Raw genomic sequence first — 72,089 nt, 5'->3', positions numbered from 1 at the left:
GGAGTTGTTAGCTTCTCCCAGCTGCTTTTGACAGTCACTGAATGAAGGCAATCAGTGGCAGAGTTTGATTGACAGCTGCTGTCAGCTGTGTAACTGCAATGCATGCCCATATATGGTCATTTCAGTTAGAGTGGAGAGAGGAGAAAATAAAAGTCTTTTTTGGGGAAACAAGTGCTTCTTGTTCCTTTGCTGTTTGGCAAAACTGAACAAAAAATATCACGTTTGATAGGAAAATTTGTTTTCTTTCAGTTGGTGAGGCTTTCAGAGAAGTCAGATGTTTAGTTTGGACCGCAGAGGCCTCAGTTTGTGAGAAGCGCGAGATTTTTCCCTATCCGGCTCCATTATAACTGAGAACAAAAAAAATGCAGAGCGCACACCTTTTCTTACCTGTGAAAACATACATATAACATGATATTTTCCCCACTTATGTTACATCATCTTGTTCGGGAGAACCTGCTGGAACTTTCCATGTGCTCGGTTTGTTGATAGGAGTCACGGTTTAGCCGCAGTCGCCACTTGTTCGAGGTGCTGAAAAAAGGCGACTTTTTTCCTTTTTTCCCCATTATAACGGATGAGGGCCGGAGCAAGGCAGGATTTCACACTTCCAACTTTGTACGCTAATAAAATCCACACCGTCAGACTTTTGACAAAGTTGTTCACAACTTTTGTAGAGAAATTTGTCCTCTTTCACGTCGTGTGACTCTTATGTTTGTACGACAAACGGTCTCGGAGGAGATAATTTTTTCGTGAGGAGTGATTTTGAGCAAAATTTTACTTTGAAAGGGAAATAGCGGACTTCCTGTTTAATTTAGGTCAGGGGTCTGAGCGCGTGAATTTTAGATCTCGATGAGACGAACGCGTGAGTGTTGGTTTGAGCTCTCTACGACATTCCTGCGGGCCGTAGCGACTGTTTTAGACGTTTTTCGGGATATAGGTGGCGCTAGAGAGCTGATGGTTTTCGTTTTCGTATTTTATAAAATTTTTCGCCGGTCACGATGTGCGTGCCAAATTTGGTGAGTTTTCGTGCATGTTTAGGGGGTCAAATTCGCGTTTATTTGGGCGTTAGTATAATAATTAAAGCCGCAAGCGGCATTGGTCGGGACCGAGCCTCCCCGCCGGCCAGCGACTGAGACGTCCACCCACTAACATGAAGCTGTTAGAATCTGTCTTCCATTAACACAGAGTTGTTAGCATGTCCCATCCACTAACATCCATTTGTGAGCATCTGTCATCCACTAACATGGAGTTGGAAGCAGCTCCCATCCACTGACATGTAGCTGTTAGCATCTCCCAACCACTAACATGGAGTAGTTAGCATCTCCCATCCATTAACATGGAGTAGTTAGCATCTCCCATCCACTAACATGGAGTAGTTAGCATCTCCCATCCACTAACATGGAGTACTTAGCATCTCCCATCCACTAACATGGAGAAGTTAGCAACTCGCATCTACTAACATGGAATTGTTAGCATCTCCCATCCACTAACATGGAGTAGTTAGCCTCTCCCATCTACTAACATGGAGCTGTTAGCATCTGTCATCCACTAAGATGGAGGTTTTAGCATCTCCCATCCACTAACATGGAGTAGTTAGCATCTCCCATCCACTAACATGGAGTAGTTAGCATCTCCCATCCACTAACATGGAGTAGTTAGCATCTCCCATCCACTAACATGGAATTGTTAGCATCTCCCATCCACTAACATGGAATTGTTAGCATCTCCCATCCACTAACATGGAGTCGTTAGCATCTCCCATCCACTAACATGGAGTAGTTAGCATCTCCCATCCACTAACATGGAGTAGTTAGCATCTCCCATCCACTAACATGGAGTACTTAGCATCTCCCATCCACTAACATGGAGAAGTTAGCAACTCGCATCTACTAACATGGAATTGTTAGCATCTCCCATCCACTAACATGGAGTAGTTAGCCTCTCCCATCTACTAACATGGAGCTGTTAGCATCTGTCATCCACTAAGATGGAGGTTTTAGCATCTCCCATCCACTAACATGGAGTAGTTAGCATCTCCCATCCACTAACATGGAGTAGTTAGCATCTCCCATCCACTAACATGGAGTAGTTAGCATCTCCCATCCACTAACATGGAATTGTTAGCATCTCCCATCCACTAACATGGAGTAGTTAGCATCTCCCATCCACTAACATGGAGTCGTTAGCATCTCCCATCCACTAACATGGAGTAGTTAGCATCTCCCATCCACTAACATGGAGTAGTTAGCATCTCCCATCTACTAACATGGAGCTGTTAGCATCTGTCATCCACTAACATGGAGGTTTTAGCATCTCCCATCCACTAACATGGAGTAGTTAGCATCTCCCATCCACTAACATGGAGAAGTTAGCATCTCCCATCCACTAACATGGAGTAGTTAGCATCTCCCATCCACTAACATCAAGCTGTTAGCATCTCCCATCAACTAACATGGAGTAGCTAGCATCTCCCATCCACTAACATGGAGTAGTTAGCATCTCCCATCCACTAACATGGAGTAGCTAGCATCTCCCATCCACTAACATGCGAGTAGTTAGCATCTCCCATTCACTAACATGGAGTTCTTAGCATGTTCCATCCATTAACATGGAGCTGGTGGCATCAGTCATCCACTAACATGGAGTTGTTAGCATGTCCCATCCACTAACATGGAGAAGTTAGCATGTTCCATCCACTTACATGGACTTGTTAGCTTCTCCCATCTGCTTTTGAGAGTCACTGAATGAAGGCAATCAGTGTCAGAGTTTGATTGACAGCTGCTGTCAGCTGTGTAACTGCAATGCATGCCCATATATGGTAATGTGAGTTAGAGTGGAGAGAGGAGAAAATAAAAGTCTTTTTTGGGGAAACAACTGCTCCTTGTTCCTTTGCTGTTTGGCATAACTGAACAAAAAATATCACGTTTGATAGGAAAATTTGTTGTCTTTCAGTTGGTGATGCTTTCAGAGCAGTCAGACTTTTAGTTTGGACCGTAGAGGCCTCAGTTTGTGAGAAGCGCGAGATTTTTCCCCATCCGGCTCCATTATAACTGAGAGCAAAAAAAATGCAGAGCGCACCCCAATTCTTACCTGTGTCAACATGCATATATCATCATATTTCCCCACTTATGTTACATCATCTTGTTCAGGAGAACCTGCTGGAACTTTACGTGTGCTCGGTTTGTTGATAGGAGTCACAGTTTAGCCGCAGTCGCCACTTGTTCGAGGTGCTGAAAAAAGGCGACTTTTTTCCTTTTTTCCCCATTATAACGGATGAGGGCCGGAGCAAGGCAGGATTTCAGACTTCCAACTTTGAACGCTAATAAAATCCACACCGTCAGACTTTTGACAAAGTTGTTCACAACTTTTGTAGAGAAATTTGTCCTCTTTCACGTCGTGTGACTCTTATTTCTTTACGACAAACGGTCTCGGAGGAGATAATTTTTTCGTGAGGAGTGATTTTGATCAAAATTTTACTTTGAAAGGGAAATGGCGGACTTCCTGTTGGATTTAGGTGAGGGGTCTGAGCGTGTGAATTTTAGATCTCGATGAGACGAACGCGTGAGTGTTGGTTTGATCTCTCTACGACATACCTGCAGGCCGTAGCGACTGTTTTAGACGTTTTTCGGGATCTAGGTGGCGCTATAGAGCAGATGCAGTTTTTTTATCCATTTTATCGAATTTTTCGCCGATCCGGATGTGTGTGCCAAATTTGGTGAGTTTTCGTGCATGTTTAGGGGGTCAAATTTGGGGTCAAACAGGAGGGACGCGTAAGAATAATAATAAGAAACGAACGAATAACAATAGAGACCTTGCCCTACGGGCAAGGTGGCCTGCGGCCACCTTGCCCTCCGGGGCTCGGTCCCTAATTAAAGCCGCAAGCGGCATTGGTCGGGACCGAGCCTCCCCGCCGGCCAGCGACTGAGACGTCCACCCACTAACATGTAGCTGTTAGCATCTGTCATCCACTAACATGGAATTGTTAGCATCTCCCATCCACTAACAAGTAGCTGTTAGCATCTGTCATCCACTAACATGGAGTTGTTAGCATCTCCCATCCACTAACATGTAGCTCTTAGCATCTGTCATCCACTAAGATGGAGTTGTTAGCATCTCCCATCCACTAACATTGAGTAGTTAGCATCTCCCATCCACTAACATTGAGTAGTTAGCATCTCCCATCCACTAACAAGTAGCTGTTAGCATCTGTTATCCACTAACATGGAGTTGTTAGCATCTCCCATCCACTAACATGGAGCTCTTAGCATCTCCCATCCACTAACATGGAGTAGTTAGCATCTCCCATCCACTAACATGGAGTAGTTAGCATCTCCCATCCACTAACATGGAGTAGTGAGCATCTCCCATCCACTAACATGGAGTAGTTAGCATCTCCCATCCACTGACAAGGAGTAGTTAGCTTTTGCCATCTGCTTTTGACAGTCACTGAATGAAGGCACTGAGTGTCAGAGTTTGATTGACAGCTGCTGTCAGCTGTGTAACTGCAATGCATGCCCATATATGGTCATTTCAGTTAGAGTGGAGAGAGGAGAAAATAAAAGTGTTTTTTTGGGGAAACAACTGGTCCTTGTTCCTTTGCTGTTTGGCAAAACTGAACAAAAAATATCACGTTTGATAGGAAAATTTGTTGTCTTTCAGTTGGTGAGGCTTTCAGAGAAGTCAGACGTTTAGTTTGGACCCCAGAGGCCTCAGTTTGTGAGAAGCGCGAGATTTTTCCCCATCCGGCTCCATTATAACTGAGAGCAAAAAACATGCAGAGCGCACACCTTTTCTTACCTGTGAAAAGATACATATATCATGATATTTTCCCCACTTATGTTACATCATCTTGTTCGGGAGAACCTGCTGGAACTTTCCGTGTGCTTGGTTTGTTGATAGGAGTCACGGTTTAGCCGCAGTCGCCACTTGTTCGAGGTGCTGAAAAAAGGCGACTTTTTTCCTTTTTTTCCCCATTATAACGGATGAGGGCCGGAGCAAGGCAGGATTTCAGACTTCCAACTTTGTACGCTAATAAAATCCACACCGTTAGACTTTTGACAAAGTTGTTCACAACTTTTGTAGAGAAAATTGTCCTCTTTCACGTCGCGTGACTCTTATGTCTGTACGACAAACGGTCTTGGAGGAGATAATTTTTTCGTGAGGAGTGATTTTGAGCAAAATTTTACTTTGAACGGGAAAAAGCGGACTTCCTGTTGGATTTAGGTCAGGGGTGTGAGTGCGTGAAATGTAGATCTCGATGAGACGAACGCGTGAGTGTTGGTTTGATCTCGCTACGACATCCCTGCGGGCCGTAGCGACTGTTTTAGACGTTTTTTGGGATCTAGGTGGCGCTAGAGAGCAGATGTTATTTTTTTTGCCATTTTATAAAATTTTTCGCCGGTCATGATGTGCGTGCCAAATTTGGTGAGTTTTCGTGCATGTTTAGGGGGTCAAATTTGCGTTTACTTGGTAGGTCAGTATAATAATGAAGAAGAACGAGAAACAAACGAATAACAATAGAGACCTTGCCCTACGGGCAAGGTGGCCTGCGGCCACCTTGCCCTCCGGGGCTCGGTCCCTAAAGCCGCAAGCGGCATTGGTCGGGACCGAGCCTCCCCGACGGCCAGCGACTGAGACGTCCACCCACTAACATGTAGCTGTTAGCATCTGTCATCCACTAGCATAGAGTTGTTCGCATGTCCCGTCCACTAACATGTAGCTGTTTGCATCTGTAATAGTGGACTTGTTAGCCGTAGTTACCATCTTGCATCCACTAACATGGAGTAGTTAGCATCTCCCATCCACTAACATGGAGTAGTTAGCATCTCCCATCCACTAACATGGAGTAGTTAGCATCCCCCATCCACTAACATGGAGTAGTTAGCATCCCCCATCCACTAACATGGAGTAGTTAGCATCTCCCATCCACTAACATGGAGTAGTTAGCATCTCCCATCCACTAACATGGAGTAGTTAGCATCTCCCATCCACTAACATGGAGTAGTTAGCATCTCCCATCCACTAACATCAAGCTGTTAGCATCTCCCATCCACTAACATGGAGTAGTTAGCATCTCCCATCCACTAACATCAAGCTGTTAGCATCTCCCATCAACTAACATGGAGTAGCTAGCATCTCCCATCCACTAACATGGAGTAGTTAGCATCTCCCATCCACTAACATGGAGTAGCTAGCATCTCCCATCCACTAACATGCGAGTAGTTAGCATCTCCCATTCACTAACATGGAGTTCTTAGCATGTTCCATCCATTAACATGGAGCTGGTGGCATCAGTCATCCACTAACATGGAGTTGTTAGCATGTCCCATCCACTAACATGGAGTAGTTAGCATGTTCCATCCACTAACATGGAGTTGTTAGCTTCTCCCATCTGCTTTTGAGAGTCACTGAATGAAGGCAATCAGTGTCAGAGTTTGATTGACAGCTGCTGTCAGCTGTGTAACTGCAATGCATGCCCATATATGGTAATGTGAGTTAGAGTGGAGAGAGGAGAAAATAAAAGTCTTTTTTGGGGAAACAACTGCTCATTGTTCCTTTGCTGTTTGGCATAACTGAACAAAAAATATCACGTTTGATAGGAAAATTTGTTGTCTTTCAGTTGGTGAGGCTTTCAGAGCAGTCAGACTTTTAGTTTGGACCGTAGAGGCCTCAGTTTGTGAGAAGCGCGAGATTTTTCCCCATCCGGCTCCATTATAACTGAGAGCAAAAAAAAATGCAGAGCGCACCCCAATTCTTACCTGTGTCAACATGCATATATCATCATATTTCCCCACTTATGTTACATCATCTTGTTCAGGAGAACCTGCTGGAACTTTACGTGTGCTCGGTTTGTTGATAGGAGTCACAGTTTAGCCGCAGTCGCCACTTGTTCGAGGTGCTGAAAAAAGGCGACTTTTTTCCTTTTTTCCCCATTATAACGGATGAGGGCCGGAGCAAGGCAGGATTTCAGACTTCCAACTTTGAACGCTAATAAAATCCACACCGTCAGACTTTTGACAAAGTTGTTCACAACTTTTGTAGAGAAATTTGTCCTCTTTCACGTCGTGTGACTCTTATTTCTTTACGACAAACGGTCTCGGAGGAGATAATTTTTTCGTGAGGAGTGATTTTGATCAAAATTTTACTTTGAAAGGGAAATGGCGGACTTCCTGTTGGATTTAGGTGAGGGGTCTGAGCGTGTGAATTTTAGATCTCGATGAGACGAACGCGTGAGTGTTGGTTTGATCTCTCTACGACATACCTGCAGGCCGTAGCGACTGTTTTAGACGTTTTTCGGGATCTAGGTGGCGCTATAGAGCAGATGCAGTTTTTTTATCCATTTTATCGAATTTTTCGCCGATCCGGATGTGTGTGCCAAATTTGGTGAGTTTTCGTGCATGTTTAGGGGGTCAAATTTGGGGTCAAACAGGAGGGACGCGTAAGAATAATAAGAAACGAACGAATAACAATAGAGACCTTGCCCTCCGGGCTCGGTCCCTAATTAAAGCCGCAAGCGGCATTGGTCGGGACCGAGCCTCCCCGCCGGCCTGCGACTGAGACGTCCACCCAGGAACATGCAAGTTGTTAGCATCTCCCTTTGTCTAAGATGTAGCTGTTAGCGTCTGTCATCCACTAACATGTAGCTGTTAGCATCTCCCATCCGCTAACATTGAGTTGTTAGCATCTCCCATCCACTAACATGGAGTAGTTAGCATCTCCCATCCACTAACATAGAGTTGTTAGCATCTGTCATCCACTTACATGGAGTTGTTAGCTTCTCCCATCCACTAACATGGAGTAGTTAGCATCTCCCATCCACTAACATGGAGTAGTTAGCATGTCCCATCCGCTAACATGGAGTAGTTAGCATCTCCCATCCACTAACATTGAGTAGTTAGCATCTCCCATCCACTAACATTGAGTAGTTAGCATCTCCCATCCACTAACAATGAGGTGTTAGCATCTCCCATCCACTAACATGGAGTTGTTAGCATGTCCCATCCACTAACATGGAGTAGTTAGCATGTCCCATCCACTAACATTGAGTAGTTAGCGTCTGCCATCCACTTACATGGAGTTGTTAGCATCTCCCATCCACTAACATGGAGTAGTTAGCATCTCCCATCCACTAACATGGAGCTGTTAGCATCTCCCATCCACTAACATGGAGTAGTTAGCATCTCCCATCCACTAACATGGAGTAGTTAGCGTCTCCCTTCCACTAACATGGAGTAGTTAGCGTCTCCCATCCACTAACATTGAGTTGTTAGCATGTTCCATCCATTAACATGGAGCTGGTGGCATCAGTCATCAACTAACATGGAGTTGTTAGCTTCTCCCAGCTGCTTTTGACAGTCACTGAATGAAGGCAATCAGTGGCAGAGTTTGATTGACAGCTGCTGTCAGCTGTGTAACTGCACTGCATGCCCATATATGGTCATTTCAGTTAGAGTGGAGAGAGGAGAAAATAAAAGTCTTTTTTGGGGAAACAACTGCTCCTTGTTCCTTTGCTGTTTGGCAAAACTGAACAAAAAATATCACGTTTGATAGGAAAATTTGTTTTCTTTCAGTTGGTGAGGCTTTCAGAGAAGTCAGATGTTTAGTTTGGACCGCAGAGGCCTCAGTTTGTGAGAAGCGCGAGGTTTTTCCCCATCCGGCTCCATTATAACTGAGAACAAAAAAAATGCAGAGCGCACACCTTTTCTTACCTGTGAAAACATACATATAACATGATATTTTCCCCACTTATGTTACATCATCTTGTTCGGGAGAACCTGCTGGAACTTTCCATGTGCTCGGTTTGTTGATAGGAGTCACGGTTTAGCCGCAGTCGCCACTTGTTCGAGGTGCTGAAAAAAGGCGACTTTTTTCCTTTTTTCCCCATTATAACGGATGAGGGCCGGAGCAAGGCAGGATTTCAGACTTCCAACTTTGTACGCTAATAAAATCCACACCGTCAGACTTTTGACAAAGTTGTTCACAACTTTTGTAGAGAAATTTGTCCTCTTTCACGTCGTGTGACTCTTATGTCTGTGCGACAAACGGTCTCGGAGGAGATAATTTTTTCGTGAGGAGTGATTTTGATCAAAATTTTACTTTGAAATGGAAATAGCGGACTTCCTGTTGGATTTAGGTCAGGGGTGTGAGCGCGTGAAATGTAGATCTTGATGAGACGAACGCGTGAGTGTTGGTTTGATCTCTCTACGACATTCCTGCGGGCCGTAGCGACTGTTTTAGACGTTTTTCGGGATCTAGGTGGCGCTATAGAGCAGATGCTGTTTTTTTTCCCATTTTATCGAATTTTTCGCCGATCCGGATGTGTGTGCCAAATTTGGTGAGTTTTCGTGCATGTTTAGGGGGTCAAATTTGGGGTCAAACAGGAGGGACGCGTAAGAATAATTAAAGCCGCAAGCGGCATTGGTCGGGACCGAGCCTCCCCGCCAGCCAGCGACTGAGACGTCCACCCACTAACATGGAGAAGTTAGCATCTTCCATCCACTAACATGGAGCTGTTAGCATCTCCCATCCACTAACATGGAGCTGTTAGCATCTCCCATCCACTAACATGGAGTAGTTAGCATCTCCCATCCACTAACATGGAGTAGTTAGCATCTCCCATCCACTAACATGGAGTAGTTAGCATCTCCCATCCACTAACATGGAGTAGTTAGCATCTCCCATCCACTAACATGGAGTAGTTAGCATGCCCCATCCACTAACATGGAGTAGTTAGCATCTCCCATCCACTAACATGGAGCTCTTAGCATCTGTCTTCCACTAACATGGAGTAGTTAGCATCCCCCATCCACTAACATGGAGTAGTTAACCTCTCCCATCCACTAACATGGAGTAGTTAGCATCTCCCATCCACTAACATGGAGTTCTTAGCATGTTCCATCCATTAACATGGAGCTGGTGGCATCAGTCATCCACTAACATGGAGTTGTTAGCATGTTCCATCCACTGACATGGAGTTGTTAGCTTCTCCCAGCTGCTTTTGAGAGTCACTGAATGAAGGCAATCAGTGACAGAGTTTGATTGACAGCTGCTGTCAGCTGTGTAACTGCAATGCATGCCCATATATGGTAATGTTAGTTAGAGTGGAGAGAGGAGAAAATAAAAGTCTTTTTTGGGGAAACAACTGCTCCTTGTTCCTTTGCTGTTTGGCATAACTGAACAAAAAATATCACGTTTGATAGGAAAATTTGTTGTCTTTCAGTTGGTGAGGCTTTCAGAGCAGTCAGACTTTTAGTTTGGACCAGAGAGGCATCAGTTTGTGAGAAGCGCGAGATTTTTCCCCATCCGGCTCCATTATAACTGAGAGCAAAAAAAATGCAGAGCGCACACCTTTTCTTACTTGTGAAAACATACATATAATATGATAATTTCCCCACTTATGTTACATCATCTTGTTCGGGAGAACCTGCTGGAACTTTCCGTGGGCTCGGTTTGTTGATAGGAGTCACGGTTTAGCCGCAGTCGCCACTTGTTCGAGGTGCTGAAAAAAGGCGACTTTTTTCCTTTTTTCCCCATTATAACGGATGAGGGCCGGAGCAAGGCAGGATTTCAGACTTCCAACTTTGAACGCTAATAAAATCCATACCGTGGGACTTTTGACAAAGTTGTTCACAACTTTTGTAGAGAAAATTGTCCTCTTTCACGTCGCGTGACTCTTATGTCTGTACGACAAACGGTCTCGGAGGAGATAATTTTTTCGTGAGGACTGATTTTGAGCAAAATTTTACTTTGAAAGGGAAATGGCGTACTTCCTGTTGGATTTAGGTCAGGGGTGTCAGCGCGTGAAATGTAGATCTTGATGAGACGAACGCGTCAACGTTGGTTTGATCCCTCTACGACATTCCTGCGGGCCGTAGCGAATGTTTTAGACGTTTTTTGGGATCTAGGTGGCGCTAGAGAGCAGATCTGGTTATTTTTTCCATTTTATCAAATGTTTCACCGGTCATGATGTGCGTGCCAAATTTGGTGAGTTTTCGTGCATGTTTAGGGGGTCAAATTGGGGTTTGAAGCCGCGAGAGTATAATAATAATAATAGAGAAGAAACGAACGAATTACAATAGAGACCTTGCCCTCCGGGCATGGTGGCCTGCGGCCACCATGCCCTCCGGGCTCGGTCCCTAATAAGAAACGAACGAATAACAATAGAGACCTTGCCCTACGGGCAAGGTGGCCTGCGGCCACCTTGCCCTCCGGGGCTCGGTCCCTAATGAAGAAGGAGAAACGAACGAATAACAATAGAGACCTTGCCCTATGGGCAAGGTGGCCTGCGGCCACCTTGCCCTCCGGGGCTCGGTCCCTAATAATAGTGAAGAAACGAACGAATAACAATAGAGACCTTGCCCTCCGGGGCTCGGTCCCTAATAATATAGAAGAACGAGAACGACAAACGAACGAAAAACAATAGAGACCTTGCCCTACGGCAAGGTGGCCTGCGGCCACCTTGCCCTCCGGGGCTCGGTCCCTAATAATAAACGAACGAATAACAATAGAGACCTTGCCCTACGGGCAAGGTGGCCTGCGGTCACCTTGCCCTCCGGGGCTCGGTCCCTAATAAGAAGAAACGAACGAAATACAATAGAGACCTTGCCCTACGGGCATGGTGGCCTGCGGCCACCATGCCCTCCGGGGCTCGGTCCCTAAATATAGAAGAACGAGAACGACAAACGAACGAAAAACAATAGAGACCTTGCCCTACGGGCATGGTGGCCTGTGGCCACCATGCCCTCCGGGGCTCGGTCCCTAATGAAGAAGAACGAGAACGAGAACGAGAACGAGAACGAGAACGAGAAACACACGAATAACAATAGAGACCTTGCCCTCCGGGGCTCGGTCCCTAATAAGAAACGAACGAAGAACAATAGAGTCCTTGCCCTCCGGGCAAGGTGGCCTCAGTTGAGGCCACCTCGCCCTCGGGCTCGGACCCTAATAATGTACCAACTCGTAACACAGGCAGCAGAGGACGGAGGGAGCAAGAGAGGACGAGGAGAGGAGAGAGAGGCGCGGGCGGCACGCCCCGGCCCCCCACCACCCCCGAGACCCCAGGGAGGCAACAAGACCCGGCAGCTCCACAGGCACAAGACGAGACGACGCAGAAAAAAATCAAATAAAATATTCATGTTGACACCTTCATCAGTCTTCATCCTTCATCCAGATGCCTTTGATATTATCATTTGCAGAAATGTTTCTTGAGACAGCAGGTGGGATCCTGGAACGAACACTCCAGGCTCCATGGGGCGACTCCAGCACTGACGTTGGTGAAGACTGAGGAATCTGGGAGGGGCTGCCTGAGCTGAACCTGAGCTGTGAGCTGTTGCTGGACGTCTGTGCACCTCGTGGTTTGTCCATAACTAACGTTTTCCAACACATGTTGAGGTATTCGACTCCATGAAGTGAGAGTTTGACTTCCTGGAAATTTACCAAACCTGATAAATATGACTGAAACCAGTTCAGTGCCGTCCCTTTAATCCTGATGAAATGTCTCTGCAGCAGGACGTTCTGATCCTTACTGACAAATGCAGCACTGAGGTCTGAAGTGACGAGAACAGAGACGAGTTTTTTGCACTGTTGAATCATTGACTGAAACTGTTCCTTGTATGGATGTGTTTGGATTTGTATGAAAGGAGATGTAGAGTATGGTTTGTTTGGTGCAGGATGTTGTTCCCACACGTCTGAATTTGATCTGAAAATATGATCATTGCATATTTTTCATGGTTTTCAGTAAACATGAAATGTTTTAATTGCTTAACATCTTCAGACTGTTTCTTTTTGTTAATATTTATCTTTCTTTGTGGAAAAAAAAGATAAATAAATGAAGGGACTGTGGTTTGTTTTCAGAATTGCATTTGCTTGTTTCTCTCAGCAGATCTGGCAACCCTGCTGCTGACTATAAATGGTAAATGGACTACAGTTATCTAGCGCTTTTTCCCTGCACTGACAGAGCCCAACGCACTTTACACTGTATTATCACATTCACCCATTCACACACACAGACTGTCTTTACTTTCACCTGTGCAGAGTGAAGAACAGTAAAGAACTGAGAGCAACAATTCTTCTGTAATATTGTGTTGTTGGGGGTTGGTGGAAGCAAAACATCAGATTTCACAGGTGAGTTTCAATGAAACTTCAGAAGTTTGGTGTTCAGACATTAAATTGGAAAACCTTTTCCCTGAACACTGAATGTTCTTAATGTTCTCCTTTCTTCCTGGTTCATCAGGAAAGATTTACACTGATTGTGTTGAGCGGAGTGTTGCACTGTGAGATGAAAAGTAAGAAAGGAACTGGTTTTCTTCAGTTGCAGTGAAATATTTGTGTGAATACTGGAAGAAACTCTTGTTTCTCAAATATTTATTATCTTTCTATTCAACTGAGTTTTATTTAGATCTTCATAAATGGAACATCTGACGGCACTCTTACTGAGAAAAACCAATAAACCATATGACCAACAGGAGAGTGTGGAAAGGAAAATACTTCCTTTACAGGAAGAAACCTGCAGAACCAGAGTCACAGGTAGAGACTTTCTGCAGAACCCAATTCCAATATTGACTTTAATGAGAATATCTCTCAATCAGAGATTGATGACACAATATTCCATCATTTTAAATTTAGAAAAAAATGTACATCAAACTTTTCACTGCATAATAATACAAAGCAATACTCAATACTACAAACAAATACTACTAACAATACTACAAACAAAAGCTGAAAACCCGTAAAAAGCATGAAAACAATGAAACCATGAAAACATAGAAATGATATACTGAACCATAATGCAGCATATTAGAACCAGTAACATTAAAACAGGGCAATCTGGAATGGCATGAAAATAAAACAGTACTTGGTGTCGAAGACTTGTGATCCATGGAACCAGCTGAGAGAAATGCTGGTTTCTACCAAGGGTTCATAAGAGGAGGGTGGTGTGAGTGGAGTGAGATCCATGGATGGAGCTAGCATGTGTTAAACAGTAGCTGGTCTTTCTAAAGACTCTGTGACCCGCTGTGAAAAGCAGCAGCTCATCCTCACTTTGCTCCTCTCAGATCGGGAAGATGAGGTACGTCAGCGTCCGAGACTTCAAGGGTAAAGTCCTGATCGACATCAGAGAGTACTGGATGAACCAGGACGGGGAGATGAAGCCGGGCAAGAAAGGTGAACACAGCCGGGCTGCCAAAAACAGGAAGCTGTTGGAGTGTGTTCAGACTCCATTTACACGACTTACCATGTGTGTGTGTTCTCCTGCAGGTATCTCCCTCAATCCTGAACAGTGGAACCAGCTGAAGGACCAGATCTCAGAGATCGACGACGCCGTGAAGAGAATATAATCATTCCTTTTCATCGTATCTCTTCAACTAATTGTGAAAATGTCGGCTGATTAGTTTTGTAAGACAGTAAAAGCAAGTTTTGGTTGTTTTGACTGACCATGACTGACCGTGTGTGTGTGTGTGTGTGTGTGTGTGTGTGTGTCTTGGAGCTGCTGTAAGTTTCTGTGTGTTTGAGAAAGACCCTTCCACTTGGTGGGTCCAGTGCACCATCAGTCGTGTTTTTGTAATGAATAATAAAAAATTCCATCACAGTAACGATCAGTGACTCGATTCTCACCACTTTGTCAAACAGCCTCAAGTCTCAGCCTGTTTCTGAGGAAACGTCTGAGACTCACCTGAACAGCAGGGGGCAGCACTGAGCTCCAGCATGTTGGCGTCTCTGTGCTCTGCTCAGAGCTGTAAATAACACGAGCGACATTGTCATCAGCCAAACCCACCTGAACACGAGTAAACATGGCCGCCATCATGGTGGAGGAATTCCTGTAACCTGCGCAATGTAAATAAAGCAGCACAAACTTGTGAATGTGACACATAAAAAAATAGATCTTATAAATTCTGTCAATACTTTAATCTATTGCATTTATCTAAGTGTCTTCATGTCTAATACGATTTATTGATTGATTGTGTGTACTGAGATCCTCTCTTCAAGTCTTTAATGCTTTTTCAATCTTGCCTGCACACAACTTCAATTTCATTTTGGAGTGAGTTACAGTAATCTGCCAAAAGCAGCTAATACAAAAAAGGCTTTAGTAACACTAAAATTGAGATTTCTTTTTAAATGCTTCACAACAAAAATAGTTAACTAGAGCCTAGTAGAATATTCATTATATTAATTCTTGAAACATTTCTATCAACAACTGAAACTGTTGATAGCGGCAGCAGAGCCGAGCATGGGGGGAGCGGGGTGGAGCGCGTGGGGGAGGGGGGTACGAAAAAGGCGAAGGAGCATGACAGTTAAGTTAAAAATGTAGAGAGGTTGATTGACACGTTAGAAAACCAATCAATAACGAGTTTACCTCGTTATTGATTGGCTAAAGTAATGTTGGTTTTACAACGTCCAGAGTTGATTCATATTTATTTTGTTTGTTTTTTTTTTGATCACGATAAAAACAAGGCTGCTACAGCTTAGTAACACCATTTTTTTTTTAGCTTTAATTAATTTTTGTTAGTAATAAAGATCTTCTATTCAACCTTTAATGCACCTTTAAGGAGGGAGAGTATATTTGGTTTGGATCCAAAGAAGTGAAAGAAAAACACGTTTATATTTACATTTTTGAAAACGTGCAACGAGCAGAGGTTTGTTCGGTACATTGCACACATGTCCACATTTGGTCAGCAACTGCACATTGTATATTTTTGGAGGGTTTTCAACAAATAGAAAATGTTTTAATGGTTTGTCATCCTCACGGTTAATTTTATTTTCTACATTTATCTTTCTTTGATAAATGTTATTTTCATGGGACTGTGGCTTGTTTCCAGGAGCCTGTTTGCTTGTTTCTCTCAGCAGATCTGGCAACTCTGCTGGTGACTGTCTTTACTTTCACTTTCTGCAGAGAAAAAAAGACCCGAGAGCAACTGAGGCATGTGGCAGAGCAGGATGTCCTCTTAAATATCGTCTTGTTGGAGAGTTTAAACCCTGGAAGAGGCAGTTTGTGGAAGAAAAACACCAGATCTCCCACGTGAGTTTCAATTAAACTTAAAAGTTTTGTGTTCAGACAAACTGGAAAGGTTTGAGTGGTGTTGCGCCCTTTATGTCTGTGTCTCCACCCTGTCATGATGGCGGTGATAAGGAGCAGGAAACAGGTTCAACCAGTTTATCGTTAGAATATAACTTAAGGTTGTTTCTATTTCAGATCAAAAACAGGTCACGTATTCATTTGCTCTATAAGTGCTCAGGATACAGATGTCTGTAGTTTATATTCATAAAAACGAGAACCAGTGTAACCTCAGTAGAAGTTCACAGACTTGATGGATTCTGATCAGGAACACATCCTCCTTTCTGACAGCACAATTTTATGCTAATTCTTAAAATCAGAGGCACCTGAGTGTGGAGGACTGAAACTGCCATAATTTAAAATAAATTAAGAAATATAAAAATGGCTCAATTAAATAAATTTGCATTCCAATGAGTCATACAATTTTTTTTCATGAGTAACCTAGAAAATGTGACTAATATGTATGTGTATGTGTCATTTTCACATCAATTTATTCATTTGTTGATTTGAAAAATTCCTTTCCTCATTAATGTTTATGCCTGTATTTATTTCTGTATTATTTTACTTTCACATTTTCTTTTCTCTGAATTATATGTTTCTGTATTTTATTTCACATTGAATTTATTCATTTATTGACACTTTTTTGTTCACTGTCGCTTTTCTGTTTTTTTCACCCACTTGTTTATTTGTCTCCTTTTGACATTCCTCTGTGCATTTCTGCCTCTTTATGTTACACTTGGGTAACGTTGAACATGGTTACGATTCTGGAAAACTCTAAGCCGATCAGTTAAACCCAATTAAGAAAAAAATGCGCAAGCTGTGGCTCCAACTTAAAAAGTTAAAATCACTCACGACTCGGGCTGGGTACCGTTTAACGGTACCTCAATGGTACCGACCGAAAAACTTCGGTATATACTGGTACCGAACAAGAGACGTGCGTACGGCTATCAGTTTTGGTTCTTAAAGTGGTCAGTAAACATGTGTGGAAACGATCGTTCAGTTCTTCTCTTTTACTGAAAAAACGGTGCATCGCATCATTCATTACCACCTCTTGCCGACTCACACTCTTTTTCTAACAACATGCAGAGAGAGCCTGCAGCCTGCAGCCCTTCTTCCTCTGTGGTGTCTGTGTAAAATAAGGTTGAACATGCAAACAGTGTGGTGTCTGTGTAAAATAAGGTTGAACATGCAAACAGCACACCCAGTGGCATGAAGTGCAAATGCAGTCATGGCGTCGTCTGTGCACCGTGAAGGCAGGTATCGAAAAAAGTACCGTTCAGGAACCGGTACCGTACGTGAGGTATCGAAAAAGTACTTGTACCCGAAAAATATCAAACGGTACCCAGCCCTACTCATGACACTGAAGAAATAAACAACCAGTATTGGTCCAGTTACTTGGAAATAATAATAATACCAATTGCTTTACTGGTTTTTGAGCCTCTTTGCCTCATATTCCACTGAAAGCTTGCAACCCTGCCATGTCCTCCTCCGTAGTCTTGAACTGCCACTGTGCTGGCCCTGCCTGGACCAGGTCCAGATAAAGAAGCCACAGGACCTGCACTTCTCAAATTCACAATTCAGAAACTGTTTTAATGAAAATTTAACATGTTTAGTATTACCTAGTCCAGATTTGAGAAGTCTAGGTAGAGTAGATTTGATTAGATTAGATTAGATTAGCCTTTATTCATCCCACAACTTGTATACAGCAGCAAGAAGGGCAACAATTGCAGGCACTGTTCCATTAAAACATTCTGTACCAAAAAAGAATCTACTACATTATATGTCAAACGAAAGATTTATGGCCCCCCAATAAACCCCTCCCCTCGCCATTTGTGGACCATTTGTCCACCATATGTCCACTGCGCATTTGTCCCCCCCCCCCCCCCCAAACTTCCTTCCGTCGGAGGTCTTTTGAAGTTTTTACGACGGGTTAGGTGTTGACACATCTGAAGGGATGAGTCGGAGCCAGACAGACGGTTAGAGGGGGGTGAATTTATATTGTACCCGGAGATGGCGGAGAAACGTGTCATGAAGAGGTTATATTACAAGCCGAGTCATCCTGGTAGTTTCGGTGGGGTAGAGCGGCTTCATAAAGCGGTTCAAGATGAGACGGGAAAGAAAGTTAGGGTGGAAGATGTGAAAGACTTTTTATCATCTCAAGACACCTATACTCTGCATAAACCGGCTAGGGTACATTTTCCAAGGAACAGAGTTTTTGTTACAAGACCTCTCAAACAATTTCAGGCAGACCTTTGCGATATGCGAGCGTTAGCGGATGAAAATGATGGGTATAGTTATTTACTCACGGTCATCGATGTGTTTTCGAAATTAGCGTACGTGCGAGCTTTGAGAAAGAAGACTGCAGCTGAGGTGGTGTCTGTCTTTGAATCCGTCTTTCGTGAGAGCAAGACGCCTGAAAAACTACAGACTGATGCAGGAAGAGAATTTTTCAACAAAAGTTTCAAGATTCTGATGAGGAAACACAACATCATACATTTTGCCACAGCCAGTGATCTAAAAGCCTGCATGGTTGAAAGATTTAACCGAACGTTAAAGACCAGAATGTGGAGATATTTCACTGCTAAGAACACTAGACGGTACGTGGAGGTCCTACCAGACTTAGTAAAAAGCTATAATAACACTTACCACAGCAGTATAAAAATGCGTCCGGCTGATGTGACTAAGGAAAATCACAATCTGTACGGTACGCCTACACCACGAGACAAGAGAAAAAAAAATAATAAAGACAGGATTTAAGGTGGGCGATGTTGTCAGAATATCCAAGTTGTGAGGGGCCTTCGATAAAAAAATACGAACAGAGATTCACGAACAAAGTATTTACGGTGTCCAAAAGCAAATAATCAAAAGTGTTTCTATTTGTGACCTGAAGATAACCAAATCTGCTCCTAACTTGAAATTTTAAGTTACTGCTCTCAAAACTTTGAAACATGTCGTGTCCTTTGTGATAAGCATCGTGAAATTCTCTGATGTTTCCCAGTTAACGTGATCACTGTAAAACCTTCACATCCACCCAAGTTCTAATATATAGATCTGAAAATACAACTCAAAAGGAGGGAAGGTTTTTAAAAAAGTGTTTAAAATACAAGAAAAGGTATAAATGAATAGTAAAATCCTTCAAAGACAGAGTCTCATTCTAATATTCAAAATAAAGCCACACAAACTTAATCAGGAAGCGTAGACGCGCCTGAATAAAAAAACAGAATAACTGGTTGATAATTTTCACAAACTCAAATTCAATTTTCTGTATAAGAGACAATAATGATGTTGTCGATGTACGCCAAACAAAACCGAGTCAGCAGGTCATGTCAGCTTTGAAAGCTGCTGTCTCACAGCTGCAGCGTAGACGGTTGGACTGTCTGAAAAAAACAAACAACATTAATCTTGTAAAGCGATATTGTTGGTCACAGAAGGTGAAACTAAACAAATCCAATGTATTCCTGTGTACAGCAGAACACAAATACACAACTGTGTACCATTTCGCTCTGGCTGGTATTGATACTAAGATAGCATTAACATCTGGTACAACCGGAGTTAAAGGAATGACGCTGAAATTTATTTATTTTTCCTCGGGTCCTGTGCAAATCTGTACTTCTTTGTTCCTGGTTTCAAAAATGGGGTTTATTGGTGTGGTGTTTGGAGACAGACATGACACTCCTCGTTTCAGCAATGATTGAACCACTGGTCTGATCCCCATTTCTTTTTCCATTGATAAGAGATACTGTTTAACACAAACAGGATATTTCGCATAGTTAATTGTTGCTTGATAAGGTTCCACAGCCAGCAATCCTACATGATTTACAGTTACAGATTTTCTTCCCCTTTCTAACAAATCCACAGAAACATTACAAAAGAACAAAATATGACAACCCCTTGTAAGAGCAGCATTTATATCAGAACGAAGAAAGAACGAAATAAAGTGCTTAGATTAAGAAACAAATATAAACATCAGCTTTACATACCTTTTCCTGTAGCAATCTCTTTTCTGATCAGTCTCAACCAGCTGCACAAGAAAACAGAATATCAGCTCAATATACATTTTCTCACTCTTTTTCTACTCTGACAGACAGTAATGTGCACAGCTTTACACACTCCGTGCTGCAGTTTGCGCCGCTGTTTTACATGATTTGCGATGACAGATTTTCTTCCCCTTTCTAACAAATCCACAGAAACATTACCAAAGAACAAAATATGACAACCCCTTGTAAGAGCGGCATTTATATAAGAACAAAGAAAGAACAAAAAGTGCTTAGTTTAAGAAACAAATACAATCATCAGCTTTACATACCTTTTCCTGTAGCAATTTCTTTTCTGAACAGTCTCAACCAGCTGCACAAGAAAACAGAATTTCAACTCAATATACATTTCTCACTCTTTTGCTACTCTGACAGACAGTAATCACTCCGTACTGCAGTTTGCGCCGCTGTTTTAGGTGGTGAAAAAGATTTGTTGTGCGTCAACTCTTGCCTGTATCTTGTTGATAGCACTCCCTACATATAACGTGACTCTGTTGCTCATCTGATACTTTAAAACTGAACCATCTACGAATTACTGAGCCACTGTTTTTTTTTTTACTGAATGGGATTTTTATTGGGGTGTTGTTTGGAGACACACAATGACTCCTCGTGTCAGCAGTGATTGAACCACTGGTCTGACCCCATTTCTTTTTCATTTGATCAGGATACTGTTTTAACAAACAGGATATTCCGCATAGTTAATTGTTGCTTGATAAGGTTCCATACCCAGCAGTCCTACATGATCTGCGTGCTGCGTCCATAATTTAGATGGAACAGACGCTCAAACTGACGGAGGTTGTAACAACACATCCAACTGAACTTCTGCTTTCGTTGTATTTTGCAGGATTTTAATGAACAAAAATGCAAAGTGTCCTCGTCATACGACCAAACAATAACATTTTAGTTGCTATCTTCATCATCTGGTTGTCTATGGAGAAACTGGTAACAAATGTCAAGCATTTTAGTCCCAGTGATCACTTGTAACTGCACTTTGAAGTTTTTACGATGGGTTAGGTGTTAAGGAGATGAGTAGGAGCAAGACATACGGATAGAGGGGATGAATTTATATTGTACTGAGAGATGGCAGAAAAGCGTGCCATGAAGAAAGTTAGGGTGGAAGATGTGAAAGATTTTTTATCATCTCAAGACACCTGTACTCTGCATAAACCGGCCAGGGTACATTTTCCAAGGAACAGAGTTTTGTTACAAGACCTCTAAAACAATTTCAGGCAGACCTTTGCGATAGGAAGACGGGCTCACCTTTCCTCCTCTCCTCTCTTTCATCCTCTGGTTGTCTATGAAGAAACTGGTAACAAATGTCAAGCATTTTAGTCGCTGTCCCAATGATCATTTGTAACTGCACCGATGAATGGTTCAATGTTTCCGTGCACATCTTTTAATAATAACATCAGTCCCTCTGGAGAGAGACAAACAGTATTTGTGGACTTTCTACTCTGTCCGAGAATGGTTTATCTACTGGTCTGCTTGACAGGATGCTAATGTTCTGATTCCCTCTATTGTGAACAATCAAGTCACCACATCAACATTTAGAAAAACAGAGGCTGCTTTCTGCCAAACAGTGAAATATTGGCCTACCGTCTGATGTATGTTTGGAATGTTTTACTGTTACTCACTCTGGAGCACAAATTCTATATAATCTTAATTTGATAGCATATCTTTTTCCTAAAAATGAAAACATTTCTAAATCACAAACACATGTTGAAATTTCCAGCCATCTATCTCAACCGGTAACAGTTTTGACAGCGGTTCTCTTGGTGGGACTCCAGAAATGCTGACAGTTTGAACAGTGTCATTACTTCATGGACAGTATATCTCCTGCTGACGAATACAAGAGAGAAATGCACCTACATTTCCGAGAAACTTTTTTGGTTTCCCTTTAATGTTTAAACAAATCTTTGGTATTTTCTACCGGTGTATTTGAAACTTGTGCCTGAATAACCATCATTATTATTATTATTTGATCACCGTCAGCGTCCCAATACTGTCGGCCGCTTCATTGTGTAGAAGTTTTTCTCCACAGAAAGGAAACTGCTCTCTGTTCTGGTGTAATGTTTGTCTTTGGTACTTGTTGAGTTTTGGCCTTGATTCAACACTTGTGGCACTCCGGTGGGTCTAGCTACTTTAGCTTCATCTCTTTTTTTTCTTTTCCTTTGCTCACAGTCTCTGATCATTAAGGTTTCTTCCCCCTTGCCAGTGTTTGATCATTAGTATTATTATAATAACGTCGGCCCCTAAATCGTCGTTGATTTGGTCTCATCCTGTCTCGTCCTCATCCTCTGAAGCCTGGTTGTGTTGATACAAACGGTCTATACTCTCCCAGAGTTGTGTACAGCATGAATCTTAGCTTTTTTTTTTTTTTTTTTTTTTTTCTTGGATTTGCAAACAATCCAGTTGCATCTAATTCTCTATTCCTTTTCCGTAATCCCACAGGACTCATTGAAAACACGTCTGGGGCTGCTAATTCTTTAAAGTATCAGCATCCTGTGTTCCCAGTCCATTAATGATCATTGACACAAAGAAAGGTTCGGCTTTATGCGACACTTTTAATTTTACCATTTCTTTCCAACATTTAAGAAATCTTTCTGCATATTCAGACACCTGTTCATCAGTCCGTTTCTTACAGTGAAGTACTCGTGTTATCACATCTGCTAAAGTAAGAAGCTTTTCCATAACTTTGTCATGTATCGTTCACCATAAAGTCCACTCATTTGAGAACAGGAATTCCAGAGTAGTTTTTCAGCATGATGTATTTGCACAGGGGGGTTACTGACTCCATCGTAAGAATAAAGATGGGTTCACTAAGGAGCAGGAAATGGCTGTAGTACAGGCCTGCAAGAATGCCCCGGAATACAACTGGCCCCCAAAAAACAGCAAAACGGGTCGATACTCAGATGCTTTAAAGAACATTCTGTGAGAAGACACGGAACGAGGGAATCTAATCTAACTTATCTCTTTCATCCGTTTGTCAACTTCTCTGATTGACCTGACCGTACTAAATACACATTGGGAAAAAACTCTGTGGAAAACCACAAAAGCGTCAACTGACGCAAACAAATGGCTTTAGCACCTCTGCATGGTGAGGCTGTAAGGCCTTATTTGTACTCACTTCCAGAATCAGCACCTGTAGCGAGCTTCAAACACTCACACCCAGACTGAGCGTCTCTACAGGCCTGATGTGCTTCTCACCTCCAGAGAATCATCGTCAGCGTCCAAGTTCCTTCAACTTCCTTAAATCAGACACAAAATACGCGTCTCTCTGCTTTTCTTCACCTAGACAGGACGCCACACTGTCAAATGACTTCCTCAGATCAGAACACACACACACACACACCCACACACACACACACACACACACACACACACACACACACACACACACGCACACACCCTCCCCCATGCTGACTCAGTGGAGGTGGGGGAAAGGAGAAAAAAATAAAAACGCTGAAGTCCTGTGGGCCCTCCTCTCGCCCTCCCTATAGAAGGGGCTCCCTATAGAAGGGGCTCTATTTATACGAGTCGTTAAATACATCAAGCCCGTGTTGGATCACTCCAATTAACAAATACAGATTTTGGAAGAAAAAAAAATGGCTCAGGAAAGAATTCACATACCGATCATCCGGGGCACACCAATCATGGTGTACGAAGAGACCCCGATCATCCCGAATGCGCCCAAGAAGCATGTGATGCATCTGCTTCGGACCCAGCTCCGTCCATTGGAATCGTTGAAGGAGGAATGGCCGCTGAAACCGTACGGGCGGCATGGTGCATGGGGCTACGTGTTCAAATATACGACGGGGGAGCTTTGCCTCTATCAGCGAGGTGAGGGTGAAAAGCAGGGAGCTGTACCTTCTATAGCGATGCTGAACTCCAACGACTGGGGTGTACTGTATCACATGATTGTTCGACATTTTCGGGCAAACCCTGATGAAGGTGGCGCGAGGCCTGTCGATCCAGCACTGACACCAGGTCGACCTCTGAAGCGTGAGTCCGTGGAGGGTGATGCACAAACAGGGTCTCCTTCTTGGAAAAAAAAAGTGCTTTACAGCATTGCGTGGCAGTCCAGAGCGGGTGTTTCAGGCACTATGTGCTTTCGCGCCTGCATTTGTTGCTACGAAGGGAAAAAAGGCTCGGAGGAGTTTTTTTTGGAGACCTTTAATACCAGCTGCGGCGTATTCCATACACTGCTAAATGTCCCGCTGGTCGCATGGAAGGAAAGGTTTGGAGGACCGGACGATAAAATCGGCTCACTTTTTCGCAGCTGCTGCTACTGGAAAGATCTTCTAGCGGTTAAAAAAAACCTGTTTCCTTCGGCCTCCATTCAATCCTCCAGCTTTTAGTTCACCACGTCCACGATCCTACCAGTTTTTCTGCTTAACCCCGCCCCACGGACCTTCCTGCCACCCGTACACATTATAAAGACTGCGATCGATCATTCCACATCAAGAAGATATGGAGAACATCAGGAGTATCCGTAGAACCAGCTCTCGCGTCCTCATCGATCCGCTGTGGAGCAGAACTCCGTTGGTGGAGTACCCGATCAACATGTTCGCGGATGAATCGTCGAATTTGATCTCACCCGCTTCCCCGGACCCTGACTCTCAGCCGGGTCCCTCTCGATCGCTGTACACCATTCCCGAGACCTGCGACCTGGATCCAGGGTCCCTGGGAGATGATGAGGATCGAAGCAGGGAGGTGAGCGCTGACGACGGAGACCTTCAAGTGGATGAATCCCAAATCCCCGAGGATTTTGTGGAGCCGGAACCAGCATCTTCTCCTCCTGACACTCCAGAGGTTGAGGAATCCGAGGATGAGCTGGACGGGTGGATGCCCTCGGCCATCATCAAAACAGTCAGAACAGCGGTCAGCCATCTGCTGGACATTGTGACTCACAAGTACCGGGAAGAGCTTTGCTACGGGTGTCAGATCAGACATCCGAATGAGAAACAGCATCCTTGTTTACAGCAGGTGGACGAATATTTCTATCAAACTCACTTTTGCCGTCTGATGGAAAAACTGTGTACCGACCGTTTCATTCCTGCTATTCAATGTTTGTTATTCATGCGCAACATTAAAATCGACGATATGCGAGTCAAAACTGTGGCAGAGACTTTGCTGAGAGAGATTTTAATGTTGCGCATGAATAACAAACATTGAATAGCAGGATCGTGGACGTGGTGAACTAAAGCTGGAGGATTGAATGGAGGCCGAAGGAAACAAGTTTTTTTTAACCGCTAGAAGATCTTTCCAGTAGCAGCAGCTGCGAAAAAGTGAGCCGATTTTATCGTCCGGTCCTCCAAACCTTTCCTTCCATGCGACCAGCGGGACATTTAGCAGTGTATGGAATACGCCGCAGCTGGTATTAAAGGTCTCCAAAAAAAACTCCTCCGAGCCTTTTTTTCCCTTCGTAGCAACAAATGCAGGCGCGAAAGCACATAGTGCCTGAAACACCCGCTCTGGACTGCCACGCAATGCTGTAAAGCACTTTTTTTTTCCAAGAAGGAGACCCTGTTTGTGCATCACCCTCCACGGACTCACGCTTCAGAGGTCGACCTGGTGTCAGTGCTGGATCGACAGGCCTCGCGCCACCTTCATCAGGGTTTGCCCGAAAATGTCGAACAATCATGTGATACAGCACACCCCAGTCGTTGGAGTTCAGCATCGCTATAGAAGGTACAGCTCCCTGCTTTTCACCCTCACCTCGCTGATAGAGGCAAAGCTCCCCCGTCGTATATTTGAACACGTAGCCCCATGCACCATGCCGCCCGTACAGTTTCAGCGGCCATTCCTCCTTCAACGATTCCAATGGACGGAGCTGGGTCCGAAGCAGATGCATCACATGCTTCTTGGGCGCATTCGGGATGATCGGGGTCTCTTCGTACACCATGATTGGTGTGCCCCGGATGATCGGTATGTGAATTCTTTCCTGAGCCATTTTTTTTTCTTCCAAAATCTGTATTTGTTAATTGGAGTGATCCAACACGGGCTTGATGTATTTAACGACTCGTATAAATAGAGCCCCTTCAATAGGGAGCCCCTTCTATAGGGAGGGCGAGAGGAGGGCCCACAGAACTTCAGCGTTTTTATTTTTTTCTCCTTTCCCCCACCTCCACTGAGTCAGCATGGGGGAGGGTGTGTGCGTGTGTGTGTGTGTGTGTGTGTGTGTGTGTGTGTGTGTGTGTGTGTGTGTGTGTGTGTGTTCTGATCTGAGGAAGTCATTTGACAGTGTGGCGTCCTGTCTAGGTGAAGAAAAGCAGAGAGACGCGTATTTTGTGTCTGATTTAAGGAAGTTGAAGGAACTTGGACGCTGACGATGATTCTCTGGAGGTGAGAAGCACATCAGGCCTGTAAAGACGCTCAGTCTGGCTGTGAGTGTTTGAAGCTCGCTACAGGTGCTGATTCTGGAAGTGAGTACAAATAAGGCCTTACAGCCTCACCATGCAGCGGTGCTAAAGCCATTTGTTTGCGTCAGTTGACGCTTTTGTGGTTTTCCACAGAGTTTTTTCCCAATGTGTATTTAGTACGGTCAGGTCAATCAGAGAAGTTGACAAACGGATGAAAGAGATAAGTTAGATTAGATTCCCTCGTTCCGTGTCTTCTCACAGAATGTTCTTTAAAGCATCTGAGTATCGACCCGTTTTGCTGTTTTTTGGGGGCCAGTTGTATTCCGGGGCATTCTTGCAGGCCTGTACTACAGCCATTTCCTGCTCCTTAGTGAACCCATCTTTATTCTTACGATGGAGTCAGTAACCCCCCTGTGCAAATACATCATGCTGAAAAACTACTCTGGAATTCCTGTTCTCAAATGAGTGGACTTTATGGTGAACGATACATGACAAAGTTATGGAAAAGCTTCTTACTTTAGCAGATGTGATAACACGAGTACTTCACTGTAAGAAACGGACTGATGAACAGGTGTCTGAATATGCAGAAAGATTTCTTAAATGTTGGAAAGAAATGGTAAAATTAAAAGTGTCGCATAAAGCCGAACCTTTCTTTGTGTCAATGATCATTAATGGACTGGGAACACAGGATGCTGATACTTTAAAGAATTAGCAGCCCCAGACGTGTTTTCAATGAGTCCTGTGGGATTACGGAAAAGGAATAGAGAATTAGATGCAACTGGATTGTTTGCAAATCCAAGAAAAAAAAAAAAAAAAAAAAAAAAAGCTAAGATTCATGCTGTACACAACTCTGGGAGAGTATAGACCGTTTGTATCAACACAACCAGGCTTCAGAGGATGAGGACGAGACAGGATGAGACCAAATCAACGACGATTTAGGGGCCGACGTTATTATAATAATACTAATGATCAAACACTGGCAAGGGGGAAGAAACCTTAATGATCAGAGACTGTGAGCAAAGGAAAAGAAAAAAAAGAGATGAAGCTAAAGTAGCTAGACCCACCGGAGTGCCACAAGTGTTGAATCAAGGCCAAAACTCAACAGTACCAAAGACAAACATTACACCAGAACAGAGAGCAGTTTCCTTTCTGTGGAGAAAAACTTCTACACAATGAAGCGGCCGACAGTATTGGGACGCTGACGGTGATCAAATAATAATAATAATGATGGTTATTCAGGCACAAGTTTCAAATACACCGGTAGAAAATACCAAAGATTTGTTTAAACATTAAAGGGAAACCAAAAAAGTTTCTCGGAAATGTAGGTGCATTTCTCTCTGTATTCGTCAGCAGGAGATATACTGTCCATGAAGTAATGACACTGTTCAAACTGTCAGCATTTCTGGAGTCCCACCAAGAGAACCGCTGTCAAAACTGTTACCGGTTGAGATAGATGGCTGGAAATTTCAACATGTGTTTGTGATTTAGAAATGTTTTCATTTTTAGGAAAAAGATATGCTATCAAAATTAAGATTATATAGAATTTGTGCTCCAGAGTGAGTAACAGTAAAACATTCCAAACATACATCAGACGGTAGGCCAATATTTCACTGTTTGGCAGAAAGCAGCCTCTGTTTTTCTAAATGTTGATGTGGTGACTTGATTGTTCACAATAGAGGGAATCAGAACATTAGCATCCTGTCAAGCAGACCAGTAGATAAACCATTCTCGGACAGAGTAGAAAGTCCACAAATACTGTTTGTCTCTCTCCAGAGGGACTGATGTTATTATTAAAAGATGTGCACGGAAACATTGAACCATTCATCGGTGCAGTTACAAATGATCATTGGGACAGCGACTAAAATGCTTGACATTTGTTACCAGTTTCTTCATAGACAACCAGAGGATGAAAGAGAGGAGAGGAGGAAAGGTGAGCCCGTCTTCCTATCGCAAAGGTCTGCCTGAAATTGTTTTAGAGGTCTTGTAACAAAAACTCTGTTCCTTGGAAAATGTACCCTGGCCGGTTTATGCAGAGTACAGGTGTCTTGAGATGATAAAAAATCTTTCACATCTTCCACCCTAACTTTCTTCATGGCACGCTTTTCTGCCATCTCTCAGTACAATATAAATTCATCCCCTCTATCCGTATGTCTTGCTCCTACTCATCTCCTTAACACCTAACCCATCGTAAAAACTTCAAAGTGCAGTTACAAGTGATCACTGGGACTAAAATGCTTGACATTTGTTACCAGTTTCTCCATAGACAACCAGATGATGAAGATAGCAACTAAAATGTTATTGTTTGGTCGTATGACGAGGACACTTTGCATTTTTGTTCATTAAAATCCTGCAAAATACAACGAAAGCAGAAGTTCAGTTGGATGTGTTGTTACAACCTCCGTCAGTTTGAGCGTCTGTTCCATCTAAATTATGGACGCAGCACGCAGATCATGTAGGACTGCTGGGTATGGAACCTTATCAAGCAACAATTAACTATGCGGAATATCCTGTTTGTTAAAACAGTATCCCTGATCAAATGGAAAAAGAAATGGGGTCAGACCAGTGGTTCAATCACTGCTGACACGAGGAGTCATTGTGTGTCTCCAAACAACACCCCAATAAAAATCCCATTCAGTAAAAAAAAAAAACAGTGGCTCAGTAATTCGTAGATGGTTCAGTTTTAAAGTATCAGATGAGCAACAGAGTCACGTTATATGTAGGGAGTGCTATCAACAAGATACAGGCAAGAGTTGACGCACAACAAATCTTTTTCACCACCTAAAACAGCGGCGCAAACTGCAGTACGGAGTGATTACTGTCTGTCAGAGTAGCAAAAAGAGTGAGAAAATGTATATTGAGTTGAAATTCTGTTTTCTTGTGCAGCTGGTTGAGACTGTTCAGAAAAGAAATTGCTACAGGAAAAGGTATGTAAAGCTGATGATTGTATTTGTTTCTTAAACTAAGCACTTTTTGTTCTTTCTTTGTTCTTATATAAATGCCGCTCTTACAAGGGGTTGTCATATTTTGTTCTTTGGTAATGTTTCTGTGGATTTGTTAGAAAGGGGAAGAAAATCTGTCATCGCAAATCATGTAAAACAGCGGCGCAAACTGCAGCACGGAGTGTGTAAAGCTGTGCGCATTACTGTCTGTCAGAGTAGAAAAAGAGTGAGAAAATGTATATTGAGCTGATATTCTGTTTTCTTGTGCAGCTGGTTGAGACTGATCAGAAAAGAGATTGCTACAGGAAAAGGTATGTAAAGCTGATGTTTATATTTGTTTCTTAATCTAAGCACTTTATTTCGTTCTTTCTTCGTTCTGATATAAATGCTGCTCTTACAAGGGGTTGTCATATTTTGTTCTTTTGTAATGTTTCTGTGGATTTGTTAGAAAGGGGAGAAAATCTGTAACTGTAAATCATGTAGGATTGCTGGCTGTGGAACCTTATCAAGCAACAATTAACTATGCGAAATATCCTGTTTGTGTTAAACAGTATCTCTTATCAATGGAAAAAGAAATGGGGATCAGACCAGTGGTTCAATCATTGCTGAAACGAGGAGTGTCATGTCTGTCTCCAAACACCACACCAATAAACCCCATTTTTGAAACCAGGAACAAAGAAGTACAGATTTGCACAGGACCCGAGGAAAAATAAATAAATTTCAGCGTCATTCCTTTAACTCCGGTTGTACCAGATGTTAATGCTATCTTAGTATCAATACCAGCCAGAGCGAAATGGTACACAGTTGTGTATTTGTGTTCTGCTGTACACAGGAATACATTGGATTTGTTTAGTTTCACCTTCTGTGACCAACAATATCGCTTTACAAGATTAATGTTGTTTGTTTTTTTCAGACAGTCCAACCGTCTACGCTGCAGCTGTGAGACAGCAGCTTTCAAAGCTGACATGACCTGCTGACTCGGTTTTGTTTGGCGTACATCGACAACATCATTATTGTCTCTTATACAGAAAATTGAATTTGAGTTTGTGAAAATTATCAACCAGTTATTCTGTTTTTTATTCAGGCGCGTCTACGCTTCCTGATTAAGTTTGTGTGGCTTTATTTTGAATATTTAGAATGAGACTCTGTCTTTGAAGGATTTTACTATTCATTTATACCTTTTCTTGTATTTTAAACACTTTTTTAAAAACCTTCCCTCCTTTTGAGTTGTATTTTCAGATCTATATATTAGAACTTGGGTGGATGTGAAGGTTTTACAGTGATCACGTTAACTGGGAAACATCAGAGAATTTCACGATGCTTATCACAAAGGACACGACATGTTTCAAAGTTTTGAGAGCAGTAACTTAAAATTTCAAGTTAGGAGCAGATTTGGTTATCTTCAGGTCACAAATAGAAACACTTTTGATTATTTGCTTTTGGACACCGTAAATACTTTGTTCGTGAATCTCTGTTCGTATTTTTTTTATCGAAGGCCCCTCACAACTTGGATATTCTGACAACATCGCCCACCTTAAATCCTGTCTTTATTATTTTTTTTTCTCTTGTCTCGTGGTGTAGGCGTACCGTACAGATTGTGATTTTCCTTAGTCACATCAGCCGGACGCATTTTTATACTGCTGTGGTAAGTGTTATTATAGCTTTTTACTAAGTCTGGTAGGACCTCCACGTACCGTCTAGTGTTCTTAGCAGTGAAATATCTCCACATTCTGGTCTTTAACGTTCGGTTAAATCTTTCAACCACGCAGGCTTTTAGATCACTGGCTGTGGCAAAATGTATGATGTTGTGTTTCCTCATCAGAATCTTGAAACTTTTGTTGAAAAATTCTCTTCCTGCATCAGTCTGTAGTTTTTCAGGCGTCTTGCTCTCACGAAAGACGGATTCAAAGACAGACACCACCTCAGCTGCAGTCTTCTTTCTCAAAGCTCGCACGTACGCTAATTTCGAAAACACATCGATGACCGTGAGTAAATAACTATACCCATCATTTTCATCCGCTAACGCTCGCATATCGCAAAGGTCTGCCTGAAATTGTTTGAGAGGTCTTGTAACAAAAACTCTGTTCCTTGGAAAATGTACCCTAGCCGGTTTATGCAGAGTATAGGTGTCTTGAGATGATAAAAAGTCTTTCACATCTTCCACCCTAACTTTCTTTCCCGTCTCATCTTGAACCGCTTTATGAAGCCGCTCTACCCCACCGAAACTACCAGGATGACTCGGCTTGTAATATAACCTCTTCATGACACGTTTCTCCGCCATCTCAATATAAATTCACCCCCTTCTAACCGTCTGTCTGGCTCCTACTCATCCCTTCAGATGTGTCAACACCTAACCCGTCGTAAAAACTTCAAAAGACCTCCGACGGAAGGAAGTTTGGGGGGGGGGGGACAAATGCGCAGTGGACATATGGTGGACAAATGGTCCACAAATGGCGAGGGGAGGGGTTTATTGGGGGGCCATAAATCTTTCGTTTGACATATAATGTAGTAGATTCTTTTTTTGTACCTCGTAAACAATATACAACAGAATATAAAAATAGATAGCAGTTTCGATCTGGACCTCCTTCAATGTGTTCTATTTGTGATGATTACTGTTTTTTTTTTTTATTTTTTCATTTTCACATATATAGTAAAGGTTGTAGAAGTTCTACATTGGTTCTTTGGCAAATTTTTTGTCTCAGTTGAAATGTTCAATGTGGTTTTACATTAATATGTAGTCCAGAGAACAGATAAATGGCCGCTCCACATGTGAAATTATTTTCCCCTTAGCTTTTGAAGGGAAGAAACCTGCAGAACCAGGCTCAGAGGTGGCTGCTTCCTGCTATTCTGGTTGGGGTGAGGGGACAGAAAGAGAGAAAAGGATTGGACAGACAGAATGATTTTCTGAATCAACTTAGCAATGCTCCACTCGATGCAGGTGGATCAAAAAAGGAGTCCTCAGACGACGACCCTTGGGGATCCTGGGGGGGAGGGGGAGCAGTTCTTCATAAGCAAAGATGAAGTTCCCTTATTTGGGTGTAAAGTGAAAACTTCAGGAGCAAACACAAATAAATCCCCCTATGGATAAAGTGACAACCTGAATTGGATTTCACCAAACATCACTTTAAAAATAAAATGTTTTTCTATCATCTTGAACAACGAGGGATGAAGAAAGTGCAAAACTTTCACATTTAGTAAAATGAAGCTTAAAAATGTATTCCTGAGGCAGAAACACTGTTATTTGCATGTTATATGCCTATTGGAAAAAACAAACACTTGTGCAAACAAAATGAAATTGCATGACTAAATAAAATCATGTGACTCTCATATGATCTCTCATAATGAGAGATGTAGAGGTTGTTTCTGCCACTCATTACATTTGTTAAAGTCAGATTTGTCTACGACATCTGGCTTGAGGGATGCCCTGTGGCATGTTCCAGTGTTCCCTCCAACACTGAAGAGCCTCTCAGACGGGGCACTCGTTGCAGGGATTAGGAGGTATTTCTAGCTTGTTGAGCCTTGGGAAGTTGTCTTGGTGTTTCTTTCACCTCTGAAGTGGATCAGCTTCCTCACTTATTTCATGCTGGTAGGTTTCCAGCTCAGTGCTAACTCTGTCTGCTTGTGACAGGGAGGAAAAGGAAGAGGCTTTTGTGTCAAAACTGGTGATTTTGTGTCCTCCTCAGTCCCTCTGTTGTGCGGCGTGCCACAGGGGTCAGTCCTTTCTTTATATCTGCTTCCTCTGGGATCTGTTCTACGGAGGTTTCGTGTGTCCTTCCATATTTATGCTGGTGACTGTCAAATCTATGTACCTCTGAAGTGTGAAGATTCATTCAGTGCTGCTCAGCTCTTGGAGTGCATTAATGCGACTCAGGACTGGATGTCAGAAAAAGTTTTGTGTCTCAATGACAGTGAAACTGAGGTTGTTCTGGTTGGTCCTAGTAAGGCCAGCAGTAAACCTGTTAACTTGGGGCCTTTGACTCAGTTTGTTAAGTCCACTGTTACCAACCTTGGTGTCAAAATGAACCATGACCTCAAGCTTGATAAGCAAACTAGTGCTGTTGTGAAGTCAAGTTTTTTTTTTCCATTTGAGACAGCTTGTTAAGGTAAAGTCTTTCCTCTCAAGACACAATTTTGAAATACTGATTCATGCTTTCGTTACAACTCGACTGGACTATTGTAACGCTCTGTACGCCGGCATTGAGGAGAGTTTACTCAAGCCTCTGCAGCTCGTCCAAAATGCTGTAGCACGCCTTTTAACTGGCACATGAAAAGATGATCACATGTCGCCAGTGTTGTTGTCACTTCATTGGCTTCCTGTCCGTTACCGGATTGATTTTAAAGCTCTTTTACTTGTTTTCAAATCTTTGAATGGACTTGCCCCACCATATTTATCTGAGCTGTTGGTGCTTTATGAGCCGGGACGTTGTCTTAGATCAGCAAACGAGGCTCTACATGCGGTTCTTGACACAAACTTCAAACTTCGGGGTTATCGAGCGTTTTCTGCTATTGGTCCGAAACTGTGGAATGATTTACCGCTGCACATAAAAAACTCAGATTATCTTCTTGTTTTTAAGTCCCGTCTTAAGACTAATTTATTTTCTTTGGCTTTTAACTAATGTGAGACTATATTTTACTGAGAAGTTGCCAATGTTGTCTTATTAATATTTTTATGTCTATTTCTATTGTTTCTATTGTTTTCTATTATTTGTACAGCACTTTGTTTTTAATAGTGCTTTATGAATAAACTGGACTGGACTTGACTGGACCGCAGGACACATGCTCTGGCACTGTCTTGTTCCAGGATACGTTCTGGCATCACTTGTCTGGATCTCCACCTGGTTGGGGACTCAGTGGTGAGCTGATGAACGGGCAGACCGAGCTCTGTCTGTGATGCAGCAGCTCTCTCCTTCTTTTTCAGCTATATGAAAAAGAATTGACGACCTTCTTACAAATACCGATGGAACGATAAAGCCGTGGGTCCTTCACGCCATTCTCTGTACAAAAAGAAATACAGAAAAAAAAAAAGAAAAAAAAAGGATCATTTTGCCTGATGTTGAACATGTGCTGCACAGGTGCATCTAAAAATGAAGAACATTGTGGAAAAATTACAAAAAATATATATCCTCATGCCATGTTTTCTGAAAATATTTATATGATGTATTAAATTTCTGAAGTTTATTACAAAAGTATTAAGCTTTTATAGGATATTTTTTTTAAGATGCAGCCATATAGATATACAGAATAACTCACATGGACTACATTCACATATAATATTCAGATCTCAGATTTGCTTTTTTGTTCAAACAATAATGAATGTCATGAGTTCTGTGTTTCTCTTCTCTGCAGCTCCGTTAGTCTCAGACGTTTTCTGGAGACATGATGGCGAATGAAGGATGTGGTGAGTCTTGTTTCTTTCACTACTTTAACTATTTTGATAGCTTCAGTCCTTCAACCAAAAACACATTACACACATGTTCTTGTCACACATCAGATTTTAGTATTTTTCAATTGATCTGCAAATTGATCCGATCATCCCAGCCGATCTTTTTCCTTCAGCAGCTTCCATAAACGGAGCAGTTTGTTGTAAATTAATTCAAATCAAATCAGCCTTTTTTATAAAGCACCTCTCATACATAAAAGCAACACAAAGTGCTTTTTAGCATTTAAAAAGAAGAAAATATTACAAAAAAAAAACCCATCCCTCCCACCCACAATATGTACATACCACATATACATGCACACATACGCACACACACACTCACAGGATATACATGAAGGAGACACAGCATGGCACTGTGGACCAAGGAAAATGCCACCATTGGGTCCGTTCACACCGGGAGGAATGTCACAGGCCAGGAACACTGAGGGTGCTGGCACCTGCCCCCCCACTCCGAGAGACAAGGGTCAGCCCACATCTAAGAGGGGTATCCCCTCAACTAGCCGGGGCCAAAGCGACCCAGGCACAGCACCGCCAGCAGCAAACCAGAAGCAGCCCTCAGTGAAGGGCCCGTCTGAGGAAACACTGGGGTTAAAAAAGCACAACAAAAAAAATCTTTAAAACATAGGATAGAAATGTAAGATTGAATAAAATGCTTAAAGAAGGATAAATAAAATAAAATTAATTTTAGAAAAAAATTAAAAAATTAAAAGAATCTACATAATAAAATAAATACAATATAAGAGGTCAGTTAAAAGCCAGATTAAAAAGATGTGTTTTTAACCTCCCTTTAAAAACATCAACGGTCTCTGCGGTCCTGAGGTTCTCCGGAAGGCTGTTCCACAGGCGGGGGCCGTAGTGGCTGAAAGCTGCCTCACCGTTGGTCTTGGTTCTGGCTTTTGGAAAACACAGTAAGCTGCTGCCAGAGGACCTCAGGGCCTGCGCAGGTCGATACGGTAAAATCAGCTAAATAAGAAGGAGCGAGAGCGTTAAGACATTTGAAGACTAATAAGAGAACTTTAAAATCCATCCTGAAGTGGACAGGGAGCCAATGCAGCGACTGTAAAACCTGTGTAATGTGGCCCCGCCCCCTGGTCCTCATCAGCACCCGTGCAGCTGAGTTTTGTAATAATTAAAGATTTGAAATACTTTTTTTATGAAGACCAGAGAGCAAGGCATTACAGTAATCTAACCGACAGGAGATAAAAGCATGAATTAGCACCTCTGTACTGGCCTGAAAAGCCAGATGGACAGTTTCAAATGTCCGCCACGGAAATATTTCACAAGTCCATCTGGGTAGCCGCTCTTCCGATTTGATTTCAGAGGCGGGACCTTCAAAACAATCAGTAGCTGGGGATTGGACAACCGTTCGAACCAAAGAAGAACACGATTGGACGACCGTTCTGATTGACACGCGACACACTCACCACAGACCAATCCACATCAAGCCACAGTGTGACATAGCGTATGTGCGCTGCTGCTGAGAAGCAGGAGACGTCGTTTCCTGACAAAAAGACTTGAAGTGATGTTCTGTGCTCCTCTTTCAAAGAAGAAACTGAGTCGCTTTCTTAGAAAACTGCAGATAATGCCGTGTCCATTCTTTTCGAACTTTTTCGAGCTTCCCACTGTCGTCACGTCTTTCATCACGTTTGCTCCTCCCGCAGCTCCCGCCTCTTTCCCCTGATTGGGCCAGTGAAATTTTAACAGAGTGAAACCATTGGTCTATGGTCGCTACAAGATGGGATCTGCAGGATTTAGGAACTGAATCAGGCAGCCCCATCTGTTATGCAAGGTTATATAAATAGTGAATAGCTTTGCATTGTGGTTACAAAACAAATATCATAGCTATGCACAAGTGTTTGGACTGGTTATTGGTAAAGGAAAGATTATTGTATTTGTTACTGGTTTTCTTTAGAAACATTTTAATCACAAAAAAACCATCAATCTTGTATAAAAATGTATATTTTAGTTCAGCTAGACATAGCTATGCAACCAGACATGCTATCAAAGGAAATTTTACATTACCTAAATCAAAAACAAATACAGTTAAACGAATGGTTATGTATAGAGCTATGCGAGAATGAAATAAACTACCAGAAAATATTACACAAGAAAACAGCAAAATAATTTTCAAGAAGTTGGTCAAAAAACATCTGTGTATAATAGAGACTTAATATGGGTCAACTGGAATTACAAGTATTACTTAAAATTGCACCTTTGCAACAGAAATGGTTCCTGGCATAAACAGTAAATGAATGGGTGACTGTCAAATCTGATTTGAATTTTAATTGTTACATCAGGGTTTTTGCTTCAAGGGTGTTTAGGTGTAAGATGGAAGGGCAAAAGAGATTTGAGTTTTTGTGTGACCAATGTGCATAATATGTGTGGATCTACATAGATATGATATGTGAATGTTGTGTATCTCTACTGACCTGGGAGCGGTCTTGTATTGTTTGTTTGTTGTTGTGTTATGTATTTGTTTGTGTTTTTGTTTTTGGAATTTGTATATGGATTGTTTTGTAGATAATGTGGCTGCTTTGACACATTGTGAAGATGTTGTATGGACCCCAGGAAGAATAGCTTTGGCATTGCCATGCTAATGGGGATCCAAATAAATCAAATCAAATCAAATCTGTCATATAGTATATATAGTATATACAGGGTTTCCCCCAGAAAACTTGCAGCCCAGTGGTTGGACTGCCAAAGAGGCCCACCGTGTTTATGTAAAAAAAAAAAAAGTTGACAGAAATTTGGAAATTCTGACTATTTTGTGTTATTGTAAGCATTTATTAACTATAGGTGCAGCATGCATAATCTGTGTTTATTGATGACGATTTCAGTTAAGTTATTGAGTTATTGTTTTGTGGCATTTAAACAGTTTTTACATGCTTGATTTAATGATATTTGCATTCTCATAATATACACAGCCACAGTATTTGGTTAATTTGAGCTAATGAACTCATAACAATTAAGGACGAAATAGGAGCCTGTCACTTTAAGAAACGGCGACAATCTGTGTGATGCTCGGTGCTGTGGCAGAGACGGCCTGAGAGTCGAGAGGAGTTCACGGTTTTTCTGACCGTGTTACCGTGGTGGACCTGTTATATATTAGGAACGTTTTAGGAACTAATTAAGATCTTTCAAGGTTTGTGCATTTTTATAGCTGTTTGGAAATTCTATTTTTTGTTTATTTTTGTTCAATAAATGTCAAATGAAGAACTTTGTGGAGGACAAACTTCTTTTCTTGGAAACACGCGTCAGCCATAAGCTCCTGTGGATGGTTTTATTGGAAAACCTACTACATTAACATTACTTAAATGCAGAGTCTTCCAAAAAGGCATAATCTTAAATAAAGTTTTAATAAACACAAAAAATACAATTAAAATAAATATCAATTGTTTTCAATTAAGTTAAATCCTAATGCATATTAAAACAAGGCATTGCTGTTCACATTTAAAGGTAAAATAAATTAACAAAAATAAAAAAGTGCAAACATGATCAAGGTGTAAAAACAGGGACTCAGAGGCTGAAGAGGTCTCTGCTGGACTGTCTGACCTCGTCTACTTTTGAATGAAAAACTAAAGAAAAAATATTAGATTGCTTACAGTTAATAATATGCTTACAATCTTTAAGTATTTGTTGTTTATGTGGAGTTCACAGCAGTGCAGCAGTCCAGCAGTACCTCCTTCAGTCCAGCAGAGGGCGCAGTGTTACTGTTAGTTGTACAGTGCAGCATGAAGCACGTAGAAGAAGAATGTGGATAATGGAATCCTCCAGACTGATGAAGCATGTTGTTCGTGGCTGCTTCATTAAACAGAAGCACCGCAGTTCCACCGTTTGGACAGCGAATCATTTTGAGGATAGAACACGAACCATTTTGGATTAAATCCGCTAGTTTGATGTTTACCATCGCGACTCACAGAAGGCTGCTGTGGCGACGTGCTAACATCCATGCTAGCTCGCACCGGCTCTGCCTCATCAACTTGCTGCGGCTCTCTGATGAAAATACGCCTCACCTCTGACCCCCTATGTGTTCACGTATCGACCATAAGGTGTCGCCATTGCAACCGTATCACCAGATGCCATTAAAAGCTCTGGAGACCGTCTTTGGTATCGCTGTTTTGGCTCATAAAAAAACATATTTACAATTCAAAAAAAAAAAATAACACCGACGCTTAGCCTGGCAGGGGGGCAAGTAATGCCTGGCGGCCCGCCAGGCCTATAAAGCACTGAGGGAAACCCTGATATAGAATATATTTCACAAACATGTCTCCATCTCTGACAGCTGAGAGGGGATTTTTTTTTTAAGCTGCAGCACCTTGGTGAGACGGAGCTGTTCAGCCAGTCAGAGAGCTCTATTTCGAGGGTGTGGACAGGTCAGCTCAGAGCTGATCGGCTCCTCTTGGAGCACCACACACCACAGGATTTGCGATTGGAAATATTAAACGTGTTCATTATCTATGATCTCCCCTCCGACGCCTCCCGAGAGGCTCCGACTGGAAAACATCTCTCTGAACACACCGCACACCAGAGGAGGATCGCACCCGAACTCATTTGCATACTCCTGACAGTCGGACCTTGTCGGCTTAGGTCAGGAGGAGAAGATCGGGGCAAAATTCGGCCGATCATTCTGTAGTGTGTGCTGGACTTAAACTGACCCACAGGTCAAAACAGTGATAGAACTGTCGTGTTCGTGTTCGATAAACACTCAGGAGGCTGGACGTTTTCCAAGAAGAACATTTTTAATGCCGCTCATGTCTGTTGTCGGTGCCACACAGATTCTTCTTCTACTAGTGCAGTTGTAACAGAGCATTAGAAACAGCAGCGACGCCTGGTGGTGAACAATATATAACAACAATTGATCATAACATCCCCCCTCCTTGAGTTGAGGTATTCCTCATCAATACACATTACAATACAAAACACATTTTACAACAAACAGTTTTCTTTTTTTTTTTTTTTTTAAATCAACCATTAAACATGTGCAAACAAAACATCAGCTGGACCTTTATTTCTTTTCCAGCTATAAGTCCAGTCTGTCAGGTTTCTTTATTTCTCGTTTTGACTTTCTCGGTTCTGTGTTGTCAGAAGGACCACTTACATTCCAGTTCAGAGGTGATGTGGTTGTTGGTGGTTCAACTTGAAGTTTGTTAGGCTCCTTAGGCGATGGTAGAGTCTTCAAAAGACTGCGGCGATTGCGCCTGAGTATCTGTCCATCCTCAGTTTGCACTGCAAAAGATCTTGGTGCAACTTCCTGTAACACAGTTCCTTTTGTATTCCATCCATCAGCATCCTCAATCCTAACTGAGTCGTTGTTTGTCAGAGGAGAGAGTGGTTTGGCTGAAACATCGTAGAAACTCTTTTGTCTCATTTTCTGCTTTTTGAGCTTGGTTTCCACTTTTGTGTTTTTCTTTGGTGTAGTCACAGTCGGGTAGCTTGGCAGTGTTGTGCGCAACTTTCTGTTCATCAGTAACTCGGCAGGTGATAGTCCGCACTGAAGTGGTGAGGCACGGTAACTGAGAAGTGCCAAGTATGGATCAGAGTTGCTGTCAGCTGCTTTCTTCAACAGTTGCTTTAGGATGTGAACACCTTTCTCAGCTTGTCCATTTGACTGTGCATAATGTGGACTGGACGTGACATGACGGAACTCATACTGCTCTGCAAACCTTTGCCATTCCCTGCTGCTGAAACATGGTCCATTATCACTCACCACAATGTGTGGTATGCCGTGCCTGGCAAATATGGATTTGGCGTGAGTGATCACGCAGGCTGATGACATGTTTGTGAGTAGTGCCATTTCTGGAAAGTTAGAAAAATAGTCCATGACTGCAAGGTAGTCTTTGCCATTGAGGTGAAACAAGTCCATCCCAACTTTGTGCCAAGGAGATGTGGGCATTTCAGGTATCACCATTGGCTCTTTGCTTTGTTTGCTTCTGTGTTTATGACATGTTTCACATTTACTCACACGTGTCTCAATGTCTTTGTTAAGCCCAGGCCAATACACTGACTCTCTCGCTCTCCTTTTACATTTTTCAATTCCGAGATGTCCTTCGTGTATCCTGTTCAACAGATCTGGCCTCAAAGCTTGTGGGATGACTATTCTCCCTTTCATGAGTAATAGTCCATCAACAAAACTGAGATCTCCTCGAACATGGTAGTAGTGAGGGCATGAACCTACAGGCCAACCCTCGTCCATATTCTGAATGACACGCTGCAACTCTGTGTCTTGTGATGTAACTTTAGCAATCTGTCTTGACTTCGTGTCAGATACTGGCAAAAGACTTGACACCATGTTTATGTGATTTTCAACGTCATTATCTGTAGTGCTCACATTTTTCAGCAGGTGCTCTGGACAAGGCGTCTGCGAGGATTAAGTGCTTTCCGGGTGTGTAAACAAGTTCAAAATCGTATCTTTGCATTTTCATCATTAAGCGCTGGATTCTCGGAGACATTTCATTAAGATTCTTTTTGATAATATAGACAAGCGGGCGGTGGTCGGTCTCCACAGTGAAAGACGGCAATCCATAGACATAACTGTGAAAACGCTCTAGACCATAAGCCACGCCTAAACACTCTTTTTCAATCTGTGCATACTTGCATTCAGACTTGGTCATAGCCCTTGATGCATAGGCTACTGGCTTCCAGTGTTGCCCTTCAGCTTGAAGAAGCACTGCTCCGATACCATCTTTGGATGCATCAGTTGACACTTTGAGCTTTTTGGTGTGGTCATAGTAGGCTAATGCTGGTGCAGAGGTGAGGGTCTGCTTTAGTCTCTGCCACTCTTGCTCATGTTTCTCAGCCCATTTAAAGTCACTGTCATTATGTAAGAGCTCACGGATGCAGGAGGTCTTTGCTGTGAGGTTGGGAATAAATTTACCTATGAAATTCACCATTCCCATTATGCGCAACACTCCTGTCTTGTCTGTTGGTCTGGGCATGTTCAGTATTGCCTTAATTTTGTCTTTGTCCGGTTGTACTCCTGTAGCTGTAAGTTTGTCTCCAAGGAAGAGAATCTCTTGTACTGCAAACTCACACTTGGCTCTATTGAGTTTCAGTCCATACTTTTGTATGCGCTCCATCACTTTGTCGAGTCTCTGGTTGTGCTCTTGGAGAGTAGAGCCCCAAATAATGATGTCATCAATGTAGACTCTGACTCCCTCTAAGCCTTCAATGATCTGTTCCATTGCTCTGTGGAATATCTCTGGTGCAGATTTTATTCCGAATGGCAGCCTTAGAAAACAATACCTCCCGAAAGGTGTATTAAAGGTGCAGTACTTGGTGCTGCTCTCATCCAGTTTTAACTGCCAGAAACCTTGTGAAGCATCAAGCTTTGTGAAATAGCTAGCCCCTGCCATCTCACTAATGATTTCTTCTCGTGTGGGTATTTGATAGTACTCACGCTTGATGTTCTCATTCAGATCCTTTGGGTCCATGCAGATTCTCAGCTCTCCATTCTTTTTCTTTGTGACCACCATAGAGTTGACCCAGTCTGTGGGCTCCTGGACCTTTTTGATCACTCCCAGGTTGGTCATTCTGTCCAGTTCTTGTTTGAGAGCTTCACGCAGCGGAGCTGGAACTCTGCGGGGTGCATGCACAATTGGTTGAGCGCCTTCCTTTAGCTGGATTTTATATGTAAAGGGCAGTGTACCAAAACCTTTGAACACCTCAGAAAAGTTTTGTACAATAGCATTAGTGTCACATTTTGAATCTGTTTCAATACAGTACACTCTTTTCACCAGCCCTAACTCTTCACAGCTTTTGTCACCCAACAATGATTCACATTTCTCATTCACAACAGAAAAGTTGACATTGTGCACTTTACCTTTAACATTCACATTCAGTTTACAGGAACCAAAACACTCTATGGGTTGCCCATTGTAATCTTTCAACCCTGATTTCTTTCTGTAGATGTGCGGCTTTACCTGCATTTCTCTTATGTCAGACATGCTAATGAGATTAGCTTTTGCACCAGTGTCCAGTCTCATTGTGACTATTGTCCCATTAACTAGCAAAGGAGTGATCCATCTGTCAGCACTGGAAACACTGTTTACCTTTTCTGATTCATCCTCACTGTTAACGAGCCCAACGAAGAAAGTGTCACTTAAATCTGTGTCCTCCACTACATGCACACTCTTGCCTTTCTTCCCTTCTTTCTTTTTGGTGAAGCATTGCTTGGCAAAGTGGTTCTCTCCGTGGCAGTTGGAGCATACTTTACCAAACGCAGGACATTGCTTTGGCCTGTGTTGTGATCCGCAGCGCTTGCAGGAAAACGTGGCGTCCTCGGTCCGCTGTGCAGGCCGGGTCTGCTGGCGGCGTCTCCCGCTCTGAAACGACACCGCACCGATCGCTGCTCCTTCACTCGTGGACGGTGTGGCACACGACAGCTCGCTGAACGTCTTCATGTGTTTCTGGGACAGCTCACTTGCTTGGCATATTTTAATAGCCATATCCAGGGTCAGCTCGGACTCACGAAGAAGTCTCTCTCTCAACTTCTTGTCTCCAATGCCAAACACAATTTGATCCCTGATCATAGAGTCCTTCAGTGTCCCAAAATTACAAGACTGTGCTTTCAGGCGCAGGGCTGTCAGATAAACATCAAACGGCTCATTTTGAAGCTGCATGCGAGAACGAAACATGTATCTCTCATATGTCTCGTTTTTCTTTGGAGTACAATGCGCCTCAAACCTTGCCAGCACAACATCCAGCTTCTCCTTATTGTCCGGCGAGTCAAACACGAACGTATTAAACACTTCAATGGCCTGTGGCCCCGCCACCGTTAGCAAAAGCGCTACCTTTCTTGCTTCGGACCTCGTCTCCAGTCCCATGGCCGTGACATAAAGCGTGAACTGCTGCTTGAAAACACGCCAGTTTTCGTCGACATTGCCGGTAAGTTTCAGCTTTTCTGGCGGCTTCAAATCCATGCTGGTCTCTTCGGTGGTCGCTCAACTTACTTCGTGGTTTACTCCTGGTACCATGTCGTGTTCGTGTTCGATAAACACTCAGGAGGCTCGACGTTTTCCAAGAAGAACATTTTTAATGCCGCTCATGTCTGTTGTCGGTGCCACACAGATTCTTCTTCTACTAGTGCAGTTGTAACAGAGCATTAGAAACAGCAGCGACGCCTGGTGGTGAACAATATATAACAACAATTGATCATAACAAGAACCTCCGGGTCACGGAGATCGAAGAAATTGAAAAATCACATTAAAGTCTGCTCTGTGGCCGTATTTCAGCTTTCCTTTATTTGATCTGTCTTAACAAACAAGATATTGAAAAACAAACCCAATTTTCATTTATTTGTTTTTATTTTAAAAATAAAAAAAAAGGAAAAACATCTCATTTTTCAATATTTAGTTTTTTGATTCTCAATTAAATATCAATTGAATGAATGACACACGGATTGAGAAACTTCATACTTATAAGCTCTTCTTGGAAAAGCAAATCTGTCAGGCACATAACAGCAGCCAGACTCCCATTCTGCTGCTTTCCATGCTGGACAGGACAGGTTAAAAGAAGAAGAAAAACAGAGGATTGGGGGACTGCTAAATACAAAGGCGTGGTACTCAAACGAAATTAAACTGTTAAAAACAACTGCACAAGCACTCAATGAGCTTTTTTTTTTTTTTTTAAGTACAGTAGAAGCAGTCCCTCCACCCCTCTGTCTGTTTGAAAATATAAAGTTAAAACTTGGTGGGGAAGCCTCAGTGAGGATAACAGGTGCATCAGTGCCAAGCCATGTCTCAGTTAAAATAAGACTATCTAAATTATTACCTAAAATAAAATCATTTATAATACAAGATTTGTTTAAAAGAAAGCACACATTCAGCAGTGCCTTGTTAACAGTAGTGGACGGGCTGTAGTGTATTTTCAAATACACATAATAAATTATTCTTCAGTGAAAGATGTCTGAATGTTTGATTTCTGTCTTGTTCCAGGTTCAGATCCTCCACTGAAGCGCACCAACAGCTTTCCGTTTCTTCCCCCGAACAGTGAGTACAGCCTTTATACCAGCAGGAGGCGCTTAAAGTCTGACACTGCACTACATGTCAGTGGTTTAATCCTCGAATTCCTCACTGAGTTTCCCATGCCGGCTTGCAAGGTGCTTGCTCAGGTTCAAGGTGAAGTTTTTCGCTGTACATGAAAGCTTTCTTTCCGTGCGCTCTGCATGCTCTGTACAGCGGATGATGGTCTTTTTTGTTTTGTTTTGCTTTTTTTCATTTGTTACTGAATCAAACTCAAAGTACCGTCAGCACTTCCTGCTCTCTCCTGCTCTACAGTGTCTGTTCATCACTACACTCTGTTGTTTATCACTGACGTCGCACCGCTCATACCTTATTGTGGCACAACAGATTCACCAAAGAAAATCACAGTTTAGTAACACAGTAACGCAGCCTGCTTTGAGGGGAGTAACAGTAATTTAATTACTTTATTTGCAATTGAAATCTCAATTTACTCATTACTTGAAAAAGTAATCAGATTACAACCTGTCAGTGCTCTAATGTAGATCTGTAACACACAGCACAAACAACACAAGTTATACGGTTACCACAGAGATATACTAATAGAAATATTGTGTATACCTCAAACTCTGGTGAGGAATGTTTTAGATTTAAAGCGTTTTTTTAATAACATGAAAGCAGCAGGACCCCTGAATAATCTCCTTGAAGAGGGATCAATATTCCTGTACTTCACTCTGCCTGCTGTAATAAACACTGATTCAGGGTCAGAACTGTCTGATTTGATATTAAAGCTCCTGTAAAAGACAATAAACAACTTTAATAACTCTCTTTCCAGTGTCGGAGCTGAGGCTGGTTCTGTTGGGGAACAGCTGGTCTGAGAGGAGCTCAGTGGGAAACTTCATTCTGGGAGTGAACACATTCAACACAGAGGAAGAACTGGATCGGTGTGTTCGTGTCAGCAGGGAGTCTAAGGACAAAAGAGTCACTCTTATCAACACCCCAAACCTCTTACAACCAAACATCTCTCTGCCAGAACTGACAGAACATGTAGAACGTTGTGTGAGTCTCTCTGATCCTGGACCTCATCTGTTCCTGCTGGTTATTCAGCCTGAAGTCTTCACTGAGCAGAACAGTCAGAGGCTTCAGTCCATCCTGGAGAGCTTCAGTGAGCAGTCATGGACTCATTCAGTCTTACTGATATCAGCAGCTGAAGAGGAGACGTCACAACCTCCTGAGGAAACTTTCCCCTCATTGAGAGACTTGATGAAGAAATGTAGAGTCAAACTGTTGTGGAACAAAAAGCACCAACAACACCTGTTGACATCCATGAGGGACCTGATGAAGGAGAACAACGGAGAGCCTGTGACACCAGAAGTTTCCAGAGTTGCACGTTCAGATTTATCTTCTGGTCCAAAAGGTTTGAAGAAAGATGGAGTTTCTACCAGCTCCGACCAGGATCCTGTGGAAGGAAACAGTAAGTGTGTGTGTGTGTGTGTGTGTGTGTGTGTGTGTGTGTGTGTGTGTGTGTGTGTGTGTGTGTGTGTGTGTGTGTGTGTGTGCGTGCGTGTGTGTGTGTGTGCGTGTGCGTGTGTGTGCGTGCATGCGTGCGTGCGCATACTGATCGATGGTGCGGTTTTTGCTCTTTTTTGTTTTTATGACTGTTTTTACTGTTCAGCACTTTGAGTTGTTTTTTTATGAATATGAAAAGTGCTCTACAAATAAAGTTTGATTAATGAATTGATTGATAATGGTTTTTAAAGACTTGTTCGGATCATAATGTTAAATTATAAGATATATTTCCACGACGGATTTCACCATGTGCGCATGCACTGTATAGCATTACCTTGGAAAAGAAACAGCATATTTAATCGCTCTCCACATCTCACACAACACTAATTTTTCACATAATTTTAAACATTTAAACTGTTCTGAAATACTGTCACTAAACAGATGTTAATGACAGCAAATAGTCATCTTCAATAAAGCCTGACCTCATGTCAGACCTGTAAATATTCTTCATTCTCAGTTTTTGAAGGGTTTCCTCATCTAATTTTCAGTCTTATTCATGTTTTCATTCCAGAACATGGACTCAGGATCATGTTGTTTGGAAAAAGAGATGACAAGAAAACATCAGTGGGAAACCTCATCACTGGAAAACAAGAGTTTAAAGCTTCATTCTGGTTTCATGAAGGAAAACCGTGTGAATCTGTCAGTGGAGAGTGGAACAGAAAACCTTTGACTGTGGTGAAAACTCCAGACGTCTTTAATCTGTCAGTGGAAGCAGTGAGAAAGGAGATGGAGAGGTGTGTGGAGCTCTGTTCTCCAGGACCAAATGTTCTGCTGCTGCTAGTGAAACCCTCTGAATTCACTGAAGAGGACAGAAAAACTCTGATGTTCATCCTGAGTCTGTTTGGTCAGGATGTCTTCAAACACTCCATGGTTGTCCTGACCCATGAAGACGAAGGTCGTCACCCCACAGTAGACACACTCATCCAGGACTGCCAGCAAAAGGTTCACAGCTTCACTGCTGACTGGAAGAATCCTTCCAAACATGACTTTCAAGAGTTGATGCAGAAAGTGGAAACTATAGTGAACACCCTCAGAGGAGGGTTTCTGGTCGTAGATAAAGAAACAGATGTTGGACCAGTGAGAAGAGAAGCCAAACCTCCTGTGAACCTGGTGTTGTTTGGTAGAAGAGGAGCTGGAAAGACGTCAGCAGTCAATGCTATACTGGGACCAGGAAGGTTTGGACCAGCTGCCAACTCCTCAGAGTGTGTCAGAAACCAGGGAGAGGTGTGTGGACGGTGGGTCTCTGTGGTGGAGCTGCCTGCTTTGTATGGAAGACTTCAGGAGGAGGTGATGGAGGAGGCTCTCAGCTGTGTCTCCCTCTGTGATCCTGAAGGTGTCCACGCCTTCATCCTGGTCCTGCCTGTGGGTCCACTCACTGATGAAGACAAGAGAGAGTTAGAGACCATCCAGAAGACCTTCAGCTCTCGAGTCAATGACTTCACCATGATTCTGTTCACTGTGGACTCAGATCCTTCACATCCAGATGTTCTCAACTTTGTCAAAAAGGACGACGACATGAAGGAACTATGTGAGAGCTGTGGAGGAAGATTTGTCATTGTCAACATCAACAAGATCCAAGTTTCTGAGCTGCTGAAAGTCGTGGGGAGGAGATCTGACACTTTCACAATACAAACACTTGCATCTGGACAACGAAATGAGATCATTCAAAAAGACACAAGAGTCAACGAGCTGAAGGCTGAACTAGAGGAACTGCAGAAGAGCAGAAAGACTGGTGAGTTCAGAATGTGTTTGAATTGTTCTTTTCCATTCACTAAATAACAGCTGACAGTATTTTTATATAACTCAGAATCTTTTACAGGTGTTGAAGAAAAGCCGAGGACAGACTGTCTCCGAATCGTTCTTCTGGGGAAGACTGGCAATGGAAAGAGCTCCTCAGGAAACACCATCCTGGGAAAAGAGGTGTTTAAAGCGAAATCAAGCCAAACATCCGTCACCAAATGTTGTCAGAAAGCAGTGGGTGAAGTGGACGGTCGTGCTGTGGCTGTGGTCGACACTCCTGGACTGTTCGACACCAATTTGTCCATTGAACAAGTTCAAGAGGAGCTGGTGAAATGTGTCAGTCTTCTGGCTCCAGGACCACACGTCTTCTTACTGGTGTTACAAATTGGGCAACTCACCCCAGAAGAGAAGGAGACTCTGAAACTCATCAAGCAGAGTTTTGGTAGCAATTCTGAAAAATATACCATCGTTCTTTTCACACGAGGAGATTCACTGGAGAATGAGAAAAGGACCATTGAAGAATATATCCGTGAAGAATGTGATGAATCCTTCAAGAAGTTGATCAGAGACTGTGGAGACAGATACCACGTGTTTAACAACTATAGCAGTGATAAAAACACTCAAGTCAGTGATCTGATGGCAAAGATCAACGCCATGGTGGAGGAAAACAACGGCTTGTGCTACACTGATGATATGATGCAAGAAGCTGAAGCAGCCATCCAGAAAGAAATGAAGAGACTCCTGAAAGAGAAAGAAGAAGAGATGCAGAAAAAGATTGAAGACATTGAAAGAAAACTTAATGAAGAAAAGGAAAACATGAGAAGACAAATGGAGGAGCAAAAAACAGAAATTGAACAGGAGATGCAGCAGAAGGACAGAAAACTGAGAGAAATGAAAGAACAGATCGACAAAGAACATGAAGAGAGGAAGAAAGAACAAGATTTGAGAGAAAAAGAAGAGCAGAAGTATAGAGATGAGAAGAAGACATGGGAAGAAAAACTGGCTTCACAGGAGGAGGAATTCAAAGCTAAATCAGAATTTGAGGCAAAGAAGCTCAGAATGGAGATGAAACTACAGCATGATGCCTGGGAGAGGGAGCGAAATCAGTGGAACGAGAACCAAAGCAATGAATATAAAGAGAGAAAGCAGAGAGAGGAACAATTTAAGGAAGAATACACTCAGTTAAAACAGGAATATGAAAACACGAAAGAAGAGAATTACCACATCATAGAACACCATGAGAAACAACAAAAACAATTACAAGATGTGTTCAGTGAAGAACTGAAAAACCTCAGAATGATTTATGAGGAGGAAGCCAGGCAGAAAGCTGAAGAGTTTAATGAGTTCAAAGAAAAATACATAAAGGAACTTGAGTATCAGAAGCATCAACATCAACAAAGCATGAAAGATAAAGATGAAAAATATGATCTTTTGAAGGCTCTTAAAGAGTGCAACGAAAGAGAAAAGACCAAAAAACACAGAGCGCAAATCAGTGACCTGGTGAAGTGTGTGAAGAAAGGCAATATAGAAGAAATCAGCTCCTTGTTGATGAAACATGATGAACAAATGAAACAAAAAACCACTGAACAGGAACAAGAACAACTGCAGAAAACCCAGGAAAAAGAACTCATTGATTTGATCGAGAAACTTCTTCAGACAGAGGAGCCTCAATCGTCCTGTGTTTTTTCGTGAGGTGAGTTAAAACACAGGAGCAACATTTTATTAGACTGTGATTATCATCAGCTCTTGTCTCACAGCAAGAGGTCCTGGGTTCAAATACCTGCCAGGGCCCTTGGCCTTGCTGTGTGGAGTTTGAATGTTCTCCCTGTGTGGGGTTCCCTCCGGGTTCTCCGGCTTCTCCCTGGTGATGCCAACTTTCCCCTGGGTGTGAATGTGAGAGTGAATGGTTGTCTGTCTCTATATGTTGGCCTTGCCACAGACTGGTGACCTGTCCACGGATTACCCTGCCCTCATCTATATGAAGCTGAGATTGGCTCTGAAAAGGACAAGCGGCTCGGAAAATAAATGAATGAAGTGAATAATAATCAGTCATTGATATCATGATACCAAATTACTGCTGCTGTAAAGCAGCAAAGTGGAGACTGTCTGCAGAACCAGACTCAGAAGTTTAGACTTTTTGTAGAATCAAAAGAAAGAAGTTCAGTGCAGTAAAGGTCTCCCACAGTCGAAACCTGGAGCAGCTTCACTAAAAAATGGTCCAGAGTGTCCTGAGTCAGGTGTAACTGAAAGGTTTACTGAATAGAAAGGCCTTTAGCCTCGCCTTCAATGTGGAGACTGTGTCAGCCTCCCTAACTGAAACTGGGAGCTGGTTCCACATGACAGGAGCCTGATAACTGAAAGCTCTGCCTCCTGTTCTAATTTCAGAGAACCTAGAAACCTCCAGCAGGCCAGCGCTCTGAGAACCAAGTGTTCTGCTGAATAGACTTGAACTCGCAGCTCTTTAAAGGGGCTGTATCCTGCTTTTTTAGCTAGTCCAAACCTTAGAAATGGCATTAACATGGTAATACTTTATTTTTGGCGCAAAGGAAAAGTCATTTTGTGTGAAATAAAAGATTTTCTGGGGCTAATTCTGAAACCCGGAAGAGAAAATGCTTTGTTTCACTGAAAATCCCGCCTCTCCCCCTGTGGACTTTGACTGACAGCTACTTCAACCAATCAGCGCTTCGTTAGCGTCTCCAAGGGTTAGCTTTAGCTCTTTAGCTCTAGCTTCTCTACACGGAAATACACGCGAAAACGTCTTTTCCTGTGAGAAACTCACCAAGCGCAGACCCTTCAGACCCTTCAGACCCTTCAGACTCTTGCTCTTGCTTGACTGTTGCTTTCAGACGATGGTTAAAGTTTATCTCCATAATCAGAGTTAGAAAAAAGCAGCAACGCTGATTGCCGAGGGCCTGCGGGAGGGGGCTCAGGGGAGCCATCTTCTACGTGTGACGTGAACGTGGGAAACAGAGCATTTTCACGGGTGCGGGAGGGGCTGCCTCTCTGAGCAGCACAACAAGGAGGAAAGCTAAAACATGCAGGCACGAAGGAAAAAAATGCTTTGGGGGTGTTATTGGTGAGTACATAGCCATATAACAAGGTTAAAACACACAAAAAGTGAATTTTGCATGATACAGCCCCTTTAAGATATGATGGAGTCTGGCTGTTCAGAGCTTTTTTGGTTAAAAGAAGGATTTTCACTTATATTCAGATATAGAACAATATATGTGACAAGTTGATCAGTATCAGCTGGTTTCATGGATCAAAAGCTTCTGTATGTGTAAATAAGATGCTCCATAGATTGTAGAGGAAGTTGTGTTGTTTGCAGTAAAGAGTGTTGGACCGGTCCTCAGTGCTGCTGCTGTGATCACAAAGACTGTTCTCCTGTTGTTCTGTTTCAGAATCTTTTGGTGACTTCCAGGCCGCCACGGTGGAGCAGCGGTTTGCCCGTACACCTCACATCCTGCAGACTCCAGTTTGATTTCTCTGTTTTTCTGGATGGAGTTTGTATATTCTTTCTTTTCTTGCATTGACCTGCTTCCTCCAGCAGTCCAAGGGCTTGTTGGTTTATTTAGATTAGATTAGATCAGATTAGATTAGATTAGATTAGCCTTTATTCATCCCACTACGGGGAAATTCACTTGTATACAGCAGCAAAAAGGGCACCAATTGCAGTCAGTGTTCCATTAAAAAATTCTATACCTCGTAAATAATATACAACAGAATATAAAAACAGATAAAGAACGAACAATGAACACTATACACACTATATACACAATGTCATATTGCACATTATTTGCTGACCTCCTGAAGGTCAACATCAAAAGACCTTCAACCATATCAAGGCCCGTGTTCTGACTGAAATAACAAAACAATATTCTCACATTTATATTGAGAAGAGTGGATTTTTTGGCCTCCTTCTCATCTCTGGACTCTGTGGCTTTGGTTTGTTGTGCACTGTGTGTCTGTGTGACAGAGGGGAAGAGAACCAGCCTCTGACATGTGACATATGGGTTGATGTTGTGATACCACATGGGTTTACTTTGGGATGTCCTGATCAGAATTATTGGCCCCAATGTTTTTATCAAATGTCTTTTTGGAATTGAGCTTCAACAGACTTCTTTTTCACCTTCCTCTTCTTTGTAATAACTTGTTCACTGCTGTGTAGCTGAAGCTGCTGCAGTGGAACTCTTAGATGGTTCTTTACAACAAACAGCTTCAGGAAATAGATCAGATGTTTTCAATCACAGACTCATTCAAACATGCAGAAATTGTCCCGATCCGATCAGGACATCCCTAAAGTTGGCACACGGCAATTCATTTGTTTTGTAATGGAGTATTATTGTAGCTAAGGCTGTCTTGTTAATATCAGCATGTTGTTGAATCAGTTACTCTGTCTGATTACACCCAATATGAGGAATGTCATTTTTAATGTTTCTGTGCATTAAGCTCTTACTTCAACACCTTTTTTTTACGCCTCACATCCTGCAGACTCCAGTTTGATTCTAGTCCTTTTCTGCATGAAGTTTGCATGTTCTCCCTGTTTCTGCATTGACTCGCTTCCAACAGCAATCCAAGGGCTTGTTTATTTGCTGACATCCTGAAGGTCAACATGTGTCAAAAGACCTTCAACCATATTGAGGCTCATGTACTCACTGAAATAACAAAACAACATTCTCACATTTATATTCAGGAGAGGGTTTTTTTTTTTTTTGGCCTCCTTCTCATCTCTGGACTCTGTGGCTTTGATTTGTTGTGTACTGTGTGTCTGTGTGACAGAGGGGAAGAGAACCAGCCTCTGACATGTGACATATGGGTTGATGTCGTGACTTCACATGGGTTTACTTTGGGATGTCCTGATCAGATTTATTGGCTCAATGTTTTTATCAAATTTCTTTTTGAAATTGAGCTTCATCAGACGATGTTTTCACCTTCCTCTTCTTTGAGATAACTTGTTTGCTGCTGTAGAGCTGAAGCTGCTGTAGTGGAACTTTTAGATGGGTCTTTACAACAAACTGCTCCAGGAAATAGATCAGATGTTTTCAATCACAGATTCATTGGAAAAAGCAGAAATCATCCCGATCCGATCAGGAAATCCCCAACGTTGGCACATGGCAATTCATTTGTTTTGTGACAGAGTATTATTTTAGTATTGTAGTGGTATTATATTATTGTAGTTTCCTGATTCATGTTGTTATTTTATTTTGCTTTGATTTATGGTAACTGCAAACTCAACTTTTCTGAAATGTTGCTACTGCATTCATCTACGACGTTTGCCTCCAGCATCATGACTCCCGGTCTCTATTCTGCTGGACTTGTAGTTTTATAGTTGAGTCACCAAAAAAGGCAATTCTACTTGGTGATCTGTCCAGATGAATGCATTGTTAATGTTTATAAGGTATTGTTCTCTGTGTGTGGTTTCATGATAAAACCAACAAACAGCACCCACTGGTGGTCTGGCATGCTAACTGCACCATTTTCAGCCCTTCTGTCATTTCCATGGAAACAGAAATCATTCTCAAAACCATGTAATCACAAAACTTTCCTGAAATAAAAATGCTAAATGCTTCTCCCTATGGAGTGGGAGCTGTTATTTCCCATAAACTACCGAGTGGCGAGGAGAAACCCATTGCATTCGCATCTAGAACATTGAGCAAAGCTGAGCCAAACTATGCTCAAATTGAGTGAGAAGCACTGGGAATCATATTTGGAGTCAGGCGTTTTCACTCCTATCTGTACGGCCACCATTTTACCTTGTTAACTGATCACCCATACTTAGCCCCAGTAAGGCTATCCCCTCAATGGCTGCAGCAAGACGACAACGGTGGGCACTTTTGTTGGCAGCACATGACTACACCATCCAATATCGGCGTGCTGTTGACCATGACAACGCGGATGGTTTGTCCCGCCTGCCAATCCCCGAGCAGCATAAGGACAAACTGGGAACCATTGACATGTTCCTTATCAAACACCTGGACTGTCTGCCTATATGTTGTGCTGATGTGAGACGAGAAACCAGATTGGACACGACTCTATCTCAGGTCATGGAGATGGTATCCACCGGCCGTTTTCCACACATCAAGGTGGCAGACAGCAGCCTCTCACCGTATCTTGTAAGGAGGAATGAAATGTCATTATTGCAAGGCTGTATGATGTGGGGAAACAGGGTGATCGTTCCACCAAAACTGCGTCGACAGGTGCTGGAACAGCTGCACGCAGGGCACCTTGGCGTGGTCAAAATGAAGGCCATGGCACGAAGTTACGTGTGGTGGCCAGGTCTGGACGCTCAGATAGAGGAAAAATGTAAAACGTGTGTGTCCTGTCAACGCATCCAGAAAACGCCCAGCCTCACACCCCTGCACCCGTGGCCCTGGTCAACAGCCCCATGGCAGCGTATCCACATCGACTTCGCTGGCCCATTTGAGGGACGCATGTTTTTTATGGTGGTCGATGCTCACTCTAAGTGGCCGGAAGTGATTGTAATGAACTCAACAACATCAGGAAACACCATTCATGTTATGAGAGGTCTGTTCAGTCGTTTTGGAGTTCCTGAAGTTGTTGTAAGTGATAATGGACGGCAGTTCACATCTGAGGTGTTTGCTGACTTTTTGTCATCGAATGGCATCAAACACGTACGTTCTGCTCCATTTCATCCAGCGACGAATTGTCTGGCTGAACGCTTCGTGCAGACTTTTAAACATTCCCTGAAATCATGGAGAGGGACCTCAGCTGTTCAAAAGCGTCTGGATGCCTTTTTGCTCCAATACAGAAACACGCCACATGCAACCACTCAGGAGACTCCAGCGATGTTGTTTCTGCACCGTAGGCTTCGCACTCGCCTTGATCTGCTAAAACCCAATGTTGCAACGGTGGTGGACCAAGCACAGGATGCCCAATGCGCCTACATAGCTGCACGATCCTCTGCTAGATCTTTCAATGTTGGTGATCCAGTGCTGGTTCGGGATTACCGGCAGGGAAAGGAAAAGTGGTGTCCAGCAACAGTTACATCGCAGGCTGGTCCAGTATCTTACCAAGCCGGAGTTGGATCAACACACAGATGGAACCGTCATGCTGACCATATGATCGCATGCCACCCGAGCATCATCCAAGCGACGGCTGATGTTCAACTGACACCCAACTTGGACAGTTCACCTGCTCCACCTGCGACTGGTGGAAACCCAGAGATACTCAGTCCGACGAGTGTGTCACTGCATCTGCAGGTCAGTCAGCCATCACTGACACTGACATTCCAGCAGCACACCAAGAGACAGTAAACCGGTACCCAAATCGGAACCGCAAGCCACCAGAAAAACTGACTCTGTGAACTGTAGGAGATGGATGTTAAGTTAGAGAGTGTTGTCTCAAGAAAAGGGCAGAATAAAACCCTTGACGCACTCGAGGGTATGGGGCAGTCTACCCCCAACCCTAAGTTAGCCTGTTTAGTTCTTTAGACTATATGTATACAAATGTTAGGAAAAGCTATGTTTGGAGGTGGTTTACAGTAGTAATTATTTTGTTTTGATTGCTCTCGTACCGGGCTAGTGTTGTTAAGATGATGCAGTTATTGAATAGAGGGGAGGAGTTGTGAGATATTTGTGTTATAGCATGCAGTTTGTCCACCTCAACTGCAGAGGGCATTACTGGTGTGTGTGTGGGTTGAGTTACATTGCTGTTTACTTCTGCAAATAAACTCTTCAGTGTGAAACTACTCCTGAACGTGGTCTGACGTCTGTTCCTCCACTCACCATATTGATGCAGTAATTCTGTGTAGCAAGAGTACACAGACACGACAATGTGGGAACCAGAGCCTCCACTGGGTCTGGAGGACGCGACAGGATCTGAAGAACTGCTACTGAAATGTCAATAAATTCTAAAGTTTGGAAAATGATTTATTTAATCGGTGATGTGATGCCAGTAACCTAGAAAATAGCATGAACTAAAGGGAGATTAAATACAGACAGAGGACGTTTAGTCAAACATTTTATTAAGACTTCTATAAATTGTCTTTCATTTAAGCAGATCCGGCAGCGGGTGGCATGTGCCGCCCTCGGTGGCCTGAGTCCCGGGTCCCGCTCGGTCCGGGGTCCTGCTCGGCACCGGGTCTGGTGTCGTGCACACCTGTGCTGGGTGTGTGTGTCTTGGTGGGACCGTCCCACTGTGGGGAGGAGACCGGGCCGCGGTGCCGCTGTCTGACTTTGAGACATAATTAAACAAAACAATAAAACTCTGAGCTGTACAACATGAATTAGCCTCATTATTTGTAATATCAGGGTTAAATTAAATTAACAGATCTATAATCTGTTCAGACCTCAGCCAGTGTCCGTTCGTCCAGGTGACGCTGCTCACCGCTGCCGTGAACAGCGTCCCCCAAACAGCGTTTTTCTATTCTCGTTTCATTTCAGTTTTTATTCTTCCAAGGAGCTCCTCCTGATTTACGTCCACCTCAGACCTGAGAGGATCAATTTCCAGCTCCCAAAATTTCTTTTTTCGCCAAAATCGCTCCTTTTCCGTGTTTGACCTCAGTGGGCGGGGCTTCGGAATTATGAATATTTCAGGGCGTAACATTGATAATGACGATCAAATTCAGCCGCCGCATTTATCAACACCCGATCACTCAAACGCTGAGGTCGGCGAGGTACGGAAGTTTCTGTAATGCCACGCGAGCCCCGTCGTAGGATGAGCTCACCGCTCGGAAATACACCTGTTTGAAAGATCGTTTGATCAATGAGGGCCCATGTCTCTTCTCAGGTACGTGCAACATCCACTTACTTCCAATATCAGAACAGCATTTACAAAAAGACACAAGGATTTGCGATGGGGGACCCACTTTCACCAATAATGAGCTGATTTTTCATGGAAAACTTGGAACAGGAAGCAATAAACACAGCACCATGAGACTGCAATATAACATTTTGGAAAAGATACGTTGATGACATTCTGGACAAAAAATCAAAACTGGCCACACTCAACAGCTCACAGATCACCTCAACACCATGGACTCTACAGGAAACATGAAATTCACACACGAAGAGGAAACAATCCATGAAATAGCTTTTTTGGACTTGAAAATACATCACAACAACGATGGCAGCATCGTTGGCTCCATCGATCTCGAGAGATCATGGGGGGGGTTTGTGCCGTGGATTTACAGTCAGGGAGCTGCAGCGCCGGACGTGGCTGTAGAGGCCAATACGGGATCCGCAGATCCTGCCGCAGCCACTGCAGATGAACTCTTCGTGGTGTGGTTGAGATGTCAATGGTTTCCGCTGTCTGCGGTGTCTCTTCTCTCCCCAGCGGGTGTCTCTTCTCTCCTCTGCTTTCCTGATGACATCCTTGCTGGTGGTCCGCCAATCAGAGCGTTCGGACGTGGCTGACTCCAGGTCAGAAGGGTTGAAGCCTCCAGCTTTAAGGTCACGCTTGCAGACATCCTTGAACCTGAGAGCTGGTCGTCCCTTTGACCTGTTTCCAGTAGCCAGTTCCCCGTACAGTAGGTCTTTTGGGATGCGGCCGTTGTTCATTCGGGTGACGTGGCCAAGCCATCGCAAGCGTCTCTGGGTCAGGATGGCAAACATACTGGGAACTTCTGCTCTGGCCAGGACGTCAATATTGGAGACACGGTCTTGCCAGCTGATGCCCAGTAGTCTGCGAAGGCAGCGCTGGTGGAAAGCATTCAGCCGACGTTCCTGACAGGAGTAGAGGGTCCATGCTTCGCTGCCGTATAAGAGAGTGCTCAGTACGCAGGCCTGGTAGACTTTTATCTTGGTGTTGGTGGTTAGCATGGAGTTGTCCCAGACACGCTTCGCCAGGCAGGCCATCACTGTCGATGCCTTGCCAATGCGCGTGTCCAGTTCAGCATCATGGGAAAGGTTACTGGAGATGATCGAACCGAGGTAGGTGAACTTGTCCACTACCTCAAGGGTGTGGTCGCCGATGTTAATGCTGGGAGCACTACTGACATCCTGACCCATGACCTTGGTCTTTTTGAGGCTGATGGTGAGGCCAAACTCAGAGCAGGCATCAGCAAAGCAATTTATGAGACGCTGGAGTGCTTCCTCAGTGTGGGCGGCAAGACCAGCATCATCAGCAAAGAGCAGCTCCCTGATGAGAACGCTCCGTACCTTAGTCTTTGCTTTGAGGCGTGCCAGGTTAAAGAGGCCTCCGTCGCTCCTGGTGTGGAGAAAGACACCGTCTTCAGAGTCCTTGAATGCGTAGCGTAGGAGCATGGAGAAAAAGATGCCAAAAAGGGTTGGAGCAAGGACACAGCCCTGCTTCACACCATTCTTGATTGGAAAAGGGTCTGAGGATGATCCCTCGAACTGGACAACGCCGTTCATGTCCTGATGGAATGACTTGATCATGCGCAAGAGCTTGGGGGGGCATCCGGTTCGCTGGAGGAGAGCAAACAGTCCATCCCTGCTGACCAAGTCAAAAGCCTTGGTCAGGTCGATGAAGGCCAGATATAGGGGTTGTCTCTGCTCCCGGCACTTCTCTTGCAACTGTCTCACAGAGAACACCATATCTGTAGTTGACCTGGCTGCTCTGAATCCACACTGCGCCTCTGGATATACGCGTTCGGCCAGTAGTTGTAATCTGTTGAGGACAACGCGGGCAAAGGCTTTGCCAACTGTGCTTAGGAGTGAGATGCCACGGTAGTTGTTACAATCGGTCCTCTCCCCCTTGTTTTTATAGAGGGTGATAATTTTGGCATCACGCATGTCCTGGGGTACAGCCCCTTCCTCCCAGCACTGCAGCAGGAGCTCATGAAGGTGTTTCAGGAGCGAGCTCTCCTTCCAATCCATGAAATAGCTTTTTTGGACTTGAAAATACATCACAACAACGATGGCAGCATAAAACTCAAAATACACAGAAAACCCACTCATACAGATCAATACCTACACAGGAAATTTTCCAGTGTTGAATTAAAGGTGCTGTAGGCAGGATTCTGCATCTCCGCCATCTTGCTTAGGGTTACCTAAGCAAGATGGCGATTTGACCCATCTAAGATGGCGATTTGAAACCCAGCACAGCCAATCCTGTCCTGTTTCCTCTGACATCACGCCCTTACGCAAGTTAAGCCCCTCCCACAAGAACGTGCACGAACGCCCCTCGACCAATCACGGTTAGAGCCTAATGGGCTCTTCTGATTGGTCAAAGATACCTGGAGCTGTCGAGATTCCTTTTCAGCTCAGAACAGAGACAGATGGAAATGCTGTGCCCTCGCGGTAGTGCAGTCATGCTACACTCCTAAAGGATTATCAATGGATACTCTAACATTTAATCCAAAGAAAACAGAAAAATTAGCAATGACTAGCAAAATCCTGCATACAGCACCTTTAACTCTGAAAGTGTTAAAGAGTGGTCTCATATATACACTTTTTAGTGTTAAAATCTCAACACTGACCAGTGTTAATTTTCGAATGCTGACACTCTGTGGAGTTATATTAATATTCCTCTCAGTTGACCAGTGTTCCTATTTAACTCTATACAGTGTTAATTCTTAGAATGAACACTTTAAAGTGTATATTTTAACACTTACATTTAACACTACAACAGTGTATATGTGAGACCACTCTGAACACTTTCAGAGTTAATTCAACAATGGAAAATTTGCTGTGTACTATGGACATCAGAACACCCGACAGAACACAAACTGTCAGTCGTCAGAACACTGTACAACCGGACCACAATCATCACAGGCGCTCAGGACAGACAAGAGGAGGAGGCACACATACACAAAACACTCACACACTGTCAGTATCCAAAATGGGCAATAGGAAAGGGCAAAAAACAGGCACTCACTAAAGTAAAGCACACACGTAAGAAGGAGGACACACACAACACCCCAGCCACAGTCACATTGCCATATATCCGGGGAGTCACTGAACGCATACAAAGAGCCCTGAAAAAACACAACATCAATACACCGGTCAAACTACACACCAAACTTCGACAGCTACCCGTCAGACCAAAGGACAAAATAAAACCAGAACACAAATGCAACGTAATATATGAAATGCCATGCCTATCATGCAACGACACATACATCGGGGAGACGGGGAGACCATTTGGAACACGGAAAAAGGAACATCAGAAGGAGTGTGAGAAGGAGACAGACAACAGACAAACAAGAGCAATAAAAGAACAAGCACTACAGGAACATTTTAAATCTGCCATATCTGACCACTGCAAGAGACAAAACCACATCATGGACTGGAACAATGCCAGGGTCATCCATGCTGAAAGTAACAAGTACCAACGCTGGATCAGAGAAGCCATCGAGAATTGCCAGCGAGGTCCAAGGAGCATGAACCGTGACGAGGGGGCGTACACCTGGTCACGCACGTGGGACGCAGCCCTGGAGAAGGCCTCAGACACTAGGGGGCGTAATTTCCCCCTACTGTCTGGAAAACATCAGAAGAAGAGCCAGCAGCCTATTTGACACGTCACTTCCCATCATGAGGTGCCTCCTGAGGAAGGTCACCGGACGTGACCGAAACTAGTAGAGGTAACTTTACTCTCACCACTACCTGTCTTTTAAAAGAACCTTTTAGCTGCTTTTAACTCACTGCTCAACTGTTTTTCTCACATGTCACAGGTCTGTCTGCATGTATAAAGCCGCATGGAAACAGCAGTATTGGATTATTACATGAGTACATAAAGCTTACCTGGTGAATCTGGTGAGGTTGCTGCAGTTCTTTGGGCTGTATAAAAGCTACAGCTCGTCCTGCTCCAAAACACAGACAGCAGTCTGGGTCAGACACCTGGACCCTGCACAAGAAAACACACAGGTCCCTGCATCAGTAGGCTGAATATCTCAGTTCGCGTTAGCGCGGGACATAATCTCTGCAAAATCGCTCATTTCGGCTGTATTTCTTCATCCATCGCCAGTGTTATCATAAAGTCAGCTCGTCTACCGTCTTCAGGTGGGTCAGCTGAAGAGCTGACAGTTTTTGCTAACTTAGCCACAATTAGCTCGAATGGGAACGTTGCGGAGCTCCTCTCCCCAGCAGAGAGGCACTTTGAGTCGGCCTCAGCTGTCACGGTGCCCCGGCGTCTGACTTCCAGGGGCCGAGTTGGAAAACGGCAATCAGCTGCTCCATGGAGGCTCCGGACGCCCGCGAAGACGCACGGCTCACACGCGGCCGCTGGGCCGCTGGATGTCTCTCCTCGCCGGGAGGATGCGTATCTCCGCTCCCCGGCAGATGCGCGCTCCGGGCCGGCCGCGGGACGCACGACGGCCCGCTGCGCCGAGGCCGGTGCTCTCTCCTCGCCGGGAGAAAGCATATCTCTGCTTCCTGGCGGATGCGTGCTCCACGCCGGCCGCGGGACGCGCTACGGCCGGAGCGCTCTCCTCGCCGGGAGAATCCAGATCTCCGCCGCCCGGCGGATTCGCGCTCCGAACCAGGCCGCGGGACACCGCCGGAGGCCCCCCTTCCGACCGAAAGGGAACCCAGCGCCGATGGAGGAAAAATACAGCCGAAATGAGTGACTTTGCAGAGATTATGTCCCGCGCTAACGCTCCATTGCTGTGGCCCCCCCGCTAGTGCGGCAACATCGTTTGGATCTAAATAACTTCTGAAGGACTCCGAGCTGCAAGATGTTTGTCTGAGTGAGTATATGAGCATGCACACACCTATAAATAAGGTCCAGGTGTCAAAAAACCGGAGTTGCCCTTTAAATCATGTGACTCCCACACCATGGCCATATCGGACCCTGTGCCAGTTTCCCTAGACGTAAGACTGGAAGCTCAATCTCGGTCTCTTAAACATGTGAGATTTAATTCTGGCCTCCTGATCAAAGATGAGTACAATACATTTCTGAGATACCAAATGAGACTTTTTTTTTTTCCCAAACTGAGCGACTCTCCTGAAATATCCAAAGCTACACAAGCTCTATTTCAAACTTTAGGAAAAAGGAATTATCTTATGCAATGAGTTTACTGAATAAAATCAAAGATGTTGATAATAGATATGCTTCTAATCCAGATCAAAGCATTTACAAAGAACGTGTAAAGCTTCAGACTCGTCTCAACTTAGCCACTACTGATGTAGCCGTGATTCAGTTAATAAAGATCAAGCAGAGTTGCTTTGATGAAAGATCTGGGAAGAGCTGGGAAACTTTTCGCACATCAAATCATTGCTGATGCGACTTTCAAACTTACCCCGAGTGTGAAGTCGGCCACTGAGGAGATTGTATCAGACCCGAAAGAAATAAATGAAGCATTTGTAGAATTCTATTCAGACCCATATACTGACAGTTTGACACCCAGTGCGCAAAAAATGTTTTATTTTTATTGGAGTACACTCGAAAAGATCTTGATCGGTGGTCTCTATTACCACTGTCTCCAGCAGGGCGAGTCAATGTCATCAAAATGACCATCCTCCCTAAATATTTTTGTAACTTGTCCAACATGTTGCTAATTTTCTTAAATCCTTTGTTGATAGACTGGACCAAACAATTTCACGTTTCCTTTGGTGTGGAAAGACTACCAGACTCTGTTCTGCAGTCCCCTCAGTGTGAGGGTGGCAGTGCTCTACTTCAGACAATACTACTGAGCTGCTAACATCCCAAAACTTTTACACTGACTGATTATACTACATGATACATGAGGAAAGGTTTTCCATGGAACCGATCGTGTCCTTTAGCGCCTGGATGGTGGATCCAACCGGTGATCCGAATTCTCATCACAATGTCAAGCTCCTTCTGTAAAAAGAAAAAGAAAAGGACACAAGACTATTGGATTCATATGGTGTGTCCATGTCGCTTATATCTACATTGGAGAAAATACATCTTGTTTTTAATCAGCCAAAAATCCACTATTACAAACATGCTGTGTGTGTGTGTGTGTGTGTGTGTGTGTGTGTGTGTGTGTGTGTGTGTGTGTGTGTGTGTGTGTGTGTGTGTGTTCTTGTATTTCTATCCTTGTCGGGGCCAAATGTCCCCACAAGGATAGCAAAACGTGGAACGACGTGCCTTGTGGGGACCTTTTTCCGGTCCTAAGTAGGAGAAACAGTGTTTTCTTGACCATGTTGTTGTTACTGAAAAAAGTAAAAGTGCAAAAACATTTCTTTAGGGTTAGGCTTTGTTGTGGTGTGGGTTAGGGTTAGGGTAAGGGTCAGGGTTAGGGGCTAGACATGAATGGGAGTCAATGGACGGTCCCCACAAGGATAGAAATACAAGACTGCGCGTGTGTGTGTGTGTGTGTGTGTGTGTGTGTGTGTGTGTGTGTGTGTGTGTGTGCGCCTATCCATGCATGTCAGTGTAGATAAGAACACGGGTGTGTGTAGGGTGGCCTGCTGAATGACTGACTCCTGGCCTAATAAAGTCTCCCAGTCTGACTCTGCGAATCATCTCCATTCAGGCCTCTCCAACCAACAACAATTCATCCACATAAAGAAGCAATTTTCCTCCACTGTTGTTGTGTCACAAGGTGTCCCCCGGGGTTTGGTACTTGGCCCCCTGATCTTCATCATCTACATCCTCCCATCAGGTAAGATGGTCTTTTATCACAGTCTCCAACTCCACTGCCACACTGATGACGTCCAACTTTACATCTCCACCAAATCAGCTGCATCTCTCCACATTATCATTATTATTGTTATTATTATTACTATCCACATTACGCATCTACTCTGATACACTGTAAATGTTTTCTGCTGTCAGAACTATGATTCAGAGGTGGTTCTGGTTATTAATGCTAAAAGCTAAAGCTATGTCTGCTCTGCTCTGCTCTGTCTGAAATGTGTTGAATTGGACTTATTTTAGAGCTAATTCACTAAATCAATACATGTTAAAAAGCTCTCAGGGTTGTGTTCATGGATTCAATTCAAAACAGTGAAATGAGATTAATTGTTCAGGAGACTGTCTGATGTGATTTGTTCAGGACCTGAATCCAAACACTTGATTGTGGTGAGATGGAAAACAGTAACTTGGTCTCAACTCTGCCTTTTGGTGGTTTCTGAGTGAAACAATCAGTTTCCTGTTTGGTTGTATGACGGCACTGTTTGTGCCTCTGTTGTTCTCTGCTCATTGGAGCAGCTGTGAAGCTGGTGTTGGTTGATGACCTGTTGTTTTTATGGACGTGGGTTGGGCTACAGTCAGTCAGATCTGGTGATCCTGCACAGTGCAGTCAGTGAAAGGTGACTCTGAAGGATTCCTCGGTGACTCTCTGGTTGTTACTTTAACTTTGTGCAGACAGTGGAAGAACTGACAACATGTAACAGCTGGATGAAGATCAGACTGGAGGATCGAGCTGTTGGAGGGTTTTGACCCTGGAAGAGGAAGTTTGAGGAAGAAAAACATCAGATTTCTCAGGTGAGTTTCAATGAAACTTTAAAGGTTTGGTGTTCAGACATGAAACTGGAAAGATTTGATTTCTGCATAATTAATGTTCTCAAGAATGTGGTGAGGAGCAGGAAATTGGTTCAACCAGTTTTTAACTAGAAATGAATTTCACAGGTTTTATTTCAGATTAAAAACAGGCCACATGGTTGTTTTATTCCCTCGATAAAGATGTTAAGATACAGACCTTTGAACCTTTTCTTCAAAGAATCAAATTGAACATTAACTTCTGCTGAAGTGCACAGACTTGATGGATCTGAGAGAGAATCATTGATGAGGACAGACAGGAGTTTTGAACATATTTTCCTTCCTTCCTGGTTCATCAGGACAGTTTTACATTGAATGTGTTGAGCAGAGTTGTACTGAGAGAAGAAGAGTGAGGAAGGAACTGGTGTTCTTCAGCTGAAATATTAATATTTGTATAAATATTAATTTGAAGGAATAACTATTGATTCTCAAATATTTATTATCATTCTATACAACTGAGTTTTTTTGTGTGATAAATACAATACCTGAAGGAACTTTGACTGAGAAAAAACAACAATTCCATGTGACCAAACACAGGAGAGTGAGTGAAGAAAAAAACATTGTCTCTTTCAACATGAAGAGAGCTGCAGAACCAGTCAGAGGAGACTTTCTACAGAACTCAGAACTGGAGAGTTTCTGCTGTTTGTTGGGGTTTGTTCATCAAAAGAGAGAACAGTACTGGACAGACAGATTGAGAGGAGGGATTCAAACTCTGCTTCTAACTTGACAATAGCAGGACTTGAATGTTCTGCTCATGTTTTACAATGGAAGTGGATGATGCTAATATTGAACTTCAAGTATATATTCTTAAATCTCAACCAATTTAAAACAACATTTAAAATATCAAACTTCATTAGCACTTTTAAAGTATTTTAAATATATTGTGTAAAGTTTCTTTGAGTATCTCGAAAAGCACTTTCCAATACAAATATGTATTATTATTATTATTTTTTATTGTCATTGCTATTATCGTCACATACACATTTAGGTGAAAGTGACAGCCAGTGTTTTCTCTAACAACATGTGCTCCTAGGTTTTGGATTGAGGTGACAGCAACCTCATAAGATGTCCCGTAAATGTATCTGAAGATGCTGAGATCAGGCCAAGGTACTTTATTATTTGTAGAGCAGTTTGTCGTGCAGCCAGCAGAAAAACAACCATCAAAGATAATAACACCCTTTTAACCAATCCTAAAGTGACACTTCTATTTCCAGTAGTTCAGCAGATCAGTGGGAGCTGGAACAGAGAGTTCTTGTGGGATTTTTATGCAGGTGAATTAAACCGAGGACCTGAGGGTAACACTAAACTCTGAGAACAGAAGACGGCTGCGGTCTGTCAGGATCAGTGTTCAAGGTCAACATCTAAGTCACTCAGGCTTTGGAGTGGCCCACTGAGCATTTCAGTCAAGATTCAAGGGTATCCAAGGAAGGCTTTCGTTGGTGCCGGTCAGTTGGACTGACACAAATCCTACCACTTAATCCATTAAGTGGTGTGGCGGAATTAAAAGTTCTGCTTGAAGCACCGAAGGTGGACTGGGAGCTCGCCATCAGTTGGATCGCTCATCAGCTTCGTCAGACACGAAAGCTGAAGCTTCACTCTTTCCAAGCATCACAATAGAATCTGACCTGTATTTAGAAAACAGGTTTACAATCCAATTCAATGCATAGGGTGCACCACTAGTTGACAACATTCAGGATAATGTAATTGTAACTCATTCTTTACGAATCATTAGTCAGTTCAAAAGATGTTTAGGTATTCAAACTATTTCTATCCATTCACTGATAATGCATAATCATCCTTTTCAACCATCTTTATTGGACAGTGGCTTCAAAATTTGGCATCAAAAGGACATTAGAATTGAGGATCTGTGTTTTAGTGGCACTTTTGCTAACTTTGAAGTTATCTAGAAAATTAAGTATGACCGTTTTTTTTTTTTTTTAATACTTGCAAATTACAGATTTCAGGTGAAACAAGTTTGCAAATGTTCCTACTGTTCCCTCCCCTTCTTGTTTAGACTCCCTTTAAAAGGTCAACATGTGGGCTAAGAGTAGAATATCATTTATTTGTTCTCATATTATTGGAGTTCTGCTGTTCAGTCTTTTTCCATATGTCCCAGGCATGCTTTAATACAGTTTAAAGTGTTACACAGATTGCATTTCTCAAAAGCTAATCTAGCAAGGACATTTCAGAACGTAGATGCATTGTGTACCTAATAGATGTAAACAGACTCCAGCTACCTCTTATCGTATGTTCTGGTCTTTATCTCTAACGTGTCTGCTTATAACATCTCACCTTCTCCCTTGGTCGCTGTCTTTGGTTTGTTTTCCGACCCGGCTGGATCTGTTCGTCCTACTCATTTACAGAGGGTTATTGCCTTCTCCTCCTTAATAGCCAGACACTATCGAAGTGGAAGGCTGTTACTGCTCCATCACATCATCACTGGATTAAAGATACATTGAACTTAATGCTGGAAAAGATCAGATGTACACTCAACAGTCACGTCAACAAATTCCACTGGTGTGACCATATTTTGAATTTCAAAAAAGAGGACTGGCAGGGGGGAGGGGGGGGAGGCGCTCCTCGGAGGTTGATGAACATGCTTTATGCTTCAATGATATGAAATTAACTTCTTTAACAAAATAAAATGAAATGTAAAAACTTCTAACAAAATAATAGCTCTCTTAGACTCTTTACAAATATTAAATAATGTTCTAAATATGAACTCTTCTGTTAGGAAATACAGTTTCAACAATACATTTCTTAATAACTGAAAGAAGAATATAAGAGTCTCACCAAAATACTAACTTAACAAACGAAAAGGATATATACTTTTAATCTTTAATTGTTTTCCTCATCCTGCTTACATTCTATTTTTCATCTCGGTATGTTGGAATTTTTTTTGCAGTTCATCTGAGAAGCTGCTCTTCCGTGTTCCGCAGTCTGAACAGCCCCGTCTGCTCCGCTCCGTCTGTGCGTGTGTGTGTGTGTGCGTGCGCACGCGCGCAGATCGGCTCACAAGACAGCTTCTTGGTAATTAATGTCGCGCAACAAAGTATCATAGTACTGTGTGCAAAGCGCTGGTCAGTTTACGTTCACGTGCTCTGAGAAACAGTGAACCCCGGACATTGCCTTGAATTTAAAAAACCCACCCGGACGCCCCGGACAGGACGTAAAAAGAGGACATGACCGGGTAAAAGAGGACGTAGTCACCCTAAATTCCACAAAACCTGGACCTCTAATAACTGCTGTGAACAGTTTAAATGCTCTGGAACTGGAACTTTGACTGTTTTCGCCTGCCCTTGGACAGTCCTGTGATCAGGAATGTTAGGTGCACTTGTTTTTCTTTCTTGTTGTGTTTTGTTTTCTTTCACTGTCTCTCTATTGTAGTAGTCCAGGAAAAGGAGGCTCAGACGTGTATCCAGTTTGTGGCTCGTTTATTGGCACAATTGGTCCAGTTCAAGGCGTTTCAGAACATGCGCATCTCTCGCGCCCAAAACAGAACAACAGGAACAAACTTTCGCCCCGGAAACCCCCCTACTCCAGAGTCCTTCCACAAAAGTTCCAGGGGAATCCGCCTCTCAGGGAGGCCCACTATATAAGTCCGCTGCAGCAGCCGCTACACTATTTTTGTCTGTCTGTTGTCTTTGATGCATTTATTTGATTTTTTTGTGGGGATCTTTCTAAGCGTTTTTGTATAACAGATTGTTTAATACTATAATTGGAAAATTTCAAATAAAGTGTTACAAAAGTAAATGAATGAATTAAAGGACCGTGGCTTGTTTCCAGAAGCCCGTTTGCTTGTTTCTCTCGTGCAATCTGGCAACCCTGACGGTGACTGTCTTTACTTTCACTTTCTGCAGAAAAAAAATAGCTGAAAGCAACTTAAGAAATGTGTCAGAGCAGGATGTCCTCTTAAATATCGTGTTGCAGGAGGGTTTTAACCCTGGAAAAAGAGGTTTGTGGAAGAAAAATATCAAATTTCACAGGTGAGTTTCAATGAAACTTCAAAAGTTTTGTCTTCAGACATAAACTTTCAACTTTTGACCGGTGCTGCACATTTCTCGGATATTAAGCTGAGTTTGTCCCCCTCAAGATGATGGCTCGGGGCAGAAAGTGTCGTATAATGCATTTATATTCTAACCACTATGCTGTGATCACTCATTAATCCACCATATTAATCACATTCTAAATCATTATGCTGAGATTCACTTGTTTATATACAGTTTTAATCACATTCTAATGAATATGTACTGATTCAACTGTTCACTATATTTTTACCTCATATATACGTATTCTGTGATTGTTCCATGATTCTAAGGCCTCTAGTACAGCAGATTGTAACTGAAAGCTCTCTGGATCCTGAAGCTGCTCGAGGCCGGCCAGGGTCAAAGCAAGGAGTAGTTCATACTTCCGACCCTCTTCCAGCTGACTCCCTATTTTCTCCTGAGAAAAGACCTGATTATTTCTTCAAAGTACGTGTGACCTTCGTGAAACGATTACTGTCTGTTGGTCTTCAAGAAAAACAACCCTGTGACAGTCAGAGTGTTATCAGAATGTAACTATCAATCATGTAAACCTAACAGTATAACTTCCCGAGCAAAGGAGAGCTCGGGGCCATTTTCTGCTGGAGACTCTGATGCTGTCAGAGCTCACGGACGTGGTCCAGGACTCCTGTTTTTCTTTTATTGCTAGCATTTAGGTTATCTCCCTGTCTGATCAACTTTCTACTGAATTAAAGATCCTGTGCAAGAGACTTCAACGTTTCGAGCATTTTTAATTACTCTTTTCTTCAAGTTTTTGCTCAAGTCTCAACAATAGTCAACCAGATCAACCAGTTTTGAGACAGAATTGAATGTCAGAGCAGAGCAGAGTGTTGCACTGAGAGATGAAGAATGAGGAAGGAACGGATTTTCTTCAGCTACAGTGAAATATTTCTGTGAATACTGGAGGAAACTCTTGTTTCACAAGTATTTATTATCTTTCTATTCAACTGAGTTTTATTTATAAAGTAAAAAATACAACATCTGACAGCACTTTTTCTGAGAAAAAATGATAAACCATGTGACTAAGCACAGGAGAGAGTGGAAAGGAAAAGACTTTGTTAAAACAGGAAGAAACCAGCAGAACCAGAGTCAGAGCTGAAGACTTTCTGCAGAACCCAATTCCAATATTGACTTCAGTGAGATCATAGATTGATAAGACACAACATTGATGCCATAATTTTTTAATCGAGCAAAATAGCTGACAGTAAACTTCTAACAGCATGATAATACAAAACAATACAATTTGGTTCCTACAAAACAAAAGCTGAAAACCCATAAAAGCAAATAAACCATGAAAACGTATATGATAAAACCACAATGCAGCACATCAGAACCAGTAACATTGAAACAGGGCATTCTGGAATGGCATAGCAATCAAACTATCTTTGGTGTCGAAGACTTGTGATCCATGGAACCAGCTGAGAGAAATGCTGGTTTCTACCAAGGGTTCATAAGAGGAGGGTGGTGTGAGTGTAGTGACGTCCATGGATGGAGCTAACGCATGTTAAACAGCAGCTGAACAGTGGAACCAGCTGAAGGACCAGATCTCAGAGATCGACGACGCCGTGAAGACAATATAATCGTTCCTTTTCATCTCTACAACTAATTGTGAAAACATCGACTGATTAGTTTTGTAAGAAAGAAGAAGCGAGTTGTGGTTGTTTTATAATGGGCTGTGTGTGTGTGTGTGTGTGTGTGTGTGTGTGTGTGTGTGTGTGTGTGTGTGTGTGTGTGTATTCCCACTGTTGTTGTCACCTTCACTCTTAGTATTTCTGGTCTGCTTCTTACATGCTGTATCCACTGATTTTTTTGTCCAAACAATAGTTACATAATATTGAGAGTTCTGACCCGTTTCTTCCTCTTCTTGCAGCTCCATCCATCTCAGAGGTTTTCTACAGAGTGAAGAATCGGGTGAGTCTTATTCAACTTTAATCACTTTGACAGCTTCAGTCTTCCCCCACTAAGAACACTTTATGCTCAGTAATCAGGGATTTCCTGATCAGATTTAGTTTTTTTCATTGATTGATGAATTGATGAACTTTTATGGAACCCTCCGTAATTTGGTTTTAATGTGATTTGTTGTAAATAATGATCCAAAGGAATTGAGTTTTATTTTGTGTGTATACTAAACAAACTGTAAAATAGGAGCACTTGACATGACGTAGGAGAGCTTATGGTCTTTAAAGTGAAGTGAGAAATATTTGGGGGAGCCATAAATTAGGCTTCAGTGAAAAATGTGTGAATGTTTGTGTGTGAATGAACAAGATTTCTGTCTTGTTCCAGCTTCAGGTCCTCCACTGATACGAAGCAGCAGCTTTGGGTTGATTCCACCTAACAGTGAGTACAGCCTTCATACCAGCAGGAGGCGCTGCAGCAGAGCTCATTGAAAATCTGACATTGTGGAAGCTGACAGGAATATTTTAAAGACAGAGAAAAGAGCCCTCACTTTGATGTGGATCTAAAACACAAACAACACAAGCAATACAGCTGCAACAGAGAAATACACATAGAAATCCTATAATAAGTCTTTTTGAAATGTTGTGAAAGCAGCAGATCTCAATAACATCCTTGAAGAAGAATTAATATTCCTGTACTTTACTCGGGCTGTTGTAATCAAAACTGATTCCGGGTCAGAACTGTCTGATCTCATCATCAAGCTCTTGTAAAATACATGAAACAACTTTAAATCTTCTTTCCAGTGTCGGAGCTGAGGCTGGTTCTGCTGGGGAACAGCTGGTCTGAGAGGAGCTCAGTGGGAAACTTCATTCTGGGAATGAAGTCATTCAACACAGAAGAAGAACTGGATCAATGTGTTTGTGTCAGCGGGGAGTCTAAGGACAAAAAAATTGTTGTTATCAACACTCCAAACCTCCTGCAACCAAACATGTCTCTGCCAGAACTGACAGAACATGTTGAACGTTGTGTGAGTCTCTCTGATCCTGGACCTCATCTGTTCCTGCTGGTTATTCAGCCTGAAGTCTTCACTGAGCAGAACAGTCAGAGGCTTCAGTCCATCCTGGAGAGCTTCAGTGAGCAGTCATGGACTCATTCAGTCTTACTGATATCAGCAGCTGAGGGAAAGAGGTTGTCACTACTCGAGAAAACTTTCCCCTCATGGAGAGGCTTGGTGAAGAAATGTAGACTCAAACTGCTGTGGAACAAAAACCTCCAACGACACCTGTTGACGTGCATGTGGGACATGATGAAGGAGAACAACGGAGAGCCTGTGACACCAGATGTTTTCAGAGGTGCACATTTAAATTTACCTTCTGGTCGAAAAAGTTCGAACCAAGATGGAGGTTCTCCCAGCTCCAACCAGGATCCTGTGGAAGGAAACAGTAAGTGAGGATTAATACTGGTGTGTGGTGTATTGTTTGTTTATTTTTGTTTAAGATCTATTTTTAACTTAAAATCATAAAATCATAGTTTTAAACATACAAATGAACTGAATGTGTGATATGTATGGTGTGACAGAGAGGAACAGTTCTTTCAACAAAATAGATTCACAGTAACGGTGATGCTATGCTATGCAACACAAAGTCAGAATGATCCACCCCATCCAACTGGCTCAGGACCGGTTCCTATGTGGAGTA

General features: G+C 42.9%; 1 protein-coding gene and 1 pseudogene across 1 annotated transcript; both read left to right on the top strand.

Annotated features, from left to right (window-relative positions):
• Positions 1-15,879: 15,879 nt before the first annotated feature.
• Positions 15,880-52,745, top strand: LOC115398021 (GTPase IMAP family member 8-like). Its single transcript, XM_030104634.1, has 8 exons — positions 15,880-16,009; positions 34,727-34,778; positions 44,753-44,806; positions 45,612-46,250; positions 46,857-48,077; positions 48,165-48,981; positions 49,612-49,778; positions 51,487-52,745. Exons 2-7 carry the CDS (start codon positions 34,757-34,759, stop codon positions 49,775-49,777), a joined length of 2,919 nt encoding a protein of 972 aa, XP_029960494.1. The 5' UTR covers positions 15,880-16,009; positions 34,727-34,756; the 3' UTR covers position 49,778; positions 51,487-52,745.
• A 15,589-nt stretch (positions 52,746-68,334) lies between these two features.
• The window catches only part of LOC115398020 (GTPase IMAP family member 8-like), a 16,527-nt pseudogene continuing 12,772 nt past the window's right edge, over positions 68,335-72,089 (top strand).

This window comes from Salarias fasciatus, chromosome 12, assembly GCF_902148845.1.
Source record: "Salarias fasciatus chromosome 12, fSalaFa1.1, whole genome shotgun sequence".
NCBI lineage: Eukaryota > Metazoa > Chordata > Actinopteri > Blenniiformes > Blenniidae > Salarias > Salarias fasciatus.
This window is presented reverse-complemented; position numbering and strand designations above follow the sequence as displayed.

What these genes read in the sequence shown, in the direction of transcription:
- LOC115398021 (XM_030104634.1), top strand. Translation starts at nt 34,757, where the DNA reads ATGATGGCGAATGAAGGATGTG. An exon ending in GATGGCGAATGAAGGATGTG is followed by an intron (nt 34,779 to 44,752) that starts GTGAGTCTTGTT and finishes GTCTTGTTCCAG; the next exon opens with GTTCAGATCCTCCACTGAAG. An exon ending in GCAGAAGAGCAGAAAGACTG is followed by an intron (nt 48,078 to 48,164) that starts GTGAGTTCAGAA and finishes AATCTTTTACAG; the next exon opens with GTGTTGAAGAAAAGCCGAGG.